The sequence below is a fragment of the Haliotis cracherodii genome, unplaced genomic scaffold (assembly GCF_022045235.1).
Source record: "Haliotis cracherodii isolate W230 unplaced genomic scaffold, xgHalCrac1.p SCAF_3, whole genome shotgun sequence".
NCBI lineage: Eukaryota > Metazoa > Mollusca > Gastropoda > Lepetellida > Haliotidae > Haliotis > Haliotis cracherodii.
In genome coordinates, this window is record NW_027266286.1 from 9,112,486 (window position 1) to 9,173,437 (window position 60,952).

Here is a 60,952-nt window from a genome sequence, read left to right on the forward strand (position 1 = left end):
AAGATGAACGGGGCTGTGGATAACGCCCTTTTTCATGAATATCGAAGAACCGCCAGTGGCTTTAGCACCTGGAGGTGAAAAGACATTGTAGGAGGTATAACATCTTATATCGTATTTATCAGTGTCTTTAAAATATGTTTCTTGTAAACATATCCACGATGGTTTGAAATCCTGGATTAAGAGTAAATCATTATAATTATTCCTAAGTCCCCTACAGCTCCATTGAATTAAATTTGACAAATGAGTCATGGTGGCTCAATTGGTGATCTCTCACGTGAACGTGATGAAGATGAACTCCTACCGCTACTGTCTGACGATGGCGTCACCTCCATGTCTAAAGCACAAAAGGAGTTGTGAGTAGTTACTTTCGAAGAAGAGGGGGTACTGGGTGATTGATTTCTATTTAACCTTTTTTTTAATTTTATTTTTTAATGATTTTCTTTCAAGAGCAGATGGTTGTTCAGAAGATGCTTCAGGAGATGCTTCAGATGAAGTCTGAGTTTCAGCCTGAACACGATATGGCGGTAATATGGATTTACCTTCAGAGATAGCAATGTTAATGACAGAAGCACTTTCAACGGGTCGATTAGAATTGACCCATGTCCAATCGGTCTGACACAGTACAGATGAAAAGTTTTTAGCAGATTTGGTCACAGCAGCAGAATAATTCAGAGTTAAAGGAGATGTTGATTGACTGGCAACAAGCTCCTTAGCCTCTGCAAAAGATATGTTTTTTCACCTTTCAGTTTTAGTTTTTAGATTTCAATTTGATTTACAGGGCAGGATTTGGAAGAGGCCATGCGTTGGCCTTCACAGTTGGAACACTTTAGATCCTGAATGCAATCCATACTCCCATGGTGGCCACCACAACGATGACAAACCATGGGGCGTCTACATGTTTTCCAACCGTGACCAAACTTTTGACACTTATAGCATCGGAGTGGATTGGGGACATACGCCTCCACTCCGATGTTGACATAACCAGCTTTTATTGATTTTGGAACCGATGGACGGGCAAAAGTGAAAAAATAGGTGTTTGTTTGAATGATATTTTCGACTTGTCATCCTTTCGGGTGAAACGTTTGAAAGATTGTACTCCTTGATTTTTGAGTTCTGAAACAATTTCATCTTCCGACATGTCTGAAAGTGAACGTGTCCTGTCGCGAACAAGGCCACGACAAGAGTTCAATGTCCTATGCTTAGAAAGAGCAACCTCAACATTAGCAAAGTGTTTGATTGATAATGAATTTAGAGATTACTGTTTCCTCGAGCATTCAACCAGAAGAGATCCAGTACGCAGTCGTGTGACATTTTTTACTTCTCCACAATATCCATGAATTGCCTTGGATACAGCAACGGGATTTAGTTTTAGTGGTTCATGATCTGTGGCTTCGATCACAAGGAATCGAGCCCAGGAATCAGGAAGAGTATCAGCGTCATCAGAAGAACTTGAGTCTAAATGACGTCTTTTTGAACCAGAGTGTGAGTTAGCCATGATTATATTGAATTGATTCAGCAACCCTGCTCCCCACCCACCATGGAGTATCATAATAGACAGTGTTCCAATGCACCGGATCTCCAAGATGCAAGCACCAGGACTACAGGGTTGTTATACACAAACAGCAATATCTGTATTGCCAGGCTGGTTCTGCCCATGGCAAGATATTGGATACATATTGAGTTTGGAGGTCAACATTACCAGATTGGCTCATGAGCCACCGCCTTCTGGCATGGGACTCTAGGCAAATTTGTACATATAATTTTCCATACACAGGGCATGGCGTGACCAGCCGATTGATAGAACCGGGCCCATTCTACCACCCGTCTAGGTGAAGTCAGGGCCAAAGTAGTGTGTTGGGCAAAGGAACACAGTTGCAGGAACCAGTGTCCTCAACTACCAGAATCCCTTCCTCCACCGACACAGGGGCGAAACACACGGCAAACAGGTTGCCCAATTCGGTCGCCTTTTACGACCAGCAATGGGGTGCAAATTCTACCCCGGGTCAACACGGGTGAAGAGCTATTAGCGCTACCCAGCACTCACCACGAGGAGGTTGCTCTTCACGAGTGTCATTGATCGTAAAGACGTGTAAGTTTCCCTAAGACCGAAAAGGGGTGTTGCATCGTGAAGCGAGAGTCACCGGAGCGTGAGGGACGGTAGCTGTATAGCGAGACAGCAGTGACACTATAGCGCGGTAATTGAGCGGATGGTAGAGCTCGGGCTGCGCCCGGTAAACTGCATCGTTGACATCATGAACATCGATCCACGCAATTGGGATCGATGACAGGCATCAACCAAGTCAGCGAGCCTGACCACCCGATCCCGTTAGTCGCCTTTTACGACAAGCATAGTCGCCTTTTACGACAAGCATAGTCGCCTTTTACGGCAAGCATGGGTTGCTGAAGACCTATTCTACCCCGGATCTTCAGGGGACGGAGGAGGTCGGGGTCTGTATGAATGTCGGTGAAATACATTCGTTGTCAACCGATCCCTCGGGGCACATGCTGTGATGTACCGTGTGTGTGAGCCTATGTGCCTCTCATCTCAAGGTCACGCCGAAGACCCGGGTTCAATTCCCGACATGGGTACAATGTGTGAAGCCCATTTCTGGTGTCCCCCACCGTGATATTGCTGGAATATTGCTAAAAACGGCGTAAAACCATACTCACTCACTCATCTCAAGGCTCGGGGTATATAGGCTCACACACAGGGTACACCGCACCAATACACAAGACATGTTTAGATCTAAACATGATTAGGAATGTGTTTCAATCCTAAAAGGAATACACATTTGATGTGTTCTATCTGAACGCATTTAGGTCTAAACACATGAATGAGCTATCGTCTCACAGCTTAAACACCAACTAAACACATCAACACAATAATCTAAACATGTTCAGAATTTAAACACGTTTATTTAAATTTAGATGGTTGGGTTTAAATATGTTTCGAATTTGAACGCGTTTAAAACATGTTTCGAATTTAAACATGTTTTAATAATGTGCATATCATTAGGCCATAAGTCTAATATGGCTAAGATGTGTTATATATATTGAATTAGATGTACAAATCAGATTCACGGGCACTCGCATAACACATATACCACCAGGACTTGAAACGAACAATATTTACATATTTATGTACAATTTAACCAACTCGCTTAATGATGACTAGGACTACTGACACATATGACGACAATAGTCTCTATACAGCACATGCGGTAGCGGGAAGGTGAACAAGTCAAGAAGTAACAAATGTTATATTTGGGATAACACTTTCTTTGTGAAGGATCAAAAACCGCGCCCGAGATCCAAAAGGCAACCGTCTCTGACATACTTAGTATGTCGAAAAAAATGAACTTGCCATCACGTGAAGAAGCTGATCCGAAAAGAGCAGATGACCAAAGACCTGAAGACAAACTAAATCGAACTGTGACGCTCAATTTCAATTTCAACTAATATCAATAAATGGTTGAGCCATGTTCTGTTGGGTTTTTTCATGCAGAAAGGTAATTCAATACAGAGGGTAAAAACCAGGCTTTCAGTAGAAATTCTCCCGGGATTTCTTGCAGAAAACCCGGGGCTTACCCTAGGAATGCCCGGGGATTACCCTAAACTACCAGTAGAGGTTTAGTCGGTAAAAGAAAGACCCTGGCGAGACAATAGAGTGACGTCACTAGAGGTTTATGAGTAAGGTACAGATTAAACAGAGGTTTAAAAATCTATGTGTTGTTGGTGTATGACTACAGTGATAGTATTTCCCTCAACCAGGAAGCTGACAATGGAGGTATATCTGATTACAACGAAAAACCCTTAACAATCATTTAATCCCTCACATCCGGGTCCTTGTTATCCATTATCACACCTGACAAATCACTGATTAGCCCAGATAGCCTGATAAAAACAGTTAGATAAACACGCCACTCAAAACTTCCTTGTCTACCACAACACAGGCGTTTGTAGTTAAAACAAAACTGACTGACACGCTGCTTCACACTCATAACAATCAACAACACTCATCTTTGGTAATTTCAAAGTAGACATAATTTATGGATAACAACTTCTTTAATACTGTAAAGGAGACTTTTCGGTAAAGATCCTTATACCGTTGTCAAACAAGGACCAGTATTAAAGAAGTTGTTATCCTTAAATTGTGTCTACCTTGTCATACGTCAACTTCTAAGTAATGCCTATCAAACAATTTGGTAATCTCACCATCAAGACTTCGCCAAACCTTCCATGCGCAGTTCAGGATATAACTCGCAATAATTTACTGGCGCAACATGTTCCAGATTTACGGTATTTCGTTCGACTTCCGACCACTAAAAACAACAAGATACACATACAGTAAACTACGGTTATAACGAACTACGGTTATAACGAATGACTGAGGAAAAAAATCAGTTCGTTTTATCCGCCAGTTCGTTATAAGCGTGTTCGTAATAAACGTAGTTTATTGTATCTATTATCAACTGTTATTTTTGTTTCAATTTGATGCAACAGAATCTTGTTACTTTAACCTTGACATCGCCATTACTGCCTACTTTTGAACTATTTATTCTCCAACTGTACAAGTAATTTTGTCTAGACCTGCGTATTGTATATAGAATGTAGGTATAATTCCAAAGTATAGTTGCTTTCCACTATCCGAATCAAGAGAAAGTGTACCAAACGTGGTTCACTACTGTGGGCCTGTATGCAATGGTTGATTACCTCTTGAAAGGTGTCGATGCTAGAATGACAGAAGGAGCAGATGAAATCTGGCTTTAATGATTTCATATTACTCTAAAATGAGACGAAATCGTATCCTGTAAATTAATCGATCAATGATTCATTCGTTAAATCGGTTAAAATGAAAATCAAGTAAATCGTTCCATACGCTTTTAAAGGTATACCAATTTCTGTCCCACTAGCTCTCCCCTAAGAGCTAATTGAGTTTTCTTACTTCACCATTCTTGCAGTTTTGAATTGGATTGTTTTTATTTTGAAAATGGATGTTATTATGAGCAATATGACCCTCGTTTTCTGTTGTAAAGATGATAATGTCGACTGTCAGTGTATATTCTGTTCAGTGTTACTGGTACCTTGGCCTTTGACTTACACGTAATAGTTACACATCGTTACAGAATACAGTAAAGTGAATGTTTTAAGTTATATGTAAGAAATAGTAATCATTACATTCCCGTGGACCTAATTATGTGCATTTATGACTGTGCACACATCAATGCATCACAGACTCTGCATCACTTCATGCATCACTGACTGTGCATCATTAACTGTGGTTGTGTCCATTCTCACGAATATCCATTTCTACCCGGGGGTTCATTTCTAGGGTGTCATTGTTGTGAGACAATTGATCTTGTACGGAAGTAGTAGGGTTTTCGACGCTCTCGTACATTACTTCGTAATCAATCGGGGCGGTCGGGTAGCCTAGTGGTTAAAGTGTTCGCTCGTCACGCCGAAGACCCGGGTTCGATTCCCGACATGGGTACAAAGTGTGAAGCCCATTTCTGGTGTCCCCCGCCGTGATATTGCTGGAATATTGCCAAAAGCGGCGTAAAACCATACTCACTCACTCACTCGTAATCAATCCAGCTATGTATTGTAATGCCGCCAAGCTTTTTCAGCAACCCATGCTTGCCATTAAAGGCGACTATTCTTGCCGTTAAAGGCGACTATGCTTGTCGTAAAAGGCGACTACGCTTGTCGTAAAAGGCGACTAACGGGATCGGGTGGTCAGGCTCGCTGACGTGGTTGACGCATGTCATCGTATCCCAGATGCATCGATGCTCACGATGTCAATCACTAGATTGTTTGGTCCAGACTCGATTATTTACAGACCGCCGTCATTTAGCTGGAATATTGCTGAATGCGGCGTTACCAACAATACATCTCCAAACCTGAGTAACTACGGTTTACCCAGAATAAAGTCATCCGATAGCACACACAGTACAACAGCTTGCCCGAGCCACTACACATCGCTTGTTATACTGACTAGATTGCTCATCACATCAAGGTGACAGTTGAAAGCTTTTATAGAACACCTGGTTGCTATGACAACGCAGAGATGTCGTGCAGTTACACCATGTATTTGAGGACGTTAGTGAAGTGGGTGGCTGCTTACATTAACCTAAAACGTTCTACACTTCGGCACGGGCTTAACCGGGGTTCTCAAAGAGCAAGGCCGAGAGTATGGGAATGTAGCAAGCAACTATGGTCACCCAGAATGGACATTTTCGCATTGTCGCCCTTACAAAAACAAGCAAAAGTGTCAAAATGCGCATTGTCGCATTGGTTAATTTAGGGACGGCGACAATGTCTCTTCTAGGGTTCAATAACCCATAGAGGCGGTGTCACTGCCGCTCCAAAAGGCCGGTTTTGGGTGGGGTTGGGTGTGCTGGCTGTCGTATTTAGGTCACTGACGCATCGACTCCATTATATACGGCGATTGTATGCATTAGTGGGCAAATAGGTCGTGCAAACTTATACAGCACGATCTGCAGTTGTTGGAATCGGGGTCCTCTCGTCTGTGTACACTGGCGTTTTGAATATGGGATTTAGCAGCCTGAGCACCTGGATAATAAGTTCAGGGATGTTTCGTTCAGTTTTAAGTTACCCGGACTTGGGTTCTGTTTATATACAACTGGAGACTGACATTTCCGCTTGACTGCGTTAGCTAATGGTGTGAGGTCACTGAACTGCCAGAGGTCATTGAAAGTCACGTAAGTTAATATTCACCTCCATCCCACGAGGAGAAGGGTATAAGAGATCCGGGTATTTCAATGCGTTATTTCGCCATGTCATTCATTCCCTTCAGGTGTTTTCAGATTTTATCAGTTTATTTGAGAGTGGTGGATGTTTGATGATATTATCTAGGGGGGGGGGGGGGGGGAGGGGGGTTTGGGTGGATTGGATGTTGAGTTGTCGTTCCTTAACTTATCATTGGTTGGCTGGGGACACTTACGTTTGTTTGTTGGTTTGTTGGTTGTTTTACGTTTTACGGTGTTTTAAATCAGAGGTTGTCAAATCACAATAAATCCCTCTGATTGAAACAACCGATTTGACGGCCCCATCACCGCAGAAGCTCATATTCATAAATAGGTTTTTTTTCTGTCATTGTCGGTAGGCATGTTTAAATAATTATATCTCCAATAAAATGCAAAGTTGCTGTTACTACAATATTCAAAGGATGTGTAGCAATACATTTCGTTAAAAAAACACGTTAGAAGTTTACACAGAGAATATATTTTAAGGTTTGGGACAACAATGAGCTTGGAATTTGCCGCTTTTCTGTATACGACTGTGACGTCATATGTTTTGCGTCACAATGTTTGGTTGTTGTTTACGCTGCACAATATTCTAGCCATATGACGGCAGTCTGTCAGTTATCGAGTGTGAACCAGACAATTCGGTGATAGATATCACATGACGTCATAATGGTGTTTTTTTTGTTTTACGATGACATACATCAACCAAGTCAGAAAGCCTGACCACCCGATCCCGTAAGTCGCCTTTTAGGGCAAGCGTGGGTTGCTGAACGCCTATTGTAACCCGGATCTTCACGGATCGGAGACACTTACAACGACACTGATATCATCTCGACCTGGGTGTTGCAATGGTGGCGTTTTATGACATTCACCTCCGAAATATTCAGAGTATGTGAGTGTGGTAAGTGGCCCCTTTGACCAACTGGGAAGAAAACCTTTTTGAAGCGTTGATTACAAGCTTCATTATCTCTTATAAACTGTAAACCCGTATCAACAGAATATAAAAGCTACAAAATCCTTTCCATGTTCATAAGATATCTCGCCAATAGCAGAGTAGATTGTACGATTCCGACTATATCATGAGCATGTGTTTTAAATCACTATCAAATAGTGATAACACCAGGTGTTCGCGAAAAGGTGAGCGTATCCACGTATACACGTATACACGTCACAAACACGTACAAAGGCAAGTCAAGTGTTCACCTGAAAATAGACACGGTAACAGGTGGTACAAGTCAAATTACGGAATAGCGTCGGACATCATTTTTGTCACTGATGCCTCAAATTTGGAAATGTCCTCAACAAATGTCTACCATAAAACGTTTTGAAAGCTTTACTGAGGCCTTGAATGTTGTAACCTTGATCAAACAACTTCTGAGCAAGAGTTGGATGTCGCTCTTTAAAATCTTGGTGAAAAGAGCATGCTCAAAAATATTGGGAAAGATGAAGGCACACCTTGTGTCATACAATCTTGTGGAGAGTGTTTTGTCACTCTGAATCTTCATGCATAGATCTAAACATAAAACAGATGAGCCAGTCTCACTGATTTCCTTTATTTCTAGTTCAAATAATAAATCAGTGGAAGGGAATAAATAGCCGAACGATATCAGATCACCGATATACCTAAAGCTTGAGTTAAAGGTCTTTGCCAAATTACCTTCTTTGAGTTTGCCAACCCTAGCAGCAATTCCGATTGACTTAACTTTGATATTATTTCTGTTCTGAAGCAAAGACTTGACTAGTGCAGTATTTGAGTTACATGTAATATTTGGTTTTTGAAACGAACCAGTTGAGTGACACTGGCAAAGAAAGTGGTTACAAAAGAACCATATCCTAATTGTCGCTATTACGTCTACACCGGTCACTCTAGTTTTATTGATACTTCAGGGGCGGTGGGGTAGTCTAGTGGTTAAAGCGTTCGCTCGTCACGCTCGCTTACTCACTCACTCATCCACCCACCCACACACTCACCCACCCACACACTCATCCACACACCCACACACCAATGTATATGTCTTGGAGCACTAACTAAACCCCGCTCGAACAGAGCGTTGATACATGTCGGCCCTCAAGCAGAGTGTTGATCCTAACTGACTCCCGGAAAACCAGCTCTGAGATCAATGCATTGGCACCTGAATAGTGAATACTCAAAGTGAATACTGACATCAACGCTACCAAACGTAACGGAATTACGCTTTCTTAGTAAAGTGCATATTCTAGTACTTTTGGTGGCTAGTAAGAAAGTGTCATCCCAAATCTAACATTTATTACATTTGACCACTTTTTAAAAAGGCACTGTGTATTCAATATTTCGGTCATGGGAACGGGCCAGTTTACACTTGTCAGAGGGGTACACAAAGTACGTTATCTTGACTACCAGCTGTCGGACTTCCTTTTTAGTGGAAGCCTCGGTGGCTAAGTGGGTTAGGTCGCTGTCCTGTCCTGGCGATTAGGTGCCTCACTTTGACAGTATGGGTTCGAATTCCGGATGGGAATCAGTCCAAAAAAGTTGTAGAATTAGTAATTTACTAAGGAAGTGTTAACCTAAATATAGCATTTGGTACATAGAACTACGTTCTAAAAAGGAACGGTATATTCATCAACGCTACGGTGTTCAAAGCTTAGCGTATTCAACGCTACCATAACTTCGAAATGAAAGCAAGGCGTTTTCCAGGTCAAATATTCAGGCTGAAACAGTTACCGCCCTTCCAAAGTAAGCAATCGTTAGAAGACAACCCGTCTCTATTGAGGGTTCAGTCGTAATTCACTACCCACGCACACCATGCTATTGAATCATGTAGGCAATGGCTTCGGTGAATGGAACCTAACACGATTCTACTTCACTATGATGACATAGGCTTATACACATACCATGTTCAAACACAACATTAACAACCCAGTCTTGTCAACTGCCTTTATAACCTGCAAACGCGAATATTCAAAGGCCACATACAAAGGGGCGTCTCTAGTTCTTGTACACTGAGCACCAACCTGCACATCAATGACATCACAGATTTAAATGTTTTTGAATGATTAAACTGGTTAACCGTCAGGGTTGTATGGTCGTGCACGTTGACATGATTGTCCCCAGGGGAGTGGCGATGAGGGTGGAGGGGGAGGGTGCGTACAAAACCAATGCCACACCTTTCCTTCGTTAGCCGGGGTATTGTTCGGGTCAAAACGGTCCATCACTTCCTCGAAGGTCCATCCCCGAGCTCGATGAGCGAGCACGTAGAGGCAGTACACACCACACATAGAGCTGAACCAAGCCTGCACGGGATGAAGGTTCCACCTCTGAAGCCGCCATCCTGAAACCGCCATAGCCGCCTGAAAATCCGGGTGCTGGTGGGAGGGGTTGAGGCCGTAGCTGTCAAAGTACTGGACAATGCCCGGGGAAGGTCGGTACAGACACACCCAGTGCTTCCCCGGGCGATCGCTGGGGTCGGTGTTGACGATGTAGGCTTTGGGAAACTCACTCTGTACAGCCTGTTCCTGTTCACTGAGTATCTGCGATGAGAACTCGTCTCTGGCAAATGTACCCTGATACAGAGACCGGAGGACGGGGTCGCCCTGAACGAACTGGTTCACGTCACGCGTGGTCAATACAGTATCGTCCATGATTAAACCGTCGGGTCGTTCCTGGTCTGAGAGGTGAATCACAGGACATAGCTGTACCAGAGTGGACTTCAAGTACTGGGAATTGACATGATATACCGACACAACACAAAGCCGGACAAACACCAGGTTAATCCTATTTATGATTAAGTGTAGTTTATTTCTATAAACACCATCTACACATAAGATGTCTCCAGATCAACCATGTAAACATACAAGTCCTTTTATGAAGCATGTCGTGAACTGCCTGACTGCTGAAAAGCACCGACACTATAATCCGTGGGTATCTATTGTGATAGAAGTTGTTTGGGGTGTTCTGCTGAGCACGAATAGCTGTGTCTTGTGTCTTGATTTATATAGCGCGTCTGTGCCACCCACCTCGAGTACTTGCAGAGCGGTGGGGTAGCCTAGTGGTTAAAGCGTTGGCTCGTCACACCGAAGATCGAGTTCGATTCCCAATATGGGTACAATTCGTGAAGCCCATTTTCCGGTGTTCCCGCCGTGATATTGCTGGAATATTGCTAAAAGCGGCGTAAAACCATACTCACTCACTCGCCTCGAGTAGTTGCAACAATGGGTGTCATTTCTTACCGCCCAGGAACGGACAATTCTCATGGTGTTCCCTCTCGCCCTGAAACACGTCTTAAATGTGGCGTCTTCTCAGTCAAGTGACTTTATTCGATATATGCCTCTGTTCACCCAGCAGTAAATGGGTACCTGGAATGATAAGGTGATCACGTGAATGTAAACTCGCCTCATACAGCAGCTTGGGTCGTACACTTCGACTGACGGTCTAGATCAGTAAAGGCATTGTGAAGGGCTTTTAACTATGGCAGAACTAGTGTAGAAGTAAAAGGACACATACAAACATACCCTACCCAATCCACACCTTTCATTGAAAAGGGGGCTATGGTCGCCCAGTCGTCTAAGGTGCCGCGATTCGCTGTGCAGAGTTGCGTCCCTTTGGCACGCCAGAACCTATGCTTGTGGGTTCGTATCCCGGTTGCCCCGATAAGGTTTGTAGGTTTGTCAGCACCATACCCGTGCTCGTGGGTTTCACTGAAGTGGTAAACGTCTGAGACCTGCATCACTTCGGACTTCCTTCCCACACTAAGCTGACACGCCGTGATATAACTGGAATAATGTTAAAGGCGGCGTTAAACACAACTCACTTACTCACTCACTTTCCTTGATCCTTGAAAAACACAACTAAATGCAACAAAACACTGTTCGCTAAACCAGTGCCTATGAGGCTAACATAGACTCTTTCATAGGCTCGCTGGTTAAACTAAGACATACAATAGGTATAGAGTATAATTCTTTATTCATGTACATGTGTTGGCCAGCGGCCCATGGTACAATATTCGGTCCATCATTAACATTTATAGGGTTAGTGTTTGGAGTCTAACATTCATAGCATGGTATATAAAAGTTGCAACATTTCTAATTACAGTTTCATTGTTTACCGCCATAAGCATATTGAATTTAGCAAGAGTAGGATGTACAAAATACTTCTGTGGTAAATACTGAAGACGAAGTTCATCATAAGCGTTACAAATTAATAAAAAATGATATTCATTCTCGACATATCTTTGGTTGCAACTATTGCACAATCTCTGCTCTCGTGGAGTATTAACGTATCTACCAGTCTCAATATGGAGAGTGTGGGAGCTACAGCGAAACTGGGCTAGTGCAACACGAAATTTGTTGATAGTGATAGCAGACAAATACAACTCTAGACTGAATGAATTTTTGAAAAGTGTATAATGGAACATTTTAGAACTATTTGCTAAAGACCAATGCCAGTCCTGTTCGTAAGCAAATTTTAACCGATCTTCACATTCGGAAATAAATGATTCGGGGCAAATAACATATTGGTTCTCCCATATATATCCAAATCCAAGGCTGTATAAAAGAGTTTTGACTTTTGTAGCCCAATTAGTTTTACCATGTGTGGCTAGCTGAAATAACATATCATAACTTTTCTTAGGATATCGTGAATTTGGTAGGGACATAAGTTTACACCAATATTTTATACAGCGTTTATACGCAGAAATGTACAGTGGGTATCTTCCACACTCTCCTCGCACAACATGATTGGGAGTAGACGTTTTAACACCTAGCAGACGTTTACAAGCAAGTACATGGATACTTTCTATTTCTTTGCAGTTTTCAAAACTCCACATTTCAGCCCGAAATACATAATTGGAGCAATTTTTGTATCGAATATTTTAAAAAATAGTTTCAGTGGAATAGGTTTAAGTGATGAAAGGGATTTTAGAACCGAGAACAATACCCGTTTAGCCTGTAATGAAGCATTGTAAGTATGTTTCGACCATGATAAATTCTTTGAAAATACAACTCCCAAATATTTGTACGATGATACACATTCCAACTGACAACCACTGAAATACCATTTCTCAGATCTAGAAAGTACACCGCCATTCTTAAAAACTACTATTTTCGACTTATCAAGATTTACCTTAAGGAAATAATTATGGCAATAGTGTTCGAGTACATCGATGCGTTTTTGGAGGCCATATACAGTATCTGATATAAGAATTACATCATCAGCAAAGAGTAGCAGGAATAGTTGAATTATGTCTGGATGGAGCTGGATTCCGGGTTCACAGTTAGCCTCAATTTCAACAGCTAGATCATTGATAAACAATGAAAACAAAAACGGGCTCAGTACGCAGCCTTGACGGACACCCAAGTCACAATCGAATACAATAGGTATAAAGACACCCTGGTTAAACAAGAGCACCTGAGTGGCATATTAGGTTCGAACCTCGGTCGCGTTAGGCCAAAATACGTCGAAAGATAGTACTTGTTGTTACCCTGCCTGCGCTCGGCATTAAGAGAATATCACAAGGACTGGTCGAGGTTGAGTCTCAGTCGGGTATCCACCTAGGATTATGAAACCGACGTAAGTCAGAACTAGTACACGCAGACCTACATGCACAGGCTCAAGCACGCCAAACTCACATACACACAGAGGACGCCTTATAAGAGCAATAATCTTGAACGCGACGTTAAACCGCACAGTCACCTCACTTCCTATGTTGCGTAATTCACAGACGGGCGTTCCGAGATAGAACAGGTCCTCCGTACCCCGTGCGTGTTGTGGGGTGATTGCGTTGTTATTGCATTCCTCGACCTGGCCCTGACGATTGTGTGGCTGCATGTCCCGACAGGCTGGGGCCTTGCTCGTGCTTTCAACCAGTCTACTGTGGCAAATAATTGATTCGAATCCTACTGAATGATTCTTTCAACACTTACTAAATGATTCATTCAACACTTACTTACTGATTCATTCAACTCTTACTAATTAAATACTTTTAAAACTTACTAAATGATTCATTCAGCTCTTACTAATTAAATTATTCATTCAACACTTACTAAATGATTCATTCAACTCTTACTTAATGAATCATTCAACTCTTACTAAACGGTTTATTCCTACTCTTACACAAAATATGTAAATGATTCGTTAAACACTTACCAAATGATTCATTCAACTTTTGCTAAGTGATTCATACAACTCTTACTAAATTATTTCTTCAAAACATGCGAAATAATGAGTGAGTGAGTGTGGTTTTACGCCGCTTTTAGCAATATTCCAGCAATATCACAGCGGGGGACACCAGAAATGGGCTTCACACATTGTACCCATGTCGAGAATCGAACCCGGGTCTTGGCGTGACGAGCGAACGCTTTAACCACTAGGCTACCCGACCGCCCTACGAAACAATGACAATTGAATAAATATAGTCAGTGGATGTTATTAGTTAAAGATCATGGACGACCTTGTCGAATGTGTTTGACCATGATTACGTGTATTAAATATTCAAGATCTCGACTATTACAAAGTATTCTGGTAAATGTTCTTGCAAGTGTATATTCAAAAGTTTCACGTTATTAAACACGAATGCTTTTTAGACTTCTCTTTCCGCACTCAACGATTTCATTTAAAAGCAAACATTGCTCTGACATTTGACTTGGATAATATCGATTACTTTGATAAAAGTCAGACAACTTTGAATTTATCGGACGAAATGGCTTGTTCCGTATCACTTCGCAGTTTCGATTGGTCAGCCATACGGTTTGATTGACATGTGAGTGATAGGTTAATGATTATATATATGTATACTTGTCAACCATACTCTGTACTTGATAACAATGTTAGAAGCTACACCGAAACGACGCTCCTAATTGTAATAAAGAAGTTGTTCATCCATAAATCTTATCCTTACTTAGTACTCCAACTTCTAAATGCCTCTCAAAGAAGGTATATATGTTATATAATCAGTCATTGTGTATAAATAAATGTTCGGGTATTATATATAACCTTATTCAATAAGGCATTACACATAACACCTGAAAGTTTGACTCATGTTATATACAATAATTGAAATTAAATAAATAGGAATAGAATTAAAACATCAAACATGAATGTCTTGGCTTGCCATGAACACTGACAAGGTCAGGCCACAGCTGTTCCACGCCGTGACCAAGTCAGTGAATGTATAACCATTGTCACTGTAAGATAGCAGGTGCACATATAAGAAGGCAGTCTCCTCCAACTGGTCTGCGACTTTTGCGGCTCATCTGGACGTGAGAGGTCTGAGCCCAGTAACTTTAGTGAGGTGATCCTGGTAGTTCATGATCACTTAAAGTGTCCTTGGAACATCGACTGCACATCAACCGGATTGATATGAGTACGGGAAATGAAGGCGTTAGACAGGAGACCCCTGAAGATCCGGGGTAGAATAGGTCTTCAGCAACCCATGCTTGCCGTAAAAGGCGACTATGCTTGTCGTAAGAGGCGACTAACGGGATCGGGTGGTCAGGCTCGCCGACTTGGATGATACATGTCATCGATCCCAATTGCGTGGATCGATGCTCATGATGTCAATTACTGGATTGTCTGGTCCAGACTCGTTTATTTACAGACCGCCGACATATAGCTGGAATATTACTGAGTGCGGCGTTAAACAACAAACCAACAAAAGAATCTTTGACAGGATTAGGGGATTACCCCCTTGTTAGTCATCCCTTCCACTTCTTCTGGTACTGGATGCTGACTTGAAGATGTTGCGTGCTTCTTGGGTGATGTTGGCACAATTCTTATGTCCCCTTATCACAACCAACCCGTCTTCAGCAACCCATGCTTGCCGTAAAAGGTGACTATGCTTGTCGTAAGAGGCGACTAACGGGATCGGGTGGTCAGACTAGCTGACTTGGTTGAAACGTGGATCGATGCTCATGATGTCAATCACTTGGTTGTCTTGTCCAGACTCTATTATTTACAGACCGCCGTCATATAGCTGGAATATTGCTGAGTGCGGTGTTAAACAACAAACCAACCAACCACCCTTATCACAACCTTAAGGAAAGCTGTAGATACGCACTTACACGTTACATGTTGTTATATTAAATGCAACAACACCTTTTCCAAATCGGTCTTCGCTCTGTACAATTGTATAATTTTAATTATTCACCTGTTATAACTCTAACAATTAAGGCTCTCTGTCTTCATTTTATCATTTATTTCTGTCAGTCGAGGTCTACACATGTACCACATGTGGTGTCTCCTTAGGCAGGTGACTTTGTTCGAAAAGTGCCTCTGCTCACCCAGAGTGACTGTTAACCTTCTAGCGCCTCACAGGCAGCGTGGGTTGTATATTCCCCAGGAAGGTGAGAATGAAAATCGAGTGATCACTGATCCATTGACAGGGGTAATAATTGACCTTTTTCACACTTCGCTACTTCCGGCTTGAAAGCGAGGCTTGGAGAGCAGAAGGTGAAGGCTGGATAGCACATGAAACACATGGAGATGTCAACAAGGCACGCAATCGGGACAAACTGTGACAATTTAACCATCCCGGTACATTTATCGTAAGTATTGAACATTATTCTTATTGACAAACTATTCTACTGTTATCTGGTCTCCTTACCGATATAAATTTGAATCTGGCCGTTCTGTTGTGATTTCAATTTAAAATATCCATGACCACCTGGTAACTCCCAGTGCAGTTTATGGTAGCTGAACAGACTTAATACAAATGCTACTGAAATCTTGTAAAGAATAATTCATTGTTTACACACCATTAAGCCAAACTAATTATTGTGAGTTTAAATAACTTTCCGGGTTGTATTTGAAGTCGAAATATTTGACCAGATATATGTCAGAAACTAACTAAATTGATAGTGTGATATAATGTATCAAATTGTAACCTACTGAGAATTTACAATCGTAACAAATCAAAAGTTTGCATCAGTTGCGTATTTGATGTAAATTGTAATGGACTCAAATGCATTCCAATAAAATATTAGACCTCTCGATCTACTTGTGCTGTTGTGATTGTGAACAGTTGTTATTTTGATTGTCAATGTTGACAGATAAGATAGCATGAGGTGTAATATTTCAACTGAATTATTTACTTTACTGTACCAATTTAATCATGTCATGAAATGAACAAAACCCCAACTAATTAATGTCCAGTAAATGTTCAGTCTACATTTGATCTTTATATAATTTACAGAAACAGATAACTCTTTAACAGTTTGTATTCAAATATTTCAAATGCACAATATTGATATTGACATTACTAAAAACTTAAATTATAAACAGAATTATTTTTAATTCCCATGCGTATTGCAATCATAACTCATTAATTCCCTTTGTTTAATTGTGAAACCCATCTGGTATTATGTCCACAAACATGTTTTGAAACTTTTAAAACAAAAAGATTTCTTTTGTGCAAGCAATTGCCATGTATTATTGATTATTAATCATATCAATTTATATATAAGAATATAGTTGTGCTTACTGTGTCATTTTGCAATAATTATATTGTTATGATGTAATATTTTACTATTGTTAACAATCTTTAGAACTTTGGTTTATGTCAAGCAAGTCAAGTGGTGTGATCATTTTGATATTTTTTTTATAATTCAATCAAAACGCGAAAAATAAAAAAAAATATAAATACATAGAAGAAATTTGTTTTCCTTGTCAAATAACGATGATAGAATGAAATTATCTCATGCTCCTTGTATGCATGCTCCTTGTGAAAATTCATTCCATTTCTTCTTCGAATGTACCTTATATGATGATTTTAGGGAGACATTACTGACAGGCTGTGACAGCTATCGATAATCTTGGAGGACAAAAAAACTCTACATAGTATTCTTTTTGGTGATCCAAACTTAGATGTTTTCCTGAATACAAAAATATTCTTGTCTGTACACAAATTTATAGAAACGACTAACAGATTCAGTAGCTAGCATATTATTGTTTCCAAACTGTTATTCATTAATATTGTTAAATCTATATTCAACACTAAAATGTATAATATTAGGATATGTATGAGATACACACTGTCTTCACTTTCCAGCACATTGTACATATCCTTCATATGAGCACTGTATATATATTGCGCACTATGTTTCCACAATGGGAAGCTTCAACTGTAAATTGTTCATTTTCATTATGCAATTTTATGTATAACTGTATATAGGGAGAAGGCGGTAATAAGTGCTGCCCTTTGTCTTTTTGGACAATAAAATATGTTTAATAATATTTCATCTTGTGATCTGACAAAGTTAATATTTTCAAGTCAAGATATGAACTTTAGTAAACCACAAGAAGAGATAAACATTTCATTTGACAAAATAAATTCAAGTCTTATATTATCTTTGTGATCTTCATGACCTTACTCAGAAAACCATAGTGTCAATGAGGCAGACTAACTGTAGGTGTGACAAAACGTGATATTTCACCTGATTTTCACTCCAGCAACATGGTTAGACTAAACAAAGTATTTCATGATTAAATACATACTGGTAATGCAAATATCAAAACGTGTTTCATTAAAACAAGAGTGAATTTCTGTGTGACATTGATATAAAGAGCTTTAGTACACTGTCATTAAATTGATGCATCTGTTGAGTTTACTGTTTTCAAAGAATATACTGTTTGAGTTTTCGACATATCAGATGAATTGATGCCTTCAAGATTGTTCTTAAGTAGCATGTAATGTTACTCACTGTGATTAAATTTCCTTAAACTTCTCTATTTCAGAAGAATGTTGTTTTCTAAATAAGCAATATTTTGAGAGAAAGTGAATATGCATTGTTTATAAAAAATGTTATTGAAGTAGGAATATTATTACAATATTATTGAATTATTCTTTTCAGGCCAGCGAGTCAACACAATGAAGTACTAGTATCCGGTGACGGATGTCTGGAGGAGCTTTTTGATGACAGTAACACAATGGTTACCAGTGCGTCCTGTCAAAGGACGAGGAAGTGTAAAGCCATAATCATTTAATCAACAAATGTGCTTCCTGTCATATTTCACTTAAATAGGACGAGGAAGTGAAAAGCCTTATTCACTCACAAATCAACATGGCCAATATTTATCGGACACTGAAAAAGCACATTGTACCATTTGTTTACAAGCAAGAAAATTATTTTCTCCTGGAATTTAATTAGGTGCTTTTGACTGACAAAGACACCCAGTCGATGTTAAGTTTTGAAAACTTATATTGTGAGAAATAAAGATATGAAAATTTTGGTTTGTTTTTCTTTGTTAAATATGAGAAATCCAGATTGTTCCATCAACATAATTTGTACCGATACATATATTTTATCTTGGCTTGATTACCAATTGAAGTTGATTCCTTTTTATCTTTTGTTATTTTATCTGTACTCATATCTGATCAAGACATTTTCAAACTATTCGGGATAAATGTATTAGTAGCTTCCTTTTGATATACAATTACCTATCATCATACAGGATTAGGTGAGGGTGTTCAAGAAGTTGGTAGGTGTATCAATTCTTATATTTCTTCAATTTCATACATTATTTATATTTATCAATTTTTAGTTTCCCTTTAACTTATTTTAAACAGTTCACACATTATTACTTTTGTTGTGCACGGTGCAATCTCAATCGGCAATAATCAGTTAAGTAAGTGATGTTTGAAAGTATTAATAACGCGTGGCGGTGTTGACGTTGATTAATGAATAATTTGCATACTCGTATATGCAAGGGGCCGACGTATGGTTCCTGTAGGAAGTGACAACTTGGAGACGATGACTTGTGGTATATACAGTTCTACTTTATACATGTTGATATATACATACAAAAGAGACTATGTGCCTGGTCAGCACATAGTGGTAGTGGTTGTTGTCTAGGTGCCCCGGAGCACCCAGCCTAACCCTAGCTAGGCTAAGGGTAAGACCTTTTTTTCTCCTTCTCAATCTCTCTGGACCAAGGCTTATATAGCCAAGGTCACCTGACATTTAGTAAGTAATAAATATAAATGTAAACAGTAAATCATCAGTGACATACTTGCACATCCTGTTCAGGATGGCAGACGGTCGATGTACACAAAAATGGGGATTAATAAATAGGATTAGCATCTAATAAATAACAGCAATTAAGTGTTTCAAGGCATATAGATGCCATGGCTCCAGGGTAATGAGCCTTTGCAATCAAATGTTCTTCAGACAATGGATGTCGTAAATCAGTCGCTATGACAACTTCCCTCCGTTACGTGAAGCTTGGACCCCAAGCTTACATGAGTCCAAATTGATATGTGTGAACTTTTTCACCAAGGAAAACAACCATGCAAATGTGATCAAAATCAGTTATATGAAATCCTTATGTAACAAATATATCTATGCAATGACGGTATGAAAGTGATCATCTAGCCAATTTGAATTAGTGCCAGTTTGAAAACTAACCAAGTGATCTTTGTAATGTGCAATTTCACTACATGGTAATTACTGCTTTGCACAGATTCAAAAATATATCACTGAAGGTTCTTTGAATTCAGGAGTCTGGCTTGGCGGTGCGACTCAAAACCGAATAATGATAATGATTAATGTCATAAAAAGTACAAATTAAACATCTCAGCAAATATTTCGCATAAAGAAATTTGAAACCAGGAGTCTAGCTTTACCGCGTGACTCAAACGGTACTTGTGGGTACTATTGCCCTTTTAAGTACAATGGGTGCTCTTCCCGTGTCTTTGACGGAGCTTGCCCAGATATTGTGGGTGCGATGCCCAAGAAAAAAATCCTTAATTCCGACATCAAAACTCTGAAATGCTGAATACTGCTGTGCTGTTAATTACTTAATACTGACATACAATAAACATACGTGTAGGGGTGGCTCACCTAAGAATATCCCTTACCTGAATTCAAAGTCCTAGACAATACATTCAATTTTGTACCAAACTGTGCACATTAATTACTTGTAACAAATGACAAATTTTGTCGTTTAGATTTTTGAAATTACGAGTCGAGCTTTAAGGTGTGACTCGATAACCCTACAGCTTAGGTTTGTCTGGGCCCTAACTGCAACTATATGTCTGGCGTGGCCTGGAGACATTTCAAAGATTCCCTACACAATAACTTCAAAGATCTAGCTTGACTAAAGATGCAATTTGGAGTATATTGCACATATACAAAACTGAATATTGTAAAGACACATTTTGGCATTTATATACTGGCTTTGATTAAACATACCTGGTTGCACTATTCAACAGTCACACATTATATATCCTTGATTGAGTCCATGTAAGTAAACACAAATTAGTAAGTCCCCATGAGATATCTAGTACACAGTGTCCATCTCGTAGGTGCCCGTGAGGCGGTTTCTGTATTTATGCAGGGTCTGCATGAAGATGGCTGTGGTCGGGTCTCTGTGGGATAGGCGTGTATACTTCTTTTCTTAGGTCATGTGCAAGAACGACATCTTGAAGGGGAAGTCTAAGCAGTGTTGCTAAGATATTCGAGCAGGGAAGGTTTGGGATCGGAGAACTTGTTCTTGATTGGAGAGGTTCTTGTTCTTTCTTCAATCTTGTTAAAGGCCATTTCTTCGTTCTTGGTGATTGGCCCCCAGGAAGGTAGTATATCCTTTTAATAAGAGACTGTCACTTCCTACAGTTTTGTGAACCATATGCCATGCTGCAAAGAGGTACAGGAAAGGACAGACTAAGCAGTCTGTCATTAATAACGCGTGGCGGTGTTGACGTTGATTAATGAATAATTTGCATACTCGTATATGCAAGGGGCCGACGTATGGTTCCTGTAGGAAGTGACAACTTGGAGACGATGACTTGTGGTATATACAGTTCTACTTTATACATGTTGATATATACATACAAAAGACACTATGTGCCTGGTCAGCACATAGTGGTAGTGGTTGTTGTCTAGGTGCCCCGGAGCACCCAGCCTAACCCTAGCTAGGCTAAGGGTAAGACCTTTTTTTCTCCTTCTCAATCTCTCTGGACCAAGGCTTTTATAGCCAAGGTCACCTGACATTTAGTAAGTAATAAATATAAATGTAAACAGTAAATCATCAGTGACATACTTGCACATCCTGTTCAGGATGGCAGACGGTCGATGTACACAAAAATGGGGATTAACAAATAGGATTAGCATCTAATAAATAACAGCAATTAAGTGTTTCAAGGCATATAGATGTCATGGCTCCAGGGTAATGAGCCTTTGCAATCAAATGTTCTTCAGACAATGGATGTTGTAAATCAGTCGCTATGACAGTATCATCTGTCATTGTACACACTGAATAGAGTTATCGCCCCTTCTGAATATTTATTTTGACACACGAATTATTTTCATAATTATGATTGTAATATGTTAAAATGAAAATCTTAGCTGAAAAAGTGACTCATGGCAAAACGATGGTGCGTTGTGCAGCAAACACCACTATGAAACGTGAAATAAACATATCTCAATCTTGATCTAGAGTTCGCCAAGCCACCATTGACTGAGCAATTTTGCAAAAGGAAACTGACGTGTTTCATGTTATGCGGTTTATTTACGATACAAAACTCCTGTCATTGAATGTACTGTCACATTGTCTCTATATGCCGACTAGGTTATGATAAAACAATCTATTTCTGAAATACTTATCTCGAAATACACCTTTCGATTCACTTCCGGGATCCTGACAGCAAAATGCTAATTCCAGTGTATTACAGGCATATTTTAGTTGGACCTCATGATTTAATGTGAAATATCTTCTGTATTAGATACAGAGGATACTATTTTTTGTTTGTTTAAAATGTCCATCAGTGAAATGCACAACATGCTGTCCGTTCCCTATGAGCTGATGCGACTCTCACTGCATGGAGCTATGCTCTCCAAGCCTCGTTTTCGATCCAAGATGGCGAAAGTGTGAAAAAGGTCAATAGTGTAGCGCTATGAGCATCTACTTGGTGAATGGAACCTGGCACATTATAAATTCACTTATTATTATTGTTGTTATTGTTATTATTATTATTATTGTTGTTGTTGTTGTTGTTGTTGTTGTTGTTACTCTGTAATATAGCATGTACCTGTATATCTCAGGTATGTGCGTGTGTCTATAAAGTCATATACTTTCACTTTTCTCAAAAGATTCAAAAGCCTGGTTCTAGTTCGCCTGCTTTGTGCACAATGAATAGAGTAGCACAATAGTGGAAGACATTTGTCTCTTTCTTCCGCTGTGTAGATGGGAAAACGGCATGGGGTCGCATTAACATATCTACCCGAAGGAATGGGTGAAAGCGACCGCGTGACTGTAAACCTGTTTTTCGTGAGAGTACATTTAGCCGAATTCTATTACCCTTTAACACGAAGGGTAACAGCTTTGTATATCTGTCACGATTGTTACGCGTCAGTTGAAACCACTGACCTAGATATGCTTTGAATTTAATAATGACAGTTACACCTTTTGGATATCCAACACCGCTCCTTACGCCAGCAGTCTAAAGTTTTGATAAAATAATGAAATCGTATGACTTCTTAATACCAAACACCCCTCTTTACCACAGGAATCTGAAGTTATGATTAAAATAATGAAAGTGTATGCCTTCTTAATACCAAACAACTATCTCTACCAAAGGAATCTGCAGTTATGGTAATGAATGTAAATGCCTTCTTAATACCAAACAATTATCTCTACCAAAGGAATCTGAAGTTATGGTAATGAAAGTGTATGCCTCCTTAATACCAAACACCCCTCTCTTACACAGGACTCTGAAGTTATGATCAAAATAATGAAAGTGTATGCGTTCTTCATACCAAACAACTATCTCTACCAAAGGAATCTGAAGTTATGATCAAAATAATGAAAGTGTATGCCTCCTTAATACCAAACAATTATCTCTACCACAGGACTCTGAAGTTATGGTAATGAATGTAAATGCCTTCTTAATACCAAACAATTATCTCTACCAAAGGAATCTGAAGTTATGGTAATGACTGTAAATGCCTTCTTAATACCAAACAACTATCTCTACCAAAGGAATCTGAAGTTATGGTAATGAATGTAAATGCCTTCTTAATACCAAACAACTATCTCTTCCAAAGGAATCTGAAGTTATGGTAATGAATGTAAATGCCTTCTTAATACCAAACAACTATCTCTACCAAAGGAATCTGAAGTTATGGTAATGAATGTAAATGCCTTCTTAATACCAAACAACTATCTCTACCAAAGGAATCTGAAGTTATGATTAAAATAATGGAAGTGCATGCCTTCTTAATACCAAACACCCCTCTTTACCACAGGAATCTGAAGTTATGGTAATGAAAGTATATGCCTCCTTAATACCAAACACCCCTCTCTTACACAGGACTCTGAAGTTATGATCAAAATAATGAAAGTGTATGCCTTCTTCATACCAAACAACTATCTCTACCAAAGGAATCTGAAGTTATGATCAAAATAATGAAAGTGTATGCCTCCTTAATACCAAACAATTATATCTACCACAGGACTCTGAAGTTATGGTAATGAATGTAAATGCCTTCTTAATACCAAACAATTATCTCTACCAAAGGAATCTGAAGTTATGGTAATGAATGTAAATGCCTTCTTAATACCAAACAACTATCTCTACCAAAGGAATCTGAAGTTATGGTAATGAATGTAAATGCCTTCTTAATACCAAACAACTATCTCTACCAAAGGAATCTGAAGTTATGGTAATGAATGTAAATGCCTTCTTAATACCAAACAACTATCTCTACCAAAGGAATCTGAAGTTATGATTAAAATAATGGAAGTGCATGCCTTCTTAATACCAAACACCCCTCTTTACCACAGGAATCTGAAGTTATGATTAAAATAATGAAAGTGTATGCCTTCTTAATACCAAACAACTATCTCTACCAAAGGAATCTGCAGTTATGGTAATGAATGTAAATGCCTTCTTAATACCAAACAATTATCTCTACCAAAGGAATCTGAAGTTTTGGTAATGAAAGTGTATGCCTCCTTAATACCAAACACCCCTCTCTTACACAGGACTCTGAAGTTATGATCAAAATAATGAAAGTGTATGCCTTCTTCATACCAAACAACTATCTCTACCAAAGGAATCTGCAGTTATGGTAATGAATGTAAATGCCTTCTTAATACCAAACAACTATCTCTACCAAAGGAATCTGAAGTTATGATTAAAATAATGAAAGTGTATGCCTTCTTAATACCAAACAATTATCTCTACCACAGGACTCTGAAGTTTTGGTAATGAAAGTGTATGCCTCCTTAATACCAAACAATTATCTCTACCACAGGACTCTGAAGTTTTGGTAATGAAAGTGTATGCCTCCTTAATACCAAACACCCCTCTCTTACACAGGACTCTGAAGTTATGATCAAAATAATGAAAGTGTATGCCTTCTTAATACCAAACAACTATCTCTACCAAAGGAATCTGAAGTTATGGTAATGAATGTATATGCCTTCTACATACCAAACAACTATCTCTTCCAAAGGAATCTGAAGTTATGGTAATGAATGTAAATGCCTTCTTAATACCAAACAACTATCTCTACCACAGGCATCTGAAGTTATGGTAATGAATGTAAATGCCATCTTAATACCAAATACCATAGAACATAGTACGAACTCTGATCAAACACCTTACATTGTGTATCATACCCCAATCCACCCCATTAATTGAAAATGTTGACATTCTCAAGGAGACCCTTCAGTCAAACGAGCCCCACTCTGCAGTGATTCAACACTCCATCACGACATTAGTATGTCAACACGTTGCCAGTTTTCAACCTATCTTGTTTATATTTACGGTTCCTTTTCAGAGTAAGATAGTGTGATTAGGATCGTTATTTGGTGTCTTGCGCTGCACATTCCCGATATGTCAAATTTCTCTCTACGACGTCAGCTCAGAAACAAACACTTACCTTTAATGTGTGAATGGAAGAGGTCACCGGTAGGGCAGGACACGCTTAACCTTTTCGGAAACACTTGGTGTCATCACCAATTTTCAGTGATCCATTCATATACTTTCCATAGCTATTTTGCCTTATACGCCCAATGGAGACTGCTTCGGCAGAAAATCGAGACTGGCTATTCTCTGGACTTTGGAATTTTGTTGGATGCAAAGATGAACACGTATCAGGTGTCACCCGTGGACATTTGTACATGTCCGAGAAATGTTTGTTGTTAGGAGTTGTGTGTGCACAGCAGTGATCGGAACACCGAATCACACACCAACGGACCTTGTATGCTTACTCTAGTCCAGCTGAAACTGGTGTGGTATTTCAGTCATTACAGAGAACGCTTCTACCCCAAACGGACCCGTGAAGATTCCGGGGTAGAATAGATCTTCAGCAAACAATGCTTGCCATAAAAGGTGACTATGCTTGTCGTAAAATGCGACTAACGGGATCGGGTGGTCAGGCTCCCTGTCTTGGTTGATACATGTCATCGATCCCAATTGCGTGGATGGATGCTCATGATATTAATCACTGGATTGTCTGGTCCAGACTCGATTATTTACAGACAGCCGTCATATAGCTGGAATATTGCTGAGTGCGGCGTTAAACAACAAAGCAACCAACCAACCAATCTATCCCAAACGACAGTCATCCCATTGTTTATGTCACGCTGCTGCCCAAACCTGTCATCGTATTCTCAAACGTAAAACATATATTTTATATATCAACCAGTGATTTTTGTGCGTTGTCATTCTTTTAAACTGGTGATATTTTATGCATTCATATATCTGTATTAACTTCAAATCTTCCATAACGTTGTGTATATTTTGTCTCCTAACCCCTAAAAGAGTGGTTCGATACAATTTTAACGCAATAGTTTCATGTGTATATTATTTCATATTTAATGTAACGAGGTGAGACTTCAAAAACCAATTTGTCTGTCTGTCCCATAAGACAGGTCCAGTTGACAGACACAACAACGTATTGATGAACAATTGATTGACCTGACTTTGCAGGATACGCTCACCTATTCGCGAACTCCTATCATTATAATGTTGAATGTAATTTATGGACATGTATAGAAGGATTATACAATGCACAATTATCGGAAAATAAAATGCAAATTGATCCATTTCAGGAACCTGGAAGTGAAGCGTTGACATCATTAGTTGTTATTTAATCAAAACAATAAACACCGTCTACTGTCGACACCTATATTATTTTAGCATTTGCGTATGTACCCTTTGGTGGTTCAAGGGAGACAATTCAGTTTGTGTTATCCGGGAAGAGCCCGATCATTGAGACGACCTCGTTGGTTAATATATGGAGACTTACTCATTTCAATAGATATTAGATTATGTTTATGTTGCGTGAACCGACGCTCATGAACGGATCACATGTGACGTCATTGATCCATGACTCGAGATGCACCATTTGTCTCGTGCAGGATTAGGGTGTGAAGTTTGGAAATCACGAGCAGCATATCCGGATAAGAATAAAGTCACTCTGTGGTAACACTTGACTTACTGTTAGTTTTGTACTTAAGTGGTACTCATTGGAAACATCTCTTCTTAACATACATACTTCTCTATAAGTTTCAATGGTTCGTGTTTCTTTGGGTGGTATATTTCCTTATATGGGGTCTGACATTTTGTTCTGGTGCGTTTTATCTGGATAATATTTAGGTATATATATATAGGTTTAAACTACTGTCAGCTTCAACAGTAAAATACGTTGTCGCCATAGTTGCTATTATTCAAATGTATTTCATTGACAAAATAATATATACACTCTTCAAAAAAGAGAAACGCACAGGTAGTATGTAGTTAATTGAACCTGACTACACAATAAATCCGGTATATAAATTGGATATATGTCATTGGAAAATGTTGGTGGCCTGATATTCTACAAACGGTACGTCAAAACGCAGCTATTGTCGATTTACAATGTCTTAAACGGCATTGTTTTCACACTTGTTAAAAAATGTCATTGAGGAAAACAGTAAAGCAAAATGCACGTGCAAGTTATGGCATTCGTAACTCGTGGTAGTGGCTATAAAAAGGCAAGCATAAGCCATTAATTTGCCATTCAATTGTCAACATTTTTCAAGTTCGAAAATGCCGAGACTCAGTGCTATATTACGTATCCAAAGAGGGAAATCGCAGTTTTCTGTTGCACACCACTTCAACGTCCACCACAGCACCATTTGCCGCCTTTGTGACCGATACACACAGTTCAATTCCACTGCAGACCATCCGAGAACCGGCCGTCATCGCAATGCAACAGCTACGGAGACTGCAGGGCGATTCCCTGGTTTGAGGAGGATATCGGACCAGACTGTCAGGAACCATCTTCGCGAGGCTGGAATCCGACCCAGAAGACCAGTTATCGTCCCTGTTTTGCAACAGATCCGTCGGCAGCGACGCTTGCGTTGGTGTCATACCTTACAGCCTTGGAATTTAAGAAACTGTGGTTTAGCGATGAATCACGATTTCTTCTTCACAGGCGAGATGGAAGACAACGTGTTTATCGTCGTCGAAATGAGCGTTTTGCCCCACATTGTGTATGTGAATTCGACAAATTCGGTGCCGGTAGTGTCATGGTGTGGGGGGGCATATCCTACACCACGAGATCTGACATTGTTGTGGTTCAAGGACATTTGACAGCAAATGGCAACACGAATCAAATTCTTCAACTTCACCTCTTCCAATCATTGACCGCCAGAGGGAGCTGTTTCAACAGGACAACGCCCCACCACACACAGCTCGTTTCACGGTAGACTACCTCTATAATGCCAACATCAATGACTTGATCTCCAGATCTCAACCCAATCGATGAACTCGATCGACGTGTACGTCAACGTCATAACACGCCACAGACACTCCCACAACTGGCCGACGCGTAAAAAGCAGAATGGTGCAGACTTTCGTAGGGCAGAATTCGTACTCTTATCCAGTAAGTGCAGAGGAGATGCAGAGCCGTGATTGCTGCCCGGGGCGGTCTCACGAGATACTGAGTTCAGCGCAACCTTGGGTCCTTACGTGACATGACAATGAACTGTTTTCAATGCCTTTGTACGACAACGTGACTGTCGAGCTCCAAAATTTCAAATTTGCATCTATGATATTAAATTAAATATATCGACTTTATTAGGTACAATAAATTTACTAAATATCTACCTGTGCGTTTCCTTTTTTTAAGAGTGTATATTTTATTGACAATCAATAGGAGTTAACTCGATCCTAGTGTCCTTTTATAAAGAACAGATTAGTTGTTACATCAATACATGGAATCAACCTTTTACAAGCGTAACTGGATAGACATGCATGGATTGGTTAAATCGCACAACCTTATAAAGAAATTCGTTGACATTGTCATCTGTGTTTGGGCCGCCATATAGAATGTCAATATCTCATTTTATGCCTCATTTGGAAACGGCATGTACTAGTCACCTTATGAGATTTTATTTAATTGCGACATTCGAGGAAATAATGTAAAACATTTTCAGAGGTTGAACACAATTACAGATATGGTTTTCTAAATGATATGCCTTGAACAGAAACGATTTTAAGATTACTGCATGCATGCCTGAGTCTTTGATTACACAATGCCATTCAGAAAGTGGTCAGATGTAACAAATGTTGTATTTGGGATAACACTTAATAAGTAACCCCTAAAAGTACTAGAATATGTACTTTACTAAGGAAGTAATCCCGTTACGTGTGGTAGCGTTGATGTCAGTATTCACTTTGAGTATTCACTATTCAGGTGCCAATGAATTGATCTCAGAGCTGGTTTTCCGGGGCTCAGTTAGGATCAACACTCTGCTTGAGGGCTGACATTTATTGAGCGTAGAACTGGTGTTCCTGGCGTCGGCAAGGATCAACATTCTGTTTGGGGGCCGACATGTATCAACACTCTGTTCGAGCGGGGTTTAGTTAGTGCTCCAAGACATATGCATTGGTGAGTGAGTGAGTAAGCGAGCGAGCCGCTTTTAGCAATATTCTAGCAATATCACAGTTATCCCCAATATTACATTTGTTACAGGTTATGCCTGAGTTTTGTATGTAAAATATTTGCTCTCACATTTCCTATCAGATAAAAACGAGGCACATTTTTTTATGTCTGGTTTTATTTCTGTATAAATATTGGCTATTGTTTGTTGTATGTGCTGCGGGACGAACTTCTCGCCCCACGTGGCTGGTTTTTGCTTGGGTTTCTTTGGGTTTATATTGGCCAGCCGGGCGCCGGGTGTAAACTACTTCCACGTGGACGGCGAAAACGACGTGGATGGGGATGAGGATGGGGCTGATCCTTTTAACCTTCAAGCGTCTACTGATGCGGAAGGTGAAAAATAAACTATAGACATTGCTCTGAGTGGAACATGCTGAGAACTTATTTATTAAGTATTTTGTTGATACTTGCCGCTCTTCATCTTCCTGATGGCATAAAGATGTTCATGTAAGGAAGAGAATTTATGGATGTCAACTTCTTTATTATCGGGAACAAAACGTTTCGGAGTATATGCTTATTCCTTCATCAGGTGAATGAGAGCCTCATATCATTCATTCACTGGTGAAGGATTAAGCCTGAGTGTGTTTGTGAAGTCAATGCTTTCAAGATTTACTTTGACAAAACTTAAGCAATCATAGTTATTAGTATATACACAACTGGAAAACCAAATGTAAACGATTATATGAAAATAATAGAGGATAGTCACAAGCTCTACTTCAGTTATGGTGATTTCAATGCACCGATGGGAAGTCATAAAACCGTCTACAATGGAACAGTCGTTAACAACTTTTTAGATGAATTAGATGATTTTAACAGATGGCAAAATGATCCGTATTGATTTAGAGAGATAGATGTTTTCTCCGTTCGATACTTCGATGATATCACCCACAGGGTGATGATCACTTCTCAGTATTCACTGAAATCCAGGTCTGTAAAAGTCCAGTTTCCACTTTTGTACTCAGTTGACACCTTTGCAGTTAAATCCCTTGCCTCGAGAAGATGGAAATTTAGATATGCAACTGCTCAAAACTGTTTCCTCTCTGTGAGCAACAAACTATATCTGATCTAAAAAACGAAGATGTTTATGTTTAAATTAAAACATTACTGAACAAAGTATTGAAACACCCTGGCCTACCACTGGAAGAACGTGAAGGAAGGAGTCTACGTTGAACCCCAATGTGGTGGAACAATGAATATAAAAAGCAAACAAAGCAAGGAAAACATCTCCGACATGTGATATTTGGTGAAACCGACGAGCAGGGTTATGGTGCTGACAAACCAAGAAACATAATCGGGCCGAACCAGGATTCGCGAGGTTTCTGGGGTGCGAAAGGGACGCAACTCTGCACAGTGAATCGCCCGCAAAGTCACGTACAAAGTAAAGATACCAGGGCTCGTGGTGTGCGGGGTATTTATGACCAACCCTTCATACATCGTACACAACCATGGTACCATTTGAATATCTTACTTTAATTTGAATACAGTAATATCTTATCAGATTTTGTAATTGTGTTGTCCTAGTTTCCATCTATGGAACAAACACTGAACCCCTTGCCACATTTGGACATATAAACCGTAACGTCAGAGACATTTTCCAAAAGGTGTATATTCTTTAAATATGGTGGCATTTCTTGTTAGATTTTTGTAACTGTGTCTTATTAGTTTCCATCAAAGAAAAACTATAAGTATATAGTTTATTATTTTAGTTTCCTTTTTGGTCTGTCGAATCCTTAAACTTCGAAAATTTGACAAACTGACGCCTTAATCAAAGTGTCTTCAATGCATTATTACCCAAGACTGCATTCTGTGTGAGTTGGATTTAACGCCGCTTGTGACATTATTCCAGCTATATCGCGGCGTGTCAGCTTAATGTGGGAGGAAAGCCCGAAGTGATGCAGGTCTCAGACGCTTACCACTTCGGTGAAACCCACGAGCACAGGTATGGTGCTGACAAACCTACAAACATAATCGGGGCGAACCGGGATTCGAACCCACAATAATAGGTTTCTGGCGTGCCCAAGGAACGGACTGCATTCTGTCAAAAACAATCTCATTAAAATCAAATCTTATACTCTTGTCTGCGTGTGAAGATTTGAGTATACCTTCACAAAGGAAATTTTGTCCATCCAATCTGAAGGTAGGAAACATGAGATCTTGAGTCAGCCAATTTCTAAAAGTATTCGATTTGGACATTTCGGTTTTTTAACAAAAGAAAACGCACACAGAACAAGTGTACTCTCCATAGTCAACAATGTGTAGGGTGTTGTTCAGATACGACAGGGTGAATAGCACATCTACAACATATTGACGCGGCCTTTTTCATTTACATTGGGAACAAGCCGATTAACTTCATTTTCAAGATACAGAAATCAGATACGCAGGCCTGAATGCCTCGCTCATTCGTACCGCGAGTTTAGAAACATCGGCACAGAAATAGGGATTGGGTGATCAGGTTCTATGAGTTGGTTGATTGGGAGTCATATCTACCGTTACCTGACCGTCGTGATTGTTTGTTTGTTGTCTTAACACCGCACTCAGCAATATTCCAGCTATATGACGGCTTCCTGTAAATAATCGACTCTGGACCACGCAATCCAGTGAGTAAAACATCATGAGCTTCGATCTACGCAATTGGAATACGATGACATGCATCAACCAAGTCAGCGAGCCTAACCACCCGGTCCCGTTATTCGCCTCTTACGTCAAGCATGAGTTGTTGAAGATCTATTCTAACCCGATCTTCACGGGTTCCGCCTTGATATTGTCACCGGATATAAACAAATAAGACGCAAATTATTCCCATTATCAGGAGAAAGCTCTGTTAAAAGCAGTGGCCATATACGATATCATAACCATGTGTTTATGAATCACTATCAAATAGTGATGATACCAGGTGTTCGCGAAAAGGTGAGCATTCCTTACCCCACCGTGCCACGCCACAAACACATGCAAAGGCAAGTTAAGCGTTGCCCTTACAAAAATAAGGGAACATATGGTACAAGTCAAAACAGGGAATTGTATGATTCTATTTGATGCTTCAAACTTGGAAATGTCCTCCACTTGTCTATCATAAACATTTTTATAAAGTTTTTTTTGCAGCTCTGACCAAGCAACCTTCAAACGAGCGAGTGTTAAAAACTGAAGGAAAACAAAACAAATGCATGTTGGTAAAGGTCACCGAAACAGTGACCATGTTTAGCACCTTTATTTTGATCACAGTTAGCACATGGTATTTATTGGTCACGTGACTACAATGCCGTCTTCCCGTCTTTGATGAAGTCGATTTCACGTGACAACTGGCACATGGTGAGTTGGAAGCAACACGTCACTTTCCAGCAATCATCACAAATAGTTCCCTGCAAGAAAAAATATTTTAGTTATAAAGACTCTGTGGTCGCGGTTAAGGAAGTTATTGCTTTTTTGTTTGCTTTTTAGAACAACTTTGTTCAACTTTTGGATAAAAAAAGATATTATTAAATATGACCAAAAACATTTGGGTAATTATTATAAAAACCGATTCTCTTTTTCACATTTAAAGATTTTATCATTAATATATAGGTTAAAATGCCGGGCAAAAGAACTACACTTTAAAAAAAAGTGTATTTGAAACAAAACATTACAAATGTAATGAAATAGTGACAAGGCTGAAAAGAGTCGCCGAAACACTTCAACCTTAAGTTTCAAGACACTATGACACACTATGACACACTTTGACACACTAAGGCACACTATGACACACTATGACACACTTTGACACACTATGACACACTATGACACACTATGACACCCGTATTAAATAAGTCAACATTGCTGAACAATATCCAACAATTATGAATAATGAAATCAAGTTCTACGACTTTGCGTTTTCCTTCCACCCTATGACACGCTCTGTTACAATACAACACTACTGGGCAAAAGAAAGCTTACCTTTGAAAATTGGATTTGACCCCAAAATTACCAATCTTCCCATGACTTTACTAAGTAGAAAACTGTCTCCTAAACACTGCAAACGTACATGTCCAAAACACAACTATGATACCCGAATCAACTATATCCCCAATGAATAACCATTTGTTTCATTTTTGACCACCCAACGTGGTTTAATTACAGTTTCTCAGATCACTATGCGGTGACAGCTGGCTAAGAGTTGCACGCATAACTTATTAAATATACTGTGAAAATTAAAGTAAAATGAAATATACGCTGTTTCGTCAATGACAAAAAGTTCTTGGTAATACCTGCTCCGAGAGAAATATTTCAAGCATGTCCTCGTCAATCCATCATTTTAATTCTAACATACGTGTCTGTATCAATTGCCACGTTATCACTAAAAATGTGAAAAACATGTCATGTCTATGACAGTGTCCGACGACCGAGGTGACACACACCTTCTACACTGTAGTAGGGGCGGTCGGGTAGCCTACTGGTTAAAGCGTTCGCTCGTCACGCCGAAGACCCGGGTTCGATTCCCGACATGGGTACAATGTGTGAAGCCCATTTGTGGTGTCCCCCGCCGTGGTATTGCTGGAATATTGCTAAAAGCGGCGTAAAACCATACTCACTCACTCACTCACTCACACTGTAGTATGCTCACGTGATGTCTTACTTCAGGGAGTGAGTTTGGTATAACGTAGCTTTAACGCATTATCCAAAGCACGGGAGGAAAGCCCGAAGTGTTTCAGATCTCAGACGGTTACCACTTGTTGAAACCCACGAGCACGGGTATAATGCTGACAAACCTAGAAACATAATCGGGGCGAACCGGGGTGGCGTGCCCAATTGACGCAACTCTAGATCTGCACAGCGAATTACGGCGCCTTAGACGACTGGGCCACCCTTGCCCCTTATCTTACTTCAAGAAACAATCAGAAATCATCAACTAAATAATCAGTGTATCCACGCTAAATCAAAACAAGTATGTAACACATGAGGAACCATTCTGAATTGTACATGATAACTTAAAATAGACTGGAAAAAAGTCCCTGTATCTAACAGGAACTTAAAAATATATACATAAAAACTCCGAGATATGTTTTCTCTTTCCTGGTGCGTTCCGTTCCGAATGCATTAAAAATGGACTGGAATGATTATACATTTTTGGGGGAACAATGTTCAATTTTACGTGTTTGCTTGTTTATCATTACTTAAAATATTGTTTACGTTAGTATATAACAAACCGCCGACCACTCCAGTATATGTCGGATAAAGAAACAGTTCCTTTTTTCGTGGCATACGTGTTCAACCTAGAGTTCAAATGACCTGATTATGTTCGTTCCTTAATTAATTAAAACTATTTAAGTAAAAGGTAAGGTACTTACAGAGATACGGTGTCTGCCCCTGACGTACGCCCTGAGAGCTATCATCCATCCTGGGACCAACAGCGGCAGACAACAGAACTCCCCTGACTTGCCCGCCAGGTGGCAGGCATAGCAGGCGGGACACATCATCACAGTCACGCCTGACACAACCAAAATAATCATCATACACAATAATAATCATAAGCAAAATTACAGGTATGTCACGGTGCTCTGTCAATCATCGACTCAACCAGTGGCAAGAAGCAGGCGACGTCCAACGCCGTCAGTCACGGAACATGACCACGCAATGCTTTCTTTCTTTCTTGTTTGACGCCGCACACAGCAATATTTCAGCTATATATGACGGCGGTCTGTAAATAATCGAGCCTGGACCAGACAAACCAGTGATGGACATCATGAACATCGATCTACGCAATTGGGATACGATGACATGCATCAACTAAGTCAGCGAGCCACCAGATCCCTTTAGTCGCCTTTTACGGCAGTCATGGTTTGCTGAAGACCTATTGTAACCCGCATCTTTCACGGGTTCCACTCATAGCAACATCTTTGCCTCTGACGACCAGCAATTGGGATGTTGTTTTTCCATAAAAATTGAACTTTTCAACGAGTTTAACAGAGTTTATTAATGTTGGAGTCCTAGCGTGTTTTCTTGTGTGGGTAGATTCCAGGTTAGAATTGCTCCCAAGAAAACTATGCTTGTGCTGGGGGGCTTCTAAATGAGTGAGTGATTGAATATGGTTTACGCCGCTTTTAGCAATATTCCAGCAATATCACGGCGGGGGACACCAGAAATGGGCTTCAAACATTGCACCCATGTCGTGAATCGAACCCGGGTCTTCAGCGAACGCTTTAACCACTAGGCTACCCGACCGCCCCGGCTACTAAATGGATCGGGTGATCAGGTTAGGTGACTTGGTTGATTGTGTGTCATCGCACCCGGACAGCGTGGATCCTTGCTCTTATCATCAATGATTGGACTGGCTCGTTATCGACTATTTACAGGTAAACAGTTACCAGTGGTGTTTGTCATTGTTGAACTCCTAAATAAGAATCATTTTAGGCCTTACGAATATCAGAAATCTCCGAAAACAATATCACAGGTGGTTTCTCAGCGGCCATAACAATTAACGTGCTGAGATTCGAACCGCGGACCTTCCAATCCGGGGTCGAACGCCTTGTCCACGTGATCAGAGAGATTAAACCCCTAGCAGGCCGTTAGGGTTATGGTGTCATCGGTTGGAGTAGCTCTGCTGAAACGTGAATCTAGCATGCGATCGTAAAATCCTCATTACTTACAAATGCCGAAGTTATCACAACAACCACAAAGCCCCGAACTCCAGGGTCGGGAAGACTTATCTGACCCTGACCCAGACCCAGGCTGTGAGTTTACGACCACTGTTGTGTTGCTCTGGTTATTCAGCGTTGGTTGGATCATTGGCATGGCAACCGGTTGTGCCATCGGCATTCCCATTGGTTGGCCATAGTTCGGCATTCCCATTGGCTGGCCTTGGTTCGGCATTCCCATTGGCTGGCCTTGGTTCGGCATTCCCATGGGCTGAAAATATTTATGTATATACCAGTTGCATTCGTCACCACTCGCCCCTTTCCGTAACCTGCAAGAAGACTCGTCCCCCTATCGATGAATGTTATGTGCGAAAAGACGACAATCCAATCAGAATGCGCGTAAGATTTCAAGTTCTTCGTCAAAGAATCCATAAGAAATAATTTGATTTTACATATGTCTTGCATCTAAAGATATACTCAAGAGACAGTTAAATGTGTTCAATCATACTGTATAATTTCGCATGTCCCGATGTGCATCTGAAATATAGAGAATATATGAGGAAAGATATGTGAACCATTATGCAACGAGTTGACAATTGTTTTAGGTATGTCCGTTTGCGCTAAAACGGAACCCGGTCGCAAATTGCAAATAGCCATGAGAGGGGCAAGAGTCGCTATTCGTCTTGTCCCGGAGTAGCATGAGTTGGATCACAAATCTCATTTGAAGTCATGGTCAGTTTGTCAACCGGTTTTCAAGATTTTATGAAGACGATGATGATGTTATTGCCGTTGTACGTTAGAGTTAAGGTTTACGTGATGTTGGCAATATTCCACCTAGTCCACGTGACGTCTATATCCGGGTTGGGCAAACCCCTGAGTGTCAGGGTAGGATGTATTAATCAGTCATGTCAGACATGGTATCCTCCCGATCCTCAATCACGGTACCTATTCCTCGGCGAAATTATCTCGGAGTAAATCCGGTTTCACATTGGCAATACCTGTGGATATCCGTTTTTATAGAAAACATTTTTTTTTTAATCAAGTTGGGGACATGTGATACTTGTACAAATATTTGCCCCCCCCCCCCCCCCCCCCCCCGTCAAAAAAAGTTAACTACGGCCTTGAACATAAAAACATTGACAGATACTTCTTCACCAAAACATCCGACGAACAAAACATAATTGGTATTGACATTGACATAATGTTATATATCTATAGGTCCTTTAAAAACGGCTCACCTGGGGTTGAGCGGAGACGTAATTATTTGCCATGTTTCCAACTGTGATCAACTCGCGCGCGCACTGAGGGTCGAACTGGTTGTCAGTGAAGTTGGTCATGTATATATTACTAACGCTCTTGCACGTGCCGCACGGACGATGGCGAGTGGGCAGTAAGTGCTTCTATTGTCTATTGCAAGCGGGGTGAATAAGATGAAGCGCTTACCTGTAAATGTACTGGCGGGTAAAAGAAAGTATACGTCATGTTTGAGGGTGGCTAAAACTAAACAAACAAGTAATGGATATTTGATGATGATGTATTTGGGTGTCATCGCATATCCCGACTACATTTGACGTTGATGAGACATCCAATTATTTGCAGACTGTTGTTACATCGCTGGAGCATTGCTGGCTGTGACGTAAAACTCACTAAAGGTTAAAGTTAATTAATATTGTTCCACGGATGTGAACGTCATGGTACAGCATAATCTGTCTTGAAAGCGGTCAGGTGTTAAACCCAAGTCTATCGTTAGTCCGTAAAAAAACTGAACTACGAGGGGCGTTCAATAAGTTTTGCAACTTCAATATAAGACCAAGTCACAGAATATCTTTTGCACTTTTATTTTTCGATATAATCTCCATTCACCTCAGTACACTTATTCCATTTGTCCTTCAAGCTTTTAATACTACTTTTATAGACTAAAGGGAGTTTGTGTGTTTTTTATAAGTTTCGAATTTTAGGGTTTATTGGCAGCTTGTTTGTTGTACTTTTATTGTATATTTTTTATAATGCGGCCAAGTAGGCCTGTTTTGATTAGATATGTGCCTAGTGCTTTAAATGTTTGTAAGTCATTTAGGGGGTTTAGTACCGTTGCTGGTGTCATTTGATTGTTGCAATTTAGTGTGGATTTGAGTGTTTTTCTGTTCTAACCACGCCTCTGTGGCAGCCTTTATGTCCTCGTCATCCTGGAAGTGTCTTCCACGTAGGGCAGATTTCATTTGCCGGAACAGGAAATAGTCACAGGGGGTAAGTCTGGGCTGTAGGGTGGGTGATTTAACTTTTCGAATCCACATTCACAAATGGCGGCCTGTGCAATTCTCGACTAGTTAACCGGAGCATGTAAGGAACTTTATTACAGCGCGTTGTTCATGTTTGAGAGAATCCATAATTGTGACCACCCTTGGGTGAATGAAGCCATCACATCTAACTTATTGTTATGTCTGGAACTTGTTATGACACGTGTCAACCTGATGTTATGACTAGTGTCATACCTGCCACAAGTTAACATTGTTTGTGTAAACACAAATGCCCAAAATCATTGAACGCCCCTCGTACATACTTACTGCTGTGCAGAGTTGTGGCCCTTGGGTGTGCCTCCTGTGTGCCACCGACCTATGTTTTTGGGTTCGAATCCACGATTGCCTTACTTATGTTTTTCAGCACCGTTCCCGCGCTCGTTTGTTTCACCAACACTCACTTCGGCCCTCTTCCCACATGACACTAACAGGCTCTGATATTTGATATAACTATAATACTGTCCAATGTGGCGATTAGCCGAACTCACTCACTCACTCCGACAGTGCTTGGCTTATGTTACTATTTGTGTATATACGACTATTTCAGCGAAACTATGAATTCATATATTTGTGAATAATATTTATAAGGAGTTGTGAGTCAAATTGTATCTCAAAATGATCCCACCGTTTCAGTGCATAACAGAAATCGTATGATTTTGTTTGTTTGTTTGCTTAACGCCGCACTCTGCAATATTCCAGCTATATGACGGCGGTCTGTAAAAATTCGTGTCTGGACCAGACCAAATTACTATTTGTAATTGACACCGCGTACAAAGAACAACGTGCTTCTGTAGTTGGATTATGTATCATTCTGTTGACCAGTAAGGAATGGCAGTTTGTGTGAGGCAAATACCTTGTGTGGTTTGTGACCTTTGGAAATATTGAAGTTGTATAATCAAGTTTCGATCACGCAATCAATTGCAAGAGCAACGATGTACACGGTCGGACTCGATAATACAATCAGCTAGGTCATACACTGGAACACGATGTTACAAACAGCTAGATCATACACTCGAACACGATGATACAAACAGCTAGGTCACACTGGAACACGATGTTACAAACAGCTGAGACACAAACGCTGAGTGCGGCGTTAAACGATAAACAAACAAACAAACAAACATATTCTTCATTGGTTCTGCGAGGGGATGGGTGTGGTGTATGGGACATGCTTGTCCCCTCATGTCAGCACCGGCGCCGGCACCGAGCACGTGCAGGCCATGTACACTTGTCCTTAAAGGGGATGTGCCTCCGGTCTACAGGCAGCCCCAGCATGTTGCATTCAAGCCCTTCCATACAAACTTTGATTGTTATCCAATTCTGCGATCTATACACAAGGAACATAGTTAAGTAGTTCATACAATATAGTGGGCAAACTTTAGGGATAACAACTTCTATATTTACTGTAAAGACGGCTTTTTGGTATAGATCCTTGACAACGGTATAAGAATCTATACCGAAACGTTGCCTTTACAGAAAATAACGAAATTATTATCAAAAAATAGCGTCCACTTTGTCATGTCAACTTTTAAGTAATGCCTGTCAAACAATTTATTTCATACACCAAGCCAAGTTCATTAAGTTTTTGATCAAACACATCTGTCCATGTCTACAAAGTGATCTGCTTATACTGAAATAGAGAAACTGAATCTGGAAGTCAGTTAACCTGATTGCATTTTGGGGACTGTTCAACAGTTATTTGACTACCCTTCCGAAGCTTCCTTGCATCATGCGAGTCCGGACGTGCGTTCATCTGAAGGAAGACGCCATGTTCTTGTACGAAGTTCACAGTAGGTGTCTATTGTACCTAAGAAATTTATCAGAATGAGATCAATGAAATATGTAGTGTATACTCAGCGTCACACACGGCACATGATGTTTCGCGGTATCAGTCAGATAATGACCGTAAATATGTCCGATGAGGTCCTAACGTCTATCTATCTCTCCATGGTGTATCTAGCTATCTCTCCATGGTGTATCTAGCTATTTGGCCGCCTTGCCGTTGTTGATGTTGTTGATCTCCCGGGACAGCTGGCACATCGTGCAGTGGTAACAGCAGGCCACCATGCAGCAGTCGTCGCAGATGGAGCCCTGGAACAGTGTGTGGAAACATCTAACACCGGGTGTCTCAAACATCCAACACCGGGTGTCTCAAACATCCAACACCGGGCGTCTCAATCATCCAACACCGGGCGTCTCAAACAGCACACATCGGGTGTCTCACACATCCAACACCGGGCGTCTCAAACATCCAACACCGGCTGTCTCAAACATCCAACACCGGGTGTCTCAAACAACACACCTCGGGTGTCTCAAATATCCAACACCGGCTGTCTCAAACAGCACACATCGGGTGTCTCAAACATCAAACACCGCGTGTCTCAGATATCACACACCGGGAGTTTCAAACGGCAAACAGCAGGCGTCTCAAACATCACACCCGGTGTCTCAAACATCACATAGGTGTCTCAGACACCAAACACCAGGTGTCTCAAACATCAAACACTGGCTGTCTCAAACACCAAACACCGGCTGTCTCAAACATTACACTCGGTGTCTCAAACACAGGTTTCTCAAACACCAAACATTGGGTGTCTTAAACATCTACCCGGGTTATCGAACATCAAACACCGGGTGCCCCAAAGTTCAAACCCCGCGTGTCTCAAACATCAAACAGCGGGTGTCTCAAATATCAAACACCGTGTGTCTCAAGCATCAAACACTGGGTGTCTCGAACATCAAACACCGTGTGTCTCACATATCAAACACAGGTTTCTCAAAGATCAAACACCGGGTGTCTCAAATATCAAACACAGGTTTCTCGAACATCTAACACCGGGTATCTCAAACATCACATACCGGGTTCTCGAACAACACACACCGGGTGTCTCAAACATCAAACACCGCACGTCCCAAACATCAAATCCTGCATGTCTCAAACATCAAACACCGCATGTCTCAAACATCAAACACCGCATGTCGCAAACATCAAACAGCAGGTGTCTTAAACGTCGAACATATCAAACGCTGGCAAACATTTCAGTCATCAAAAATGGGTGTCTTAAACATCAAAGAGAAGGTGTATCAAACATCAAACATATCAAACATTTCAGTCATCAAACAGCGGGTGTCTCAAACATCAAACAGCAGGTGTCACAAACATCAAACAGTCATCAAACAATGGGTGTCTCAAACATCAAACAGCAGGTGTCTCAAACATCAAACACCGGAAACATCAAACACCGCGAGTCTCAAACATCAATCACTTGGTGTCCAAAACCATCAAACGTCGGGTGTCTCAAACAACAAATAGCGGGTGTCTCAATCATCAAACACAGGGCTCACAAACATCAAACACCAGATGCCTCAAACATCAAACGTCAGATGTCTCAAACATCAAACACATCAAAAGATGTGTAAGAGAATGTCACTTGTAACCTATGGACCCGGAAAGAAACTCATGCGCATGGACACGCACATATACACATACACACTAACGCACATATACACATACACACGCACGCACATACACACTAACGCACATATACACATACACACGCACGCACATACACACCAATGCACATATACACATACACACTAACGCACATACACACATACACACTAACGCACATATACACATACACACGCACGCACATACACACTAACGCACATATACACATACACACTAACGCACATATTCACATACACACGCACGCACATATACACATACACACTAACGCACATATTCACATACGCACGCACGCACATACACACTAACGCATATATATACACATAAACACGCACGCACATATACACATACACATGAACGCACATACACACTAACACGCATATACACATACACACGCACTAACGCACATGCACACAAACGAACATACACACATGCACGCACATACATACTAACGCACATATACACGTACACACGCACGCACATATACACATACACATGCACGCACATACACACTAACACGCATATACACATACACACGCACGCATGCACATACACACACATGCATGCACATACACACTAACGCGCAACCACACCCCATGCATACCCACTCATGCGCATAACCAACGCAAGCACATACCAACTAAATGTATATATCAATTCACGAACATACACACTCACGCACATACAAACCCATGCACATACACACTCATACGCGACCACACCCCGCACATGCACATTCACGCGCATACCAACTCACGCACATGTCTATTCACGAGCATACCACCTCAGGAACATGCCTCACATACACATATCAACTTGCATACATAGCAACTGTCGCACGTACACAATCACGCACATACACACGCGCGTGTATCAACTCACACACGCAACCTACCCCACGCCCACATACCAACTCACGCACATACAAACTTACGTACATACCATACACATGAACAGTCCAACTCACGCACATACCAACACGCGCACATACCAACACACGCACATTCCAACTCACGCACCTACCCCACGCCCACATACCAATTCACGCACATACAAACTCAAGCACATACCAACAAACGCTCATACAAATTCACGCTCATTCCAACTCACGCACTTACAAATTCACGCACATACGAACTCACGCACATACAAACTCACGCACATACGAACTCACGCACATACCAACACACGCACATTCCACCTCACGCACCTACACACATACACATGCAGACAACCACACACAGGTACCCCAAACCTATCCGATGGCCTGACCTGGATGTTGTGCTTTCCTCTGATGTGGGCGCGGAGTGATACGAGCCAGCACGGCACACAGCAGGGGAGACAACACGTTTCCCCAGCCTTCGACGCCAGGCGGCCTCCGTACCACTCTTGACAGAACATCACACACAGACCTGGGGGTGAAATAAAATACAAATGCGTTCATTGGTCAGCAAGTGTTGCAACAACCATAACATGTATTTTCAAATAGATTGTGGGAATTACTTCTAAATATAAGGACCCAAAAAACATCGAGTGAAACAGTGGATGATAAGTAAATTGAACTACTTACTTTAATCTCGTGCGCGTACCCAATATGGGCTCGTGTTGAAACCACATTTGGGCTCTTGTTGAAACCATATATGGGCTATTGTTGAAACAATATATATGCTCTTGTTGAGACAACATATGGGCTCTTGTTGAGACAACATATGGGATCTTGTTGAAACCAAATATGGGATCTTGTTGAAACCACATATGGGCTCTTGTTGAAACCACATATGGGCTCTTGTTGAATCAACATCTAGGCTCTTGTTGAATCAACATATGGGCTCTTGTTGAAACCACAGATAGGCTCTTGTTGAAACCACATATGGGCTCTTGTTGAATCAACATATAGGCTCTTGTTGAATCAACATATAAGCTCTTGTTGAAACCACATATAGGCTCTTGTTGAAACCACATATATGGGCTCTTGTTGAAACCACATATGGGATCTTGTTGAAACCACATATGTGCTCTTGTTGAAACCACATATGGGCTCAGGTTGAAACCACATATGGGCTCTTGTTGAATCAACATATAGGCTCTTGTTGAATCAACATATGGGCTCTTGTTGAAACCACATATAGGCTCTTGTTGAAACCACATATGGGCTCTTGTTGAATCAACATATAGGCTCTTGTTGAATCAACATATAGGCTCTTGTTGAAACCACATATAGGCTCTTGTTGAAACCACATATGAGCTCTTGTTGAAACCACATATGGGATCTTGTTGAAACCACATATGGGATCTTGTTGAAACCATATATGGGCTCTTGTTGAAACAACATATGGGCTCTTGTTGAGACAACATATGGGCTCTTGTTGAATCAACATATGGGATCTTGTTGAAACCACATATGGGATCTTGTTGAAACCACATAGGAGCTCGTGTTGAATCAACATATGGGCTCTTGTGGAAACCACATATGGGCTCTTGTTGAAACCACATATGGGCTCGTGTTAAACAAAATATGTGCTCTTGTTGAATTTAACATATAAGCTCTTATTAAGACTACATATGGGCTCTTGTTGAATCAACATAAGGGCTCTTGTTGAGACAACATACGGGCTCTTGTTGAGACAACATATGGGCTCTTGTTGAATCAACATATGGGCTCTTGTTAAGACAACATACGGGCTCTTGTTGAGACAACATATGGGCTCTTGCTGAGACAACATATGTGCTCTTGTTGAATCAACATATGGGATCTTGTTGAGACAAAATATGGGCTCTTGTTGAATCAACATATGGGCTCTTGTTGCGACAACATATGGGCTCTTGTTGAATCAACATATGGACTCTTGTTAAGACAACATATGGGCTCTTGTTGAATCAATATATGGACTCTTGTTGAGACAACATACGGGCTCTTGTTGAGACAACATACGGGCTCTTGTTGAGACAACATACGGGCTCTTGTTGAGACAACATATGGGCCCTTGTTGAATCAACATATGGGCTCTTGTTGAGACAACATACGGGCTCTTGTTGAGACAACATATGGGCTCTTGTTGAGACAACATACGGGCTCTTGTTGAGACAACATATGGGCCCTTGTTGAATCAACATATGGGCTCGTGTTGAGACAACATACGGGCTCTTGTTGCGACAACATAAGGGCTCGTGTTGAGACAACATATGGGGTCTTGTTGAGACAACATATGGGCTAGCGTTTCAAACATAGCGCTTTCTTGACTTTATTTGGCACGTTTAGGTACTTCCAGAAAATGCAGAAAAGTGGCAAACATTGAATACCAGCACTTTCACCGACAGGCAGTGCATATCCCATTTGCATTTGCTGAATTTGAATACTGTTACGCGCTATTTCTATACAGAATCACGTGGTACTCACATTCCATAACGTCTTCGAAGCACCCAAACAGCCCCGTGCTCCATTCCCGGGGGAGAGGGTACTCTGGCCCGTCCCCTCCTTGCCTCGCCACCACCACCGTGGTGTTGTGCGACTGCATCGTCTGCATGGGCATAGGCTGGAAGAATACACATGATCTCATATGTAATACATTCACAGCAATACCTAGTGCGAAATAAACAAGTGATAAATACGTTGTACTACATATTTACATAATACACATACGTACTACGACACATTTACACAATAAACATACATAAAACTACACATTTAAAAAATATAGAACCCGTAAAGATCCGGGTCGAGGATAGGTCTTCAGCAACCCCTGCCGCACTCAGCAATATTCCAGCTATATGACGTCGGTCTGTAAATTATCGAGTCTGGACCAGACAATCCAGTGATTGATACCATGAGCTACGATCTACGCAATTGGGACACGATGAAACGCCTCAACCAAGTCAGCGAGCCTGACCACCCAATCCCGTTAGTCGCCTCTTACGACAAGCATGTCGCCTTTTACAGTAAAATGGTAATGATATTCGGGTGTTTTGACTTCGCTGATCGCTTGTCATCTTTCCCAGACGTCGCCCTCATATCAGTCAGCTGACAAGACTCGATGATGTGAAAGCCGGTCACATCTGGATGAGTGCTGACCACGTTAAACACACTTCACTCACTCACTCACTCACTCACTCACTCACTCACTCACTCGAGGACCTATGGTGGACGCACCTGTTGCATGACGGGCTGCTGGTGAGGGGGGTTGTAGTAGTTGGGCTGGTATGGGTGTGCCCCTCGCCCCTGGTACTCCTGAGGGTAGAAGGTGCGCGAGTGTTGCGCGTAGGATGATCGGCCAAATCTAGACTCAGACATTCTGCAGAAGGAAAGAATATGACTGAGTCACTAGACTGGACCAGACTCCATTTTATTATGATATCAAATAACCTTACCGGTAAACAAATAAGTTCAACAAAAGTTAACTTGGAGAACGCTAGGGACGAGAGAATCAAACTTGTTTATATCATTTTCAAATTCATACTGGAAACAGAGACTGCTTCAGGTTTACCTTGATGACTGACAGAAATCAGATTATTAATTTTGTGGTGAAACATATATTTCTGATACAAAGCCACGAGCAAAGGAATTTAAACTACTGTGAACACGGATACTCCTGAGAGGTGAAAGGAAGTCAACTCTTTATTTACTTAATAGTTGTACTTTCCGGATTGATATTTGAATTTTACTTGCCAATGACTTCTTTGTAATTTTCAAAATATTCTGTGTATCAATTACTTTTAAAGCTATATAGAGACACATGTCTGCAAAAATGTGATTTGAGTGCCTTAGCTGGATATAAATGCAAGGTGAATACAGAATTTGTCAATGACGTAATAGTAATACTTGGCGAAAGGGACACTGCGTCAAACTGAGTTTCACGTTTGTATGCTGGTAGAACGAATACACACAAGAAATTGAAATTGATACAAAGTTTATCATTTCTTGTATTAGATGCTGAGATAAATGCTCATGGTGTCTTTCCGAGCTCTGCGGATGGTTATCAACAGGTCAGTATATTTGATAACATAACACTGGACATGAATCTGAAGTTCAAAGGGAGAATAAAAAACCACGAAGGATGTAACGACTGGTAATATTTCAAACTGTATCGAAGATCTGTATCATTTCATGTGTAATTCGACCTTCAACCAAACCGTTTACTCGCCTGATGGCAACCACAAATTATGAAGATTTAAAATCTGTCAAGGTATATTTCAGGCATGGTACGATATGTACTTAAATGGCACATGCGAATCTTGTTGTAAAATGATCCTGGGCACTATAGTATGCACTTAATGTAATTGAGTCTATGGCATAGACAATAAACATTTGAATTTAAATTTATTGAATGATTGGCATGGTTAGCACATGGTTGGCATGGTTAGCGCATGGTTGGCATGGTTAGCCCATGGTTGGCATGGTTAGCGCACGGTTGGCATGGTAAGCGCACGGTTGGCATGGTTAGCGCGTGGTTGGCATGGTTAGCCCATGGTTGGCATGGTTAGCGCGTGGTTGGCATGGTTAGCACACGGTTGGCATGGTTAGCGCACGGTTGGCATGGTAAGCGCACGGTTGGCATGGTTAGCGCGTGGTTGGCATGGTTAGCCCATGGTTGGCATGGTTAGCGCGTGGTTGGCATGGTTAGCACACGGTTGGCATGGTTAGCGCACGGTTGGCATGGTAAGCCCATGGTTGGCATGGTTAGCGCACGGTTGGCATGGTTAGCACATGATTGGCATGGTTGGCATGGTAAGCCCATGGTTGGCATGGTTAGCACACGGTTGGCATGGTTAGCGCATAGTTGGCATGGTAAGTGCACGGTTGGCATGTAACGCGCACGGTTGGCATGGTTAGCGCACGGTTGGCATGGTTAGCGCACGGTCGGCATGTTACGCGCACGGTTGGCATGGTTAGCGCATGGATGGCATGGTTAGCGCATAGTTGGCATGGTTAGTGCACGGTTGGCATGGTTAGCGCACGGTTGGCATGGTTAGTGCACGGTTGGCATGTAACGCGCACGGTTGGCATGGTTAGCGCACGGTTGGCATGGTTAGCGCACGGTCGGCATGTTACGCGCACGGTTGGCATGGTTAGCGCATGGATGGCATGGTTAGTGCATGGTTTGCATGTTACGCGCACGGTCGGCATGGTTAGCGCATGGTTGGCATGGTTAGCGCACGGTTGGCATTGTAAGCCCATGGCTGGCATGGTTAGCGCACGGTTGGCATGGTAAGCCCATGGTCGGCATGGTTAGCCCATGGTTGGCATGGTTAACGCACGATGGCATGGTTAGCGCATGGTTTGCATTGTTAGCGCACGGTTGGCATAGTAAGCCCATGGTTTTCATGGTTAGCGCACGGTTGGCATCGTCAGCGCGTGGATGGCATGGTTAGCGCACGGTTGGCATGTCACGCGCACGGTGGCATGGTTAGCACACGGTTGGCATGGTTAGCGCACGGTTGGCATGGTAAGCGCACGGTTGGCATGGTTAGCGCGTGGTTGGCATGGTTAGCCCATGGTTGGCATGGTTAGCGCGTGGTTGGCATGGTTAGCACACGGTTGGCATGGTTAGCGCACGGTTGGCATGGTAAGCCCATGGTTGGCATGGTTAGCGCACGGTTGGCATGGTTAGCACATGATTGGCATGGTTGGCATGGTAAGCCCATGGTTGGCATGGTTAGCACACGGTTGGCATGGTTAGCGCATAGTTGGCATGGTTAGTGCACGGTTGGCATGTAACGCGCACGGTTGGCATGGTTAGCGCACGGTTGGCATGTTACGCGCACGGTTGGCATGGTTAGCGCATGGATGGCATGGTTAGCGCATGGTTTGCATGTTACGCGCACGGTTGGCATGGTTAGCGCATGGTTGGCATGGTTAGCGCACGGTTGGCATGGTAAGCCCACGGTTGGCATGGTTAGCCCATGGTTGGCATGGTTAACGCACGATGGCATGGTTAGCGCATGGTTTGCATTGTTAGCGCACGGTTGGCATAGTAAGCCCATGGTTTTCATGGTTAGCTCACGGTTGGCATCGTCAGCGCGTGGATGGCATGGTTAGCGCACGGTTGGCATGTTACGCGCACGGTTGGCATGGTTAGCCCATGGTTTGCATGGTTAGCGCACGGTCGGAATGTTACGCGCACGGTTGGCATGGTTGGCATGGTTAGCGCACGGTTGGCATGGTTAGCGCACATTTGGCATGGTAAGCCCATGGCTGGCATGGTTAGCGCACGGTTGGCATGGTTAGCGCACGGTTGGCATGGTAAGCCCATGGTTGGCATAGCTAGCCCATGGTTAGCATGGTTAGCGCTTGGTTGACATGTTACGCGCACGGTTGGCATGGTAAGCCCATGATTGGCATCGTAAGTCCATGACTGGCATGGTTAGCTCACGGTGGGCATGGTTAGCGCATGGTTGGCATGGTTTGGGCACGGTTGGCATGGTTAGCGCTTAGATTGTTGGGTAACCTGCACAACTAGAGATACCCATGAGCAACGTCAGGGATATTTTCGCGTTATCGACCTTTGGAAACAATATTAATATGCATAAACTGCGAGAGCGCAAACATCGAAACACATTTCACTGTGTCAGAACAATGACTACAGGTGATGTGCAATGACCCTACTCCGAGTTACGGCGTCTCGAGATACATTGTTGAATGAACAGTTCTTTACACAAATCTTTTAGTTGTACATATATAATGTTGTACTGCCTTAAATATAGCTTCATTTTCTGTAGCAACGTGATCTGCATTGCCGTATAACAACAGTAAGTGTACATCAACAGGCATGTTATGAACAATAATTTTAAGGCTGTTTAACAACATTTCACGCTGATGACTAAACAATGTACATTCCATGAGATAATGATATGCATTTTCACATGTATTCGAACATGTACAGTTCGGGTGATCTTTTATACCAATTCTATATAAATCATAATTCAACTGACACTGCACATGTATCATTCCTCTTGTACGTCGATCATAGAGCCATTCTCTAAATATGTGACCGTTGTCTCTAAATATGTGACCTTTGCCTCTAAATATGTGACCTTTGTGAAATGAAGTACAGAATTGAAACAGATCGCGAGGGGCATTCGCGCTCTCCTGTAGATGTCCTGACATATACAACTCAAAAGAAGTTAAGGATCACCTGATTCTTTCATATTACTATAGTTAATCTATCATGTCATGACAGATTAACTTTACCATTATGAAAGAATCGGGTAATCCTTAACTTCTTTTGAGCAGTATATTTACAATCAAACAGACGTAGGTGTAAACAGGTAAAGGTTATACTTCAATGACAGACCAGATCCAGTCCATCCCCATCCATCAACACCACTACCCCAAATCCCACATGACCGCGAAATTGACGTTCATAAGTGTATGAACGTCACAATTTGACGTTCATACGTTTTTCACGAGACCGTGTTCTTGAAATAACGTAAACACTGACGGACTACTTCCACATTCCTGGGGAAACCCATGGGAATTCCCTACCACGAAAACATACATAAGCGTTCTTTCTGATCATTTAGAACCTTTATTCTTGGTCTCAGCGTTTCAGTATACGTTGAGAAAAGTCAGAGAGCGTGACTGCATGATTGTTCACGAATATCCTCGCTGCGGTCTATCCTAATGAACAAACGAAGAAATGCACATCTAAACTCGTAGTATCGACTCGATCCGTGTCTAGGCTGACATTGACCGTCTCCAGCAATCTATGAATTTACCTTAGTGTCTGTTTGACGCATCTTTATTCACCTTTCAATGATCGGCCAGTTGATCAATAATGACTAACACAGGTTCATTAACAACTTCGGAAATCTCTCCCGTCACGTTTATCGTGTCGGCCATTTTGACGTCTTGTACTTGATGTAAATGTATTACGATGCGCATTGTGACTGACTTACTGAGGTAGTTCTTTACAGACCTTTCTCATCTAATGAGGATATGATTTGAATTCATGTGGTGCGTAAGATGTTTCTGAAGAGCATGTTGTGCATCCATACTCCCATGTCACCTCTCTTTTTGAGGAACTATTTTACTCCGCGATGTAGCTGGTTGTTGTTTGGCTGTCAGTGTAAACATGAAGTCACACGTACTAAATAAAATTCTATTTAGATCTTGGCCTACATCCTTTGGGTTAAGAAATTGTGATAAAAAATTATAAGAATTGACCTTCACTGTGTGTGAGTTCATTGGAGTATGAACCTTCATACTCCGATGAACTCACACAAAGTGAAGGTCATTTCTTAAATAAATGATAAATTCACTGTAATGGTGTGGCGCCTGTTCCTATGTTTACAGTTAGATGTACAGGAAGGGTGACACGTTTACAATATGGGATTGATGACATTAATATGACCGAAAAACAAGAGAACTGATGAAACGACCGTGAAGGTGTAATGACAATAACCTCAATTTCGGGCGTGTAGATCAATACCTGGTGTGTCTACCATGTTGTGCAATGCATGCACACCATGATGGCATACTGTTGATTAACTTGAGTATAGTTGCCCTTTGGATTGTCCGCCATTCAGTGTGAAGAACGAGGACATCCCACAGATATTCTATTGGAGACATGTCAGGGGACTTGGCGGTCCAGTCCATTGTTCGTATGCATTTTTGTCGGAGACAGTCAGTGACGACCTGGGCTTGAATTGATCTGACATGATCTTGCAGTTTAAAATTTCACATGACAATTCTAGCAAATTGAACAAAGACAGGACATAAAATGTACTCAGCATGTCACTGGTTTGTCAAATGTTCATTCACAAAAACCAGATCAGTTGGCCTGTCATGTGTGATCCCGACCTCATCATGACACTTACCGCCGCATACTGATCGTGGTCAAGAATTGTTGCCATGGCATACTGCTCGCCACTACTACATTTTATGCCATCTGTGCAAACCCTTGATTCACCTGTAAACATAACAAGTGAACAAAACCTTTATACAATTACTTACACACCTTATGAACCCACAACTATGTAGTAAACAATATAACAACACAAAAAATTAGAATGGTACTGAGATACCAGCAGCCAATGAAGTATCCTCAGACGGGAAAACCTCTTTATCATAAAAAAATTCCAGATAGCTAGGCAAGAATACGTTGTCAGTTACCCAGTCGCCACTTCTGTACCAAACCGGTGAAGCTCTGTGATGGGTAGGCCTCCCTGTATCCTGTTCTCTCAAATTTTGTAGCATGATAGGCGGGTACTAGAGGAGGACCACACTATTCTCAAGTTTTGTAGCATGGTAGGCTGGAACTAGAGGAAGACCACTGTTCTCTCAAGTTTTGTAGCATGGTAGGCGGGAACTAGAGGAGGACCACTCTATTCTCAAGTTTTGTAGCATGGTAGGCGGGAACTAGAGGAAGACCACTGTTCTCTCAAGTTTTGTAGCATGGTAGGCGGGAACTAGAGGAGGACCGCTGCACTCTCATGTTGTGTAGCATGGTAGGCAGGAACTAGAGGAGGACCACTGTACTCTCATGTTGTGTAGCATGGTAGGCGGGAACTAGAGGAGGACCGCTGCACTCTCATGTTGTGTAGCATGGTAGGCGGGAACTAGAGGAGGACCGCTGTACTCTCATGTTTTGTAGCATGGTAGGCGGGAACTAGAGGAGGACCGCTGTACTCTCATGTTGTGTAGCATGGTAGGCGGGAACTAGAGGAGGACCACTGTACTCTCATGTTGTGTAGCATGGTAGGCAGGAACTAGAGGAGGACCACTGTACTCTCATGTTGTGTAGCATGGTAGGCGGGAACTAGAGGAGGACCACTGTACTCTCATGTTGTGTAGCATGGTAGGCGGGAACTAGAGGAGGACCGCTGCACTCTCATGTTGTGTAGCATGGTAGGCAGGAACTAGAGGAGGACCACTGTACTCTCATGTTGTGTAGCATGGTAGGCGGGAACTAGAGGAGGACCGCTGCACTCTCATGTTGTGTAGCATGGTAGGCGGGAACTAGAGGAGGACCGCTGTACTCTCATGTTTTGTAGCATGGTAGGCGGGAACTAGAGGAGGACCGCTGTACTCTCATGTTGTGTAGCATGGTAGGCAGGAACTAGAGGAGGACCACTGTACTCTCATGTTGTGTAGCATGGTAGGCAGGAACTAGAGGAGGACCACTGTACTCTCATGTTGTGTAGCATGGTAGGCCGGAACTAGAGGAGGACCACTGTACTCTCATGTTGTGTAGCATGGTAGGCGGGAACTAGAGGAGGACCGCTGCACTCTCATGTTGTGTAGCATGGTAGGCAGGAACTAGAGGAGGACCGCTGTACTCTCATGTTGTGTAGCATGGTAGGCGGGAACTAGAGGAGGACCGCTGCACTCTCATGTTGTGTAGCATGGTAGGCGGGAACTAGAGGAGGACCGCTGTACTCTCATGTTTTGTAGCATGGTAGGCGGGAACTAGAGGAGGACCGCTGTACTCTCATGTTGTGTAGCATGGTAGGCAGGAACTAGAGGAGGACCACTGTACTCTCATGTTGTGTAGCATGGTAGGCAGGAACTAGAGGAGGACCACTGTACTCTCATGTTGTGTAGCATGGTAGGCGGGAACTAGAGGAGGACCACTGTACTCTCATGTTGTGTAGCATGGTAGGCGGGAACTAGAGGAGGACCGCTGCACTCTCATGTTGTGTAGCATGGTAGGCAGGAACTAGAGGAGGACCGCTGTACTCTCATGTTGTGTAGCATGGTAGGCGGGAACTAGAGGAGGACCGCTGCACTCTCATGTTGTGTAGCATGGTAGGCAGGAACTAGAGGAGGACCGCTGCACTCTCATGTTGTGTAGCATGGTAGGCGGGAACTAGAGGAGGACCACTCTACTCTTTTCCTCGAACCATCTCGATCCAGACAGACAACTAAAATTTCATCAGTTCTTGGAATTCAGTAGGAATTCCGAACTGTTCTTAAATTCAACAATCTCATGTCAAGACAGAAACAGAGACTGTTATCCTGTTTGCGGACTAGGACCACATTAGATGAGTTTGGGCTGTGAGATTCTCTAATGGCTCCACATGCAATCATCTCATGTATGTGTTTCCTTGCTTCTGTAATTAATCCAGGGGTGTTTCTTCAATGTGGCTGCTTGAAAGGAGTCTCACCTGTCAACTTAATTCCATGCCTTACAGTGTTGCATAAGTCTGTGATACTTGAAGGCATGATGCAATCCCAATACTGGATCATATCAGAGACTAGCTGCTTCTGTGGATCATCAATGTGGCTTTCCTTGTGTTGCCCTTCTGAGAAGAAGTATATCTGATGTCCTCTGATACACATTGGGTCTTCTTAGCAGATACATCCAGGGGCACTTGTGTAACGACACAAACGTATTGTAGTTGACAGAGTCTAGTCTTTGGACGAATGGTGATGACTCGTGCAGACATGTTACAGCATCAATCTGATATTCTAGATGAATTTCCATGTTTTCCAACTTCTACTAAGAGATAGACAGACAAGCCAAGTCGTAGTCAAACTCAAGATGCTCTGTAACACCCTAGGCTATGACAAATAACTTCATTGAGTTTGACCATCTGATTCGAATCAGTCCTGATAAGCCCATTGCTGGTTGAATTGACTGTTCTTTGTATGCCAAATGTCCTTGATTCCTTGTGTAATCCCTTTCGTTTCTCGATTTTAATCTCTTTTGAACATTGATGCCAGTCACTGCAGAGATGTCCTTTTTGTATTTCGTATCCCTGGTTATTAGTTCAGGAATCTAACATTCCACGTAATAGCACTGAATGTAGATCAATGTATCCAGGGGGATTATGTCAGAGTTTCCAGCCCCACTCAGTTAGAGGCCGTCATTCAATATCTGATAAGTTCAAGTTGTAAAAGCCTTGACCAACATTTTAATCTGGGATCCTATATCGAAAAGTGCAGAACAGCGATGACTACTTGAGTTTCATTATCATCTCCGATCATTCTGTCACAAATATCTGCTGGATTAGGGCTGTCTCTTCCATTGGTCTCTGCTATCCCTTCAGCATTACGCTGTTCAATTTTAAAGAAACACCACCACGTCTACCACGTCCAATCTACCACGACCTTTGCCTCTAACTGAGACATTTTTATCTGCAGTAGGATCCTTTTTCTGGGCTTCTAAGACTGAAAGTCTATCCAAAATCTGCTTGGAAAGTTTGTTGTCCGCCTAGGTCTGTTGCTGTCGCTGTGCAAGTATCAGCTTGATAACGTCTGATAGCTGCTGAGATATCTTGGCAGAATTATCTGTATCTGGTGTGGGGTTCCTATCCATGACGTGTGGTTGCTGTTGAACCTTCGATCTCATCCTTGGATGTAGTTCTCCTTGCATCTCATCTTCAATGTCTCTTGTAGTCTGCAGAAGATCCTCGAAATCCTGTCCTCAGTAAAATGAAGGTCGGGTAGCATTCTTTGTATATAATACACTCCAGAATTTATTTCTCAAAACAACATCTCTAGACAAAGTGTCCTTGTAGCTTCCTCCACATGTGGTTCTCTGTGGTAGAGTTTCCAATATACAGTAGAACATATATGACGAATTACAAGAGAAATCAGTTGGTTATATCCGTTGTTCATTATACACGTTTCCGCTTGGAAACGTCCGTCATCTTGGATAAAACAAAACACAATACACGTAATTGCAGCATTGACTTGTATTAGCAATGTTCACTTCATAGCATTCAATTGATAACATTTCGTAACATTCATTTCAAGAACATTGTTTATCAAATAGATGTACATATTTAGCATATTACGATTTACATACAGGGAGATGTGTTGTCCGTGATTTTTTGCTGAGTGCATACTTCAATTCTTTATTCATGTACATGTGTAGGCCAGCGGCCCATGGTACAATATTAGGTCCATCATTAACATTTATAGGTTTAGTGTTTGGAGTCTAACATTCATAGCATGGTATATAAAATTCATTTAGTCTAGAGTTGTATTTGTCTGCTATCACTATCAACAAATTTCGTGTTGCACTAGCCCAGTTTCGCTGTAGCTCCCACACTCTCCATATTGAGACTGGTAGATACGTTAATACTCAACGAGAGCAGAGATTGTGCAATAGTTGCAACCAAAGATATGTCGAGAATAAATATCATTTTTTATTAATTCGTAACGCTTATGATGAACTTCGTCTTCACTATTTACCACAGAAGTATTTTGTACATCCTACTCTTGCTAAATTCAATATGCTTATGGCGGTAAACAAAGAAACTGTTATTAGAAATGTTTTATGTTTTACTTTTATATACCATGCTGAGTGCATACGTGAAACCGCATTGTTGAGATCAGCCAAACTGTCAAATGATGTCTTCTCTGTTGACTTTTGAGTGTTCAGGAAGATATTTTGTGTTTCAAGAGCCTTATTGAGTCCACAAAGGAGGGTGTGGCTGGTTCCACTGTCGACCCCGTCTTGCGTGTCTTCATCCTCGGAATCCGCTCGGCTAATGCCACCAATCGACTGGACTGTCGTCATCACTCGGCCGTTCTGCAACAAGGATGTCTCTGTCGGCGTCTATGAACGCTTGGCGACTCACTTAGAATGTCTGTGACCTTCTTTAACTCAGTCCAAATATCCCTCAAGTCTGATAACAGAATGTCATCAGATTCGTCACTGTCCGATTCATTACCACCATCCGTCAACACCTTTTCTGAAACAGTTCTTCATTGATGTTACATTGACTTGCCGCCACGCTCGGCGTACCATCTCAAGTCCATTCAGTATGCTTATCACATGGTCTTGTTTCTTTTCAAAACTGGATAGCATACTTGTCATCATCTGCCGCTTGTAGTGTTGGTTCAGATTGTAATGTTATTCCTGTTGACGAGTAGTGTAGAAAGCTTCTGGTTTATCCAGAGTGCCATATGGTCCTTCCAGTTTCCTCACGATAGTGTCAAATGTAGCCCTCTCACAGAAGAACACCTATTCCCCCTTTGTTGGGGACTTCCTCTCTTCCTGGGACAGAGTAGCAGTTGGGTAGGCATTATCTCGAATAAGGCAACTCCCATTTCTAAGTTTCAAAGGATGGCTCCATTTTCGGTACAGGGGTTAGCTTACCATAAAGAATGCAGATAGATAAGGACACATTCCTGTAAAAGATACCTGAAAAATGATTTCAAGACGAGTGAGGAACAAACGTCTCTCCTCCAATGTACCACCACAGGTATGTGCACGAAATACTACTGGTAAGACAAGGAGTAGGAGTGAGATAAGAAACGTACGTAAAAGGAAACAGCGAGAAGCAGAGATAAGCCGTGGAATATTAAATGTACTACTATATCCGGCGACATTTAAATTCCCGCAATATATGTCATTTTCAACTCGTTCCATCTTATGGAGTTCCTTTGTTGTGTTCACTTTTTTATACCAGAACCTGAACTGAATATCTAGTAGATTTACATCTTTAGAACACGTTCTTTATTGAGTAAACACTTCTTTCTAGGAGATTTCTCTGTCAAACATTGCCTGCCATTCATAACAAACCGAGATTACAGATGTAATAAGTTGTTCATAATACCATTTGGTCCTTCTGTTGGTTTCAAATATTCGTCCAGGGTTTTTTTATAAAACGAATCGTAGACTACAAGGCTTCAACAGCATCCTTCAAAGACTGTGGTATGCTAAGAAATAATCGGGCATGACCATTAATGGGGTTTTTTTTATCCGTGAGCTCTCAAAGGATATGAAACTTCAATCGTTACATATATCTTTTATTGTGTAAATGCCTCTTTGGGCCTAATTTCTAATAAATAATGTTGAGTTTTTACATTGTGACTTAGCCACAGGTCTTGGGGTGTGAGTGAGTGAGTATGGCTTTTAGTAATAGTCCAGCAATATCACAGCGGGCACAGGTCTTGGGATAAGATTTAATCATTAATGTCAGAGTTTGACTCATACTTTCTCCAGAATGTTCGCCATAACTACAAAGTATCTTTCTTATCTATCTTTCTTTATTTTGTAAGCTTTGTCCATATTAGCGCCTTGTCTACCAACATGAGTGCAGCGTTATATAACAAACAAACCAACAAACAAACAAACAAACAACATCTCTTTTTTTCTTTGAAAGGAGGATTTTAGTATTGGGGTTTAGTACATGTCTTCTTTGACTTGATAATTTTAAGGAGTCCTTATTTTTTGTATAAGGTTAGATATCTTTATTTTATCTATTTTGTGGTTTCAAATGAATTTATTATTAATTCTGGGTGGTGGGGTAGCCTAGTGGTGAAAGTGTCCGCTCATCACGTCGAAGATCCGGGTTCAATTCCCCACATGGGCACAATGTGTGAAGCCCATTGCACGGTATCCCCCGCCGTGAATTTGCTGGAATATTGCTGAAAAAGCGGCGTAAAACCATACTCACTATAATACATTCTGTTAAGTTTTGGAATAAAGTCAGACGAAGAGCTGGGACGGGAAATTAGTTTGTGAAAAAGAAAAACAGAGCCAGTATTTTAATAACTGTATTTTTTCCCACGATTGTTAAATTCCTCTTTCTCCAACTAGATAATATTCTATAAATATGTTCAATTCTTTTTCTCGTGTTAATCACCCACAAATCCTTAATATATGGATTTAACTTTATCTCTTATACCTCACAGTGGTCTCACATAGTTTTTTTTACATCATGCCTTGGAACCAATCTATATGGCTTTGGTCTTATCTACATTCTTTTTCAACCCTGACATTCTAAAGAATATATTTGATACATCTATAGAGGCATACGGGCATTCTCCTGTGCCGTCCAGAAATAGCTCTGTGTCGTCAGCACATTGTCCACGTTTATGTTCGACATCATGTCGAGTAATCCTATTCATGTTATTATTTTTATCATGCACCAAACGATTTCAGCAAGTAGAGGAAACATACATGGTTATAGGGGATCTCCTTGTCTACAACCTTGATCATTACTACAGAATGAAGATAGATGACCATTTTAGATTACACACGAAGTGGGTATATTTGCTTTTGTAATTTAATCACATTTATTCAGAGGCCATATTTGTATGGAACTTTAGTGATGAATTATTGAGTAAAACTTCAGAGTCAAATGCTTTTTCAACATCTATAAGTAATAGTACTCCAGGTGTGTAAGTCTTTTTTTATGTCTGAAACAAGATACCATGCACTAGTCTCGTGTTTTCACTGACACATCTACCTAGAATATATCTAGTTTGATGTATTTGTATTAGACTATCCAATGGCTTTTTAACCAGGTTAGCAATACAGGCACGAAATATTTTACACAAAGCTTTCAACTCTTTGTGACATGGCGTCATAATAAAAAAAACGTCGTCAACCGCTTGATTTCAATTATGGCAGCAACGGGTCCAGAAGCGCAGTAACCTTCTTCATTTGGGGCTCTCGCCATTCTCACCATGAAGCACGACCGCAATTTTGAATCTGCTAAAACCTTGAAAACTTTCTTTTAATTTGACTTACAGAATATTACAATATAATGCCTGGTTTTGTTATAACCTAATATACAGATAATACTTAATCTTGTAGACGTTAGTGATATGGGTTTTGATCAAGAGGAAACCTTGAGCAAACATTGTCACACAAACCGTGTATGACGTGGATCTATTTCAAAGAAATGTGTACAGGTAGTTGATAAGTTTTTTCGAGGAAAGCTCAACATGAAAGGGTCCGTCGTCTGACCCATTTCTTATCAGCCTAATCTGTCAGCTGCCTTACACCAGTCAGCCATTTTGAATTCAACTTTGATATACCCCTATATTCCAACATTCTGATGAACAACTAAGGTTTTGACAAAACAAGGACAAAATAAGCTTGAAGTATACTCTCCAAACTAAGAATAGGATATTCGAAAATAACAAATGAATACAGACATACAAAGAGGTATCGAGTGATGGTGACGAATGGATAAAATCAAGCAAAGACCTGATGAAACTTGGCAATCAACAGAACATGTTGGCGGTGTGTTGTAAGGATGCAAACAGCCCCAAAAGGAGACAAGATGTATAGAAAAAAATGAACATTTGAGATTTGACATACTTCTTGATCTCACCTCACGGGGATGTGTTGTAAGGATGCAAACAGACCTAAAAGAAGACAAGATGTACAGAAAAAAATGAACATTTGAGATTTGACATACTTCTTGATCTCACCTCACGGGGATGTGTTGTAAGGATGCAAACAGCCCCAAAAGAAGACAAGATGTATAGAAAAAAATGAACATTTGAGATTTGACATACTTCTTGATCTCACCTCACGGGGATGTGTTGTAAGGATGCAAACAGACCTAAAAGAAGACAAGATGTACAGAAAAAAATGAACATTTGAGATTTGACATACTTCTTGATCTCACCTCACGGGGATGTGTTGTAAGGATGCAAACAGCCCCAAAAGAAGACAAGATGTATAGAAAAAAATGAACATTTGAGATTTGACATACTTCTTGATCTCACCTCACCGTCCAGTCCACCAAGGTTTGTATTGCTGTGTTTAAATTTCTACATGTGATGTAGAAACGGCCAGACAAATGCACCGCCTCTCTAGGACATGGTCGTTGGACTTCACTTCCTAGTCAGGAAGATAAATAACATCCAATCCAATCATGAAGTTTGAACGGTGTCATACGATGGTATGCAAAACAGCCCACAACAGTGGCTGAATTTTTTTGACAGATCGTGGTTAGCCTGATAGCTGATAGTAGATTGGGAAAAGGACATTTTGACCTTACCTCTAAACACATCTCAAATGCGTGTTCATATTTATTAGAAATAAACTCACGTCACACATTGTTTGTGTATGGGTGATTGCTCTAGATATCACTTGCTTATTAAGTGTCTCCCTCCTTTTCATCAGAACCCATAAATAAAATACATGCGACAAAACTCTCACCATATTCATAAGAAATCTTAGGGTCCATTGGTCCGACTATATTATGAATCTTTATCAAATA

The 60,952-nt window shown here is 41.2% G+C and overlaps 2 protein-coding genes and 1 pseudogene across 4 annotated transcripts; all 3 read right to left on the bottom strand.

The window, feature by feature from the left end:
- Positions 1-32,872: 32,872 nt before the first annotated feature.
- On the bottom strand, positions 32,873-39,192 carry LOC139474393 (placenta-specific gene 8 protein-like). Its single transcript, XM_071257384.1, has 4 exons — positions 37,513-39,192; positions 36,287-36,545; positions 34,988-35,127; positions 32,873-33,025 (listed from the first exon to the last, which is right to left on the bottom strand). Exons 1-4 carry the CDS (start codon positions 37,609-37,611, stop codon positions 32,918-32,920), a joined length of 606 nt encoding a protein of 201 aa, XP_071113485.1. The 5' UTR covers positions 37,612-39,192; the 3' UTR covers positions 32,873-32,917.
- An 880-nt stretch (positions 39,193-40,072) lies between these two features.
- On the bottom strand, positions 40,073-60,590 carry LOC139474572 (placenta-specific gene 8 protein-like). Of its 3 annotated transcripts, none has more exons than XM_071257639.1 (5): positions 60,456-60,590; positions 46,185-46,326; positions 45,435-45,570; positions 43,310-43,449; positions 40,073-40,659 (listed from the first exon to the last, which is right to left on the bottom strand). In XM_071257639.1, the coding sequence occupies exons 2-5, from the start codon at positions 46,323-46,325 to the stop codon at positions 40,552-40,554; spliced, it is 525 nt and encodes a 174-aa protein (XP_071113740.1). In that variant the 5' UTR covers position 46,326; positions 60,456-60,590; the 3' UTR covers positions 40,073-40,551. The 3 variants fall into 3 exon arrangements, with proteins under 3 accessions (XP_071113740.1, XP_071113739.1, XP_071113741.1); XM_071257638.1 differs by having other exon boundaries at positions 60,443-60,590; XM_071257640.1 differs by lacking the exon at positions 60,456-60,590 and adding an exon at positions 60,043-60,089.
- On the bottom strand, positions 55,189-56,805 carry LOC139475211 (uncharacterized; annotated as a pseudogene).
- Positions 60,591-60,952: the final 362 nt, after the last annotated feature.

Coding starts and splice junctions, on each gene's coding strand:
- LOC139474393 (XM_071257384.1), bottom strand. CDS start 37,611: ATGACCAACTTCACTGACAACCAGTTCGACCCTCAGTGCGCGCGCGAG. Junction 35,128..36,286: donor TTGTGATAACTTCGGCATTT/GTAAGTAATGAG, acceptor TGGTTGTGTCAG/GCGTGACTGTGATGATGTGT. Junction 33,026..34,987: donor GGGGCAGACACCGTATCTCT/GTAAGTACCTTA, acceptor TTTTTCTTGCAG/GGAACTATTTGTGATGATTG.
- LOC139474572 (XM_071257639.1), bottom strand. CDS start 46,325: ATGTCTGAGTCTAGATTTGGCCGATCATCCTACGCGCAACACTCGCGC. Junction 43,450..45,434: donor CTTCGAAGACGTTATGGAAT/GTGAGTACCACG, acceptor TTTCACCCCCAG/GTCTGTGTGTGATGTTCTGT. Junction 40,660..43,309: donor GAGGAAAGCACAACATCCAG/GTCAGGCCATCG, acceptor ACACTGTTCCAG/GGCTCCATCTGCGACGACTG.